Here is a 72,089-nt window from a genome sequence, read left to right on the forward strand (position 1 = left end):
TAACCTCTTCGATTTCCTGCTCTAATTCTTTAGCCTTTTGTATTCGGTATGAAATAACAAGCTCCATAAGGGAGAATGAGCATTTATCTAGTAGGTTCTCGCATTGTTCTTGGAAAGCCTTATTTTCCTGGAAATTCGAGGGTTTAAAGATTCTAAGACCTCTTGGTATAATTTTTTTGTCAATGTATTTCTGTAGGTTTACACCATCTAGCCATTGTTTCATTTCAGATTTTAGTAAATTTTCTAATTTAAAGAATTCTTCTGTCAATCTGAAATGAGGACCTGACTTTTCACCTCTATCATCATTTCCTGTATCCCATCTAGAGAAGTAGGTCTGTCTTCTATTAGCTCTTTCATCAAATTTGGCAAAGCAACTCATATCACAGCAGCCCAAGAATTGACTATGTGAATGTGTGGAAAAAAGGAATAACCCAAGGTTCTCGGGCGCTTAGGTTTGGGGTGCTATGCCAAGCAGCAGCCATAAGGAAATGGGAAGTCACTCCCACAATATGTGAACAAAAAAGCAAAGTGAGGCTGCGCTGAATTATTGCATATAACAACAATGATATCTGATAATTCAATATTTAATATTAAAAATTAATATAATAAGTATAGAAATATAAACCATTAATGGTAGTTCCAAAAAATAAACATTAAAAGGTATACATGATAGAATAAATAAAACAAGGGTTACCCATAGGCCAGGATTGTAAACAGTATTGGATTGAGGAAGTCCGTTCCTGATTTTTTCCCCCAATGATCAATATGTCCAGCAATTGTAGGATTAGGAGGTATGTATATATCCAAAATTGTGGCTTTACCACTAGAGGGTATGTTGCTCCAAGGTGGTAAATGGTGAGCTCCTCATGCAGTGCGGTGGACAAGGTTTAACAGTTCAGCCAAATTGCAAACGCCCTCCGATATAGATCTTGTGCTAGAATGTGGTGGGGGATGGACCGGACTTTCAAATAGAATTTCCTGGCATGACTAGGAAAAGAAAGGGGAGGGGAAAAACATGTTAAGGGCGGAAGTGATGTCGCGCCGAAGGGCGGAAGTAACCCTTTCGGCGGCCGCCCCCACATTAGTAATAAACACAGACGATCACGTGATATGATATAGGTCACGTGACCGGAATATTCAGCACTTATATATTGTTGGTGATATTGGCTTTAGCTCCGACCACGTTACACGGTATTGGCTTTAGCTCCGACCACGTGACATGACGACTTTGTCTCCATGCCCCCGCCTCTGTTTCCTGGACAGCAGGAGCAGCAGCAAGTGTGTGGGAGTGCGCATCCAGTTCACTACAGTGCTGCTGCTGCTGCTCCCGCTCCTGGAGAATGAGTGTGTGATGTTTTGGGTATAGTGTGTGCATGGGGTATGTGGACACTGTATCATGTGTGAATGGTCGGCTGTATATACAGTGCCCCTCCCCCACCCACAGCACCACTGCACCTGCCCCTCCACCACCCGCAGAATCCTCGCACCCGGCCCTCCGCCACCCATAGCACCTCCCCACCCCCTCCATCCTCTGCACAATCCCTCCGATACGCACCTCCCCCAACCATATCAACCCCAGCCACCATCCCCCATCCATGGCACCCCCGCACCTGGCCATCCTCCACCCACAACACCCCTGCAACTGCCCCACCCCCACCCATGGCACCACCTCCCCATCCGCATCTCCCCCGCACCCGCCTTTACCCCAACCACAACACCTACTAGGAGATTCATCAGTCCCTGCATGCACTGTTTACGCCATCGCAAGGGGCTACGGCCCCTTAACCATCGCAATATTTAACTACTCACTAAATTAAGATTTGTGCTAATACTCAATATAATAATAATGTTGCACGTCTCAAGGGCGTGCAAGGGTTAAGGGGGTGTAGCCCCCTCCTACGGTGTGAAGAGCACAATGGATGGCAGAAATGGAATAACAGAATTAGTGATGAGCGGGTTCGGTTCCTCGAGATCCGAAACCCCCCGAACTTCATCCATTTTACATGGTTCCGAGGCAGACTCGGATCTTCCCGCCTTGCTCGGTTAACCCAAGCGCTCCCGAACGTCATCATCCCGCTGTTGGATTCTCACGAGATTCGTATTCTATATAAGGAGCCACGCGTCGCCGCCATTTTCACTCGTGCATTGGAGATGATAGCGAGAGAACGTGCAACTCTCAGTTTCTGTGTTCAGTGTGCTGCAAATATCTGTGCTCAGTGTGCTGCAAATATCTGTGCTCAGTGTCCTTGCAAATATCTGTGCTCAGTGTGCTGAAAATATCTACGTTCTCTGCCTGAAAAATGCTCCATATCTGTGCTGCATTGTAGTGTATAGTAGGAGGACAGTGCAGAATTTTGCTGACCACCAGTATTATATAGCAGTACTGTACAGTAGTCCACTGCACTACCTACGTCTGTGTCGTCAAGTATACTATCCATCCATACCTGTGCTGCATTTTAGTTGTGTGCAGTATAGTAGGACAGTGCAGAATTTTGCTGTGACCACCAGTATATATATATATATATATATATATATATAGCAGTACAGTGCAGTAGTCCACTGCTCTACCTACCTCTGTGTCGTCAAGTATACTATCCATCCATACCTGTGCTGCATTTTAGTTGTGCGATATATATATAGTAGGAGGACAGTGCAGAATTTTGATGACCACCAGTATATATATAGCAGTACGGTACAGTAGTCCACTGCTCTACTTAACTCTGTGTCGTCAAGTATACTATCCATCCATAACTGTGCTGCATTTTAGTTGTGCGCAGTATATATAGTAGGAGGACAGTGCAGAATTTTGCTGTGACCACCAGTATATATATATATATTTAGCAGTACAGTACAGTAGTCCACTGCTCTACCTACCTCTGTGTCGTCAAGTATACTATCCATCCATACTTGTTCTGCATTTTAGTTGTGTGCAGTATATATAGTAGGAGGATAGTACAGAATTTTGCTGACCACCAGTATATATATATAGCAGTACGGTACAGTAGTCCACTGCTCTACCTACCTCTGTGTCGTCAAGTATACTATCCATCCATACCTGTGCTGCATATTAGTTGTGCGCAGTATATATAGTAGGAGGAAAGTGCAGAATTTTGCTGACCACCAGTATATATATAGCAGTACGGTACAGTAGGCCATTGCTATTGATATAATACTGGCATATAATTCCACACATTAAAAAATGGAGAACAAAAATGTGGAGGGTAAAAAAGGGAAAGATCAAGATCCACTTCCACCTCGTGCTGAAGCTGCTGCCACTAGTCATGGCCGAGATGATGAAATGCCATCAACGTCGTCTGCCAAGGCCGATGCCCAATGTCATAGTAGAGAGCATGTAAAATCCAAAAAACAGAAGTTCAGTAAAATGACCCAAAAATCAAAATTTAAAGCGTCTGATGAGAAGCATAAACTTGCCAATATGCCATTTACGACACGGAGTGGCAAGGAACGGCTGAGGCCCTGGCCTATGTTCAAGGCTAGTGGTTCAGATTCACATGAGGATGGAAGCACTCATCCTCTCGCTAGAAAAATTAAAATACTTAAGCTGGCAAAAGAACAGCAAAGAACTGTGTGTTCTTATAAATCACAAATCCCCAGGGAGAGTCCAATTGTGTCGGTTGCGATGCCTGACCTTCCCAACACTGGACGGGAAGAGGTGGCGCCTTCCACCATTTGCACACCCCCTGCAAGTGCTGGAAGGAGCACCCGCAGTCCAGTTCCTGATAGTCAAATTGAAGATGTCACTGTTGAAGTACACCAGGATGAGGATATGGGTGTTGCTGGCGCTGAGGAGGAAATTGACAAGGAGGATTCTGATGGTGAGGTGGTTTGTTTAAGTCAGGCACCCGGGGAGACACCTGTTGTCCGTGGGACGAATATGGCCATTGACATGCCTGGTCAAATTACAAAAAAAATCACCTTGTCAGAGTAAAATTATTTTAACAGAAATGCGGACAACATTTGTCAAGCCGTGTGTTGCCTTTGTCAAGCTGTAATCAGTAGGGGTAAGGACGTTAACTACCTAGGAACATCCTCCCTTATACATCACCTGGAGCGCATTCATCAGAAGTCATTGACAAGTTCAAAAACTTTTGGTGACAGCGGAAGCAGTCCACTGACAACTAAATCCCTTCCTCTTGTAACCAAGCTCCTGCAAACCACACCACCAACTCCCTCAGTGTCAATTTCCTCCTTAGACAGGAAAGCCAATAGTCCTGCACACAGCTGACAACCTCTTACGGAAACGGAGGAACATCATCGCAGAATGGCTTACCCCAATTGGACTCTCCTGGGGATTTGTGACATCGGACAATGCCACCAAAATTGTGCGTGCATTACATGTGGGCAAATTCCAGCACGTCCCATGTTTTGCACATACATTGAATTGGTGGTGCAGAATTATTTAAAAAACGACAAGGGTGTGCAAGAGATGCTGTCGGTGGCCTGAAGAATTGCGGGCCACTTTCGGCATTCAGGCACCGCGTGCCGAAGACTGGAGCACCAGCAAACACTCCTGAACCTGCCCCGCCATCATCTGAAGCAAGAGGAGGTAACGAGGTGGAATTCAACCCTCTATATGCTTCAGAGGATGGAGGAGCAGCAAAAGGCCATTCAAGCCTATACAGCTACCTACGATATAGGCAAAGGAGGGGGAATGCACCTAACTCAAGCGCAGTGGAGAATGATTTCAGCGTTGTGCAAGGTTCTGCAACCCTTTGAACTTGCCACACGTGAAGTCAGTTCAGACACTGCCAGCCTGAGTCAGGTCATTCCCCGCATCAGGCTTTTGCAGAAGAAGCTGGAGAGATTGAAGGAGGAGCTAAAACAGAGCGACTCTGCTAGGCATGTGGGACTTGTGGATGGAGCCCTTAATTCGCTTAACCAGGATTCACGGGTGGTCAATCTGTTGAAATCAGAGCACTACATTTTGGCCACCGTGCTCAATCCTAGATTTAAAACCAATGTTGTAGCTCTCTTTCCGGCAGACACAAGTCTGCAGAGGTTCAAAGACCTGCTGGTGAGAAAATTGTCAAGTCAAGCGGAACGTGACCCGTCAACAGCTCCTCCTTCACATTCTCCCGCTACTGGGGCTGCGAGGAAAAGGATAAGAATTCCGAGCCCACCCGCCGGCGGTGATGCAGGGCAGTCTGGAGCAACTGCTGACATCTGGTCCGGACTGAAGGACCTGCCAACGATTACTGACATGTCGTCTACTGTCACTGCATATGATTCTGTCACCATTAAAAGAATGGTGGAGGATTATATGAGTGACTGCATCCATGTAGGCACGTCAGACAGTCCGTACGTATAAAGGCAGGAAAAAGAGGCAATTTCTAGGCCCTTGCAGATACTGGTTTTATTTTACCTAAATTGTCCCCCCTCCAGTGTGTACTCTGATAGAGTGTTTAGTGCAGCCGCTCACCTTGTCAGCAATCGGCGTACAAGGTTACTTCCAGAAAATGTGGAGAAGATGATGTTCATCAAAATGAATTATAATCAATTCCTCCGTGGAGACATTCACCAGCAATTGCCTCCAGAAAGTACACAGGGACTTGAGATGGTGGATTCCAGTGGGGACAAATTAATAATCTGTGAGGAGGGGGATGTACACAGTGAAAAGGGTGAGGAATCGGACGATGAGGAGGATGTGGACATCTTGCCTCTGTAGAGCCAGTTTGTGCAAGGAGAGATTGATTGCTTCTTTTTTGGTGGGGGCCCAAACCAACCAGTCATTTCAGTCACAGTCGTGTGGCAGACCCTGTCGCTGAAATGATGGGTTTGTTAAAGTGTGTATGTCCTGTTTATACAACATAAGGGTGGGTGGGAAGGCCCAAGGACAATTCCATCTTGCACCTCTTTTTTCTTTAATTTTTCTTTGCATCATGTGCTGTTTGGGGACTATTTTTTTGAAGTGCCATCCTGTCTGACACTTCAGTGCCACTCCTAGATGGGCCAGGTGTTTGTATCGGCCACTTGGGTCGCTTAGCTTAGCCACCCAGCGACCTTGGAGCACCTCTTTTTTTCTTTGCATCATGTGCTGTTTGGGGACTATTTTTTAAATCTGCCATCCTGTCTGACACTGCAGTGCCACTCCTAGATGGGCCAGGTGTTTGTGTCGGCCACTTGGGTCGCTTAGCTTAGTCATCCAGCGACCTCGGTGCAAATTTTAGGACTAAAAATAATATTGTGAGGTGTTCAGAATAGACTGGAAATGAGTGGAAATTATGGTTATTGAGGTTAATAATACTATGGGATCAAAATGCCCCCCAAATTCTATGATTTAAGCTGTTTTAGAGTTTTTTTTGTAAAAAAACACCCGAATCCAAAACACACCCGAATCCGCCAAAAAAATTTCAGGGAGGTTTTGCCAAAACGCGTCCGAATCCAAAACACGGCCGCGGAACCGAATCCAAAACCAAAACACAAAACCCGAAAAATTTCCGGTGCACATCACTAAACAGAATGAATGGAGACAATGCTGTGTACTGAGTGCAGTAGGCTGTCTGTCATGTGGGGGTCATGACAACACACAAAACAGGCCCCATAGACACGCTGGCCAACCAGGAATCTTCCTGATGAGCCCTATTTCCGATCCACTCCTGATGATAACAATACATATTACAGTACATATATATACTGTACAGTATTTGGCAGTGTACAATACAATACATATTTATACAATGCAGGACCCCTTGGAATCTAATGCAATAATTTCTAAAAGAAATACTGTCTGCAGTAATTCATGAGACATATGTTTTCCCTTTTTTTAGTAAGTCACCTTTTAGCATTGATAAATGCTTTTTGATTTTTCGTTAAAAGGTTTAAAGATTTATGTTGCATATATATTTCTAGATGACCTGAAGTCTTCAGTAACTTGGGATGCATTTAAATCCCAGAGCTGATAAAGCTAAAGGAAAAAGATTTTTCAAAATAATTGTCTATATCACTCAACAGCTACTGAAACAAATTGTTATTTACTGTGTTTGCAGAAAGACACAGAGTGAGTAGTTAAAGTATTACTAGACAGCACTCACTATTTTTTAAAAACATAATATTCCTCTTCCATTAACTTTTGTAATACCCATTGATAAACAAGCTACTATATATATAGTACCTCAAGATATATTTTATTATTTCATAATTTTTTAAACTTATTTATATAAAGTACATCTGTACATTTGTTGTTAGCAAATATTGTTGCTTTACATTTATGTTTTGTGTTTACACGTGAAAAGAACATTTCAAGGAATATTAGGTTTCAATGTCTAAAATATATTGAGACTCCGGGGTAAATTTACTAAGGTGGGAGGTTTTTTTTAGAACTGGTGATGTTGCCCATAACAACCAATCAGATCCTGTTTATACAACATAAGGGTGGGTGGGAAGGCCCAAGGACAATTCCATCTTGCACCTCTTTTTTCTTTAATTTTTCTTTGCATCATGTGCTGTTTGGGGACTATTTTTTTGAAGTGCCATCCTGTCTGACACTTCAGTGCCACTCCTAGATGGGCCAGGTGTTTGTGTCGGCCACTTGGGTCGCTTAGCTTAGCCACCCAGCGACCTTGGAGCACCTCTTTTTTTCTTTGCATCATGTGCTGTTTGGGGACTATTTTTTAAATCTGCCATCCTGTCTGACACTGCAGTGCCACTCCTAGATGGGCCAGGTGTTTGTGTCGGCCACTTGGGTCGCTTAGCTTAGTCATCCAGCGACCTCGGTGCAAATTTTAGGACTAAAAATAATATTGTGAGGTGTTCAGAATAGACTGGAAATGAGTGGAAATTATGGTTATTGAGGTTAATAATACTATGGGATCAAAATGCCCCCCAAATTCTATGATTTAAGCTGTTTTAGAGTTTTTTTTGTAAAAAAACACCCGAATCCAAAACACACCCGAATCCGCCAAAAAAATTTCAGGGAGGTTTTGCCAAAACGCGTCCGAATCCAAAACACGGCCGCGGAACCGAATCCAAAACCAAAACACAAAACCCGAAAAATTTCCGGTGCACATCACTAAACAGAATGAATGGAGACAATGCTGTGTACTGAGTGCAGTAGGCTGTCTGTCATGTGGGGGTCATGACAACACACAAAACAGGCCCCATAGACACGCTGGCCAACCAGGAATCTTCCTGATGAGCCCTATTTCCGATCCACTCCTGATGATAACAATACATATTACAGTACATATATATACTGTACAGTATTTGGCAGTGTACAATACAATACATATTTATACAATGCAGGACCCCTTGGAATCTAATGCAATAATTTCTAAAAGAAATACTGTCTGCAGTAATTCATGAGACATATGTTTTCCCTTTTTTTAGTAAGTCACCTTTTAGCATTGATAAATGCTTTTTGATTTTTCGTTAAAAGGTTTAAAGATTTATGTTGCATATATATTTCTAGATGACCTGAAGTCTTCAGTAACTTGGGATGCATTTAAATCCCAGAGCTGATAAAGCTAAAGGAAAAAGATTTTTCAAAATAATTGTCTATATCACTCAACAGCTACTGAAACAAATTGTTATTTACTGTGTTTGCAGAAAGACACAGAGTGAGTAGTTAAAGTATTACTAGACAGCACTCACTATTTTTTAAAAACATAATATTCCTCTTCCATTAACTTTTGTAATACCCATTAATAAACAAGCTACTATATATATAGTACCTCAAGATATATTTTATTATTTCATAATTTTTTAAACTTATTTATATAAAGTACATCTGTACATTTGTTGTTAGCAAATATTGTTGCTTTACATTTATGTTTTGTGTTTACACGTGAAAAGAACATTTCAAGGAATATTAGGTTTCAATGTCTAAAATATATTGAGACTCCGGGGTAAATTTACTAAGGTGGGAGGTTTTTTTTAGAACTGGTGATGTTGCCCATAACAACCAATCAGATTCTATTATCTTCTAGAAGCAGCTAGATAATGTTAAGTAGAATCTGATTGGGTGCTATGAGCAACATCACTAGTTCTATAAAACTCACACCCTAGTAAATAAATGTACCCCTCTGTCGGACATATATTTATATTTTCTTAGTTTAATCTACTACAGAAATTCTATATGCCAGCAATATCTAGTACCGATATACCTGTACAAGATAAAGAACAGACCTCATATACATACACATAAAGATAAATATATAAAAATTAAAAAAACTAAAAACACTGCTCAAAAAAATAAAGGGAACACTTAAACAATACAATGTAACTCCAAGTCAATCACACTTCTGTGAAATCAAACTGTCCACTTAGGAAGCAACACTGATTGACAATCAATTTCACATGCTGCTGTGCAAATGGAATAGACAACAGGTGGAAATTATAGGCAATTAGCAAGACACCCCCAATAAAGGAGTTGTTCTGCAGTTGATGACCACAGACCACTTCTCGGCTCCTATGCTTTCTGGCTGATGTTTTGGTCACTTTTGAAAGCTGGCGGTGCTTTCACTCTAGTGGTAGCATGAGACGGAGTCTACAACCCACACAAGTGGCTCAGGTAGTGCAGCTCATCCAGGATGACACATCAATGCGAGCTGTGGCAAGACGTTTTGCTGTGTTTGTCAGCGTAGTGTCCAGAGCATGGAGGCGCTACCAGGAGACAGGCCAGTATGAAGGTTTGCTGTGTCTGTCAGCATAGTGTCCAGAGCATGGAGGCGCTACCAGGAGACAGGCCAGTACATTAGGAGACGTGGAGGAGGCCGTAGGAGGGCAACAACCCAGCAGCAGGACCGCTACCTCCGCCTTTGTGCAAGGAGGAACAGGAGGAGCACTGCCAGAGCCCTGCAATATGACCTCTATCAAGCCACAAATGTGCATGTGTCTAGTCAAATGATCAGAAACAGACTCCATGATGGTGGTATGAGGGCCCGACGTCCACAGGTGGGGGTTGTGCTTGCAGCCCAACACCGTGCAGGACGTTCGGCATTTGCCAGAGAACACCAAGATTGGCAAATTCACCACTGGCGCCCTGTGCTCTTCACAGATGAAAGCAGGTTCTCACTGAGCACATGTGACAGATGTGACGGAGTCTGGAGATGCCAAGGAGAACGTTCTGCTGCCTGCAACATCCTCCAGCATGACCGGTTTGGCAGTGGGTCAGTAATGGTGTAGGGTGGCATTTCTTTCTCCATGTGCTCACCAGAGGTAGCCTGACTGCCATTAGGTACGGAGATGAGATCCTCAGACCCCTTGTGAGACCATATGCTGGTGCGGTTGGCCCTGGGTTCCTCCTAATGCAAGACAATGCTAGACCTCATGTGGCTGGAGTGTGTCAGCAGTTCCTGCAAGATGAAGTCATTGATGCTATGGACTGGCCCGCCCATTCCCCAGACCTGAATCCAATTGAGCACATCTGGGACATCATGTCTCGCTCCATCTACTTACGCCACCTTGCACCAAAGACTGTCCAGGAGTTGGCGGATGCTTTAGTCCAGGTCTGGGAGAAGATCCCTCAGGAGACCATCCGCCACCTCATCAGGAGCATGCCCAGGCTTGTAGGGAGGTCATACAGGCACGTGGAGGCCACACACACTACTGAGCCTCATTTTGACTTGTTTTAAGGACATTACATCAAAGTTGGATCAGACTGTAGTGTGTTTTTCCACTTTAATTTTGAGTGTGACTCCAAATCCAGACCTCCATGGGTTGATAAATTTGATTTCCATTGATATTTTTTGTTTGATTTTGTTGTAAGCACATTCAACTATGTAAAGAACAAAGTATTTAATAAGAATATTTCATTCATTCAGATCTAGGATGTGTTATTTTAGTGTTCCCTTTATTTTTTTGAGTAGTGGATATCAAAAGTAAGGTAGTCATTTATAGGCAAAAAATAAAAAAAAGATTTATATCGGGCCTACGCACAGCAGCAGGATCCTTTTTAGCCAGCAAAACCTCTTCACTTGGCCTTATACTCTTTATGGAAGGGCCTTAATCGGTGCAATATTATCAACACTGCAATTACTGGGTAAGTGCATCCATACTACCTTTCTACTAACATAAGTAGAGATGTGTGCCTGGCCCCGTCATGGGTTTTTCGTTTTGGTTTTGGACCTGTACAGCTTTCATGTTTTGGATCTGGATTTTGTTTTGCCAAAACTGCCCTTGTAAGTTTTGGTTTCGGTTTTGGACCTGTATTTTTTTTTTATAAAAGTCATAAATAAAAAGCTAAAACCACATAATGTTGGCATGTTTTTTTAACAGTATTATTGACCTCAATAAACTTAATTTACACTCATTTTCTGTCAATTTTGATCACCTCAAAATCTCACAAAATTGTTTTCATCCAGTCTAGGCCAAAAGGTTGCACCGAGGTAGCTGATAACGAAGCTAAACAACAGCAGTGGGCGGCACAAACATGTGCCACTTAAACTTCCAACATGGCACATCTAGGAAACAAAATGGCACTGCAGTGGAAGACAGGGTGGCAGTTTAATGAAAATATTTGTCATCTACACAAGAAAACTCAGCAATGCTCCAAACAGTGCGTAATGCAAAGAAAAGAGGTGTAAGATGGAATTTTCCTTGGGTCCTCCCTCCCACCCACCGTTATGTTGTATATACACATATGTACACAGCCCTTTCTTGGTTCCTATCGTACCTATCTAATCTCTCCTTCAGTGTTCGCTTCTCTGAATCTACCTCCTCTTCGCTACCTCTTTCAGTTGCAGTACCGCAAGGCTCAGTCTTGGGTCCTCTGCTTTTCTCTATCTATACCTCATCTCTTGGTAAACTAATCAGCTCTTTTGGTTTTCAGTATCATCTGTACGCAGATGATACTCAAATCTACCTATCCTCCCCTGACTTGTCCCTATCTGTACTGGACCGTGTCACTGAATGCCTTTCTGCCATCTCATCCTGGATGACATCTCGCCACCTCAAACTTAATATTTCAAAGACAGAGTTAATTATATTTCCACCGGCCAATAGTAGGTACCAACCTGATATCTCTATCACTGTTGAAAACTCGACTATCTACCCTACCCCACAATTTCGCTGCCTAGGTGTCATCCTTGACTCTGATCTGTCCTTTGTTCCCCACATTCAATCTGTCTCAAGATCATGTTACATGCATCTAAAAAACATATCCAAAATACGACCATACCTTACACAAGACACTGCTAAAACTCTAATCCACGCTCTCATTATCTCCCGCATTGATTATTGCAATAGTCTCCTAACTGGTCTTCCCAAAACGAGACTCTCACCACTACAATCCATTCTGAATGCAGCGGCGAGGCTTATCTTCCTCGCTAGACGTTCATCGTCTGCAGATCCACTCTGTCAGTCCCTCCATTGGTTACCTGTACTCTACCGCATTCAGTATAAAATACTTTTACTCACACACAAGGCCATTAACCAAACTACACCAACGTACATCACTTCGCTTATCACAAAATATCTCCCAACCCGACCTCTTCGCTCTTCACAAGACCTGCGTCTCTCATCCACACTCATTACTCGCTCCCACTCACGACTGCAGGACTTTCATCGGGCTGCACCCACTCTGTGGAATGCCCTACCACGCACAATAAGACTCTCCTCTAGTCTCCAAACCTTCAAGCGTTCCCTCAAAACTCACCTCTTTAGGCAAGCGTATCAAATTCCTGAACCACCCACATAACTTTCATAAACCTTCCTATCAAATTACATCCACTCTGTACAGTCCACACATATCCTCACATGTCTTCTCATTCTATGCAATAGATAGCACCTTTCCTTGTGTACATATGCCTATTTCCCTATAGATTGTAAGCTTGCGAGCAGGGCCTTCCTACCTCTATGACTGTTATCACCCAGTTTGTTATTGTTATTTCAAATTGTAAAGCGCAATGAAATTTGCTGCGCTATATAAGAAACTGTTAATAAATAAATAAATAATAAATATATTAAACAGTACATGCACAGTATAACAAAACAATTATTTCATTGACAGGGACTGCCAAATGTGGGTGAAATGATTGGTTTGTTTGTGCCCCACAATGCAAATTACCAATAATCTCTACGTGTATAACTTGACTCTACATAGGCAAGATGTCGCCAGTGTCATCATCATCATCATCATCATCATCCAATTCCTCACCTCCATCAGTGTGTACATCCTCTTCTTCACACACTATTCATTCTTCCCCACTGAAATCAACCATTACAGGTGCCTCTGTATTTTTTTTAGATGTAATTGCCAATTTTCTTCATGGATTTTGTAATTCATTTTGGTGGACACAATCTTTTCCACATTTTGGGGAGTAGCCACCTACGCCGATCACTGACAAGGTTCCCGGTTAAGCTAAAAACTTTTTCTGAGTACACACAGGAGGGTGGGCAACTTTAGTAAAGCAAAGCCAGTTTCTTTAAATCAGGGGTGGGGAACCTGCGGCCCTCCAGCTGTTATTGAACTACACATCCCAGCATGCCCTGCAACAGTTTTAGCATGGCCAAATAGCAAAACTGTAGCAGGGCATGCTGGTATGTGTAGTTCAACAACAGCTGGAGGGCCAAAGGTTCCCCATCCCTGCTTTAAATGGTGACTGTATGATATGCAATCACAGTAGACATGTCACTAATTGTAGGAAGTTCCTTCAGTCACGACCAGATGTCAAAAGTTTTTGCTGACTGCTCTGTATCACCACCAGTGGGTCTCTTAAGAGTTTTTTTCCTGGCAGCCAAAGTTGCTGGAAAAACTGATGTTGTCATTTCAGATTCCATTTGAGCTGACAGTATATTGGTGGCATTGTCTGAAATCACAAATACCTAGGAAATTTTGAGTGGGGTAAAGGCCCATATAGATGGGCCGTTGCGGGAGAGATGTGTGCTGAGCGAACCGCTCAGCATACATCTCTCCCGCCGCTCAGCACAGCGCAATCTGTGCTGAGCGTGCGGGGTGAGACGGGGGGGTCGCTCACTTCACCCAGCGGGTGAAGTGAGCAACCCGCTAGATTGGCCTGCACGGCAGGCCAATCTAGCACCAGCGATAGCGATGCACGGGGCTGAGCATCGCTATCGCTGTTAGGGCTACACATGGAGTGATCTTGCTGAAGAGCTAAGCAATCTAGTCAGATTGCTTAGATTATTGCTCCGTGTGTACCCCCCTTAAGTAATTTTGAAATTACCTCCTTGAGTTTTTCTAAGAGGTTGCCAGCAGTATGCCTTTTATTGAAACTGGTGATACACAGAGTAGTCTGCCTCTGAATGAGCAGGTATTTGTTAAATGCTGCTGCTGTTAGTGCTGCTGAAGGCAATACACATACCCGGGCAGTACGGATAGTGTAATGGTTAGCATTACTGCCTCACAGTACTGAGGTCATGGGTTCGATTCCCACCATGGCCCTAACTGTGTGGAGTTTGTATATTCTTCCTGTACTTACATGGGTTTCCTCCGGGTACTCCGTGTTTCCTCCCACAATCAGAAAATATACTGGTAGGTTAATTGACTCACAACAAATTAACCCTAGTGTGAATGTGAACATGTGGTAGGGAATGTCGATTGTAAGCTCCACTGGGGCAGGGACTGATGTGAATGGGCAACTATTCTCTGTAAAGCGCTGTGGAATATGTGTGCACTATATAAAGAACTGGTACTAAATAATAAATAAATATCCAGTGGGCTTTCACAGTCATGTAATCTTTAGTGTTCCCTGTCTGCTTATCCACATATCAGTGGTTCAGTGGACACTACAGTGGGTAAAACAGCATATTGGAGGACACTAATTAAGTTTTTAACATCCTTTTACATACTAGGAATTGCTTTTCTATTGAAGTGGTATCTAGATTAGATTTGGTAGCGGGGACACAGGACCTCAATTAACTGTCTAAAACCCTCTGCATTAATGACAGATATTGAATGCACATCAAATACCAGCATAGCTGTTGTGGCATCATTAATCAGCTGTGCAACTGTGTGACTGCTTTCATACGTGCCCCCCTTTGCAAAGGATTGTTTAATAATCAATTGTTTTATTAAACTACTACAAGTAGTCTTCCTGGTCCCCTTCTTGGATGAAGCAGCAGAAGGCGTAACACTCAAGGACACTTCTGAGGAATCCCGGATAGGAGAGGAGTCAGTCATGCTTATGAAATTGGATGCAGGATTACTTCCGATCATGACTCAGGATATTGATGAAGAAGGTGTTAGAGATTGCAGGTGCTTGGATCTAACAGGGAGAAAGTAGCTAGGTGACACTGGACTGGTTTATATGTATTTAGCCAAAGTTTTTTAATTTGTCAGAAACCCTTGATGAATACGCTGGAAGTGATGTAACAGAGGAGGTTCCTAGATGGTTAAGGTCCCTATCTGTACTTACTATGGCTTCGCAGAGTGCAGATGGCTTGACAGTTGTTGTCCAGAATTTAGTAGAACAATTCCACACATAAGATGTGGATTTTTTTGTCTTTTGCCCGGCATGACAATGGGCTTTTTCATATCATTGGCAACAACAGTATTCACTGGTGCCTGATTTAAACAAACAACATCCTAATCATTAACATCCTTATTAGCACCAGCTACACAAATATACTCCTCATCCTGGTGAACATCAACAGAAGTATCCTCAATTTCTATGTCAGCATGTTGACTTGTGTTGCTCATCCCCACATATGCAGAGGGTGCACACATGGTGGAAAGAGCCTCCTCTTCAAGTACAGTATTGGAAAGGTCAGGCTCAAACATGGCACCTATGGACACACTTAAAGTCTCCTCAGGGATTTGTGATGTTTCTGAGCACACAGTTGGTTCCTGTGCCTTAACGAGTTTAATTTCTTGTTTTGACACTTCTAAAAGAAGAAGAGCTTACTTTATCATAAGAGGCAGAACCACCAGTCATAAATATAGAACAAAGACTTAGCCTTTCCTTGCCACTTCATGTTGGGAATGACATATTGCCAATTATATGTTTCTCTGCAGCTAACTTTACTTTTGATGGGTTTTTTTTTTACCACTGTAAAATCATATTGTTTCTTTGGTTTTACATGCTCTGACTTAAGCCTTCTATGCCCTTTGGCATTGGCCTTAGTAGATGATGTTGATGGACTTATATCGTCATGACTGTTGGCAACAGCTCCAGCACTAGTATGTGCTTCCTGCTCTCCTCTCAATTATTCATCCTCCATATCTATCAACAACACAAATGAAGTGGGGTTCAGCACACTCCTCAATTTGTACAATAAATGTACCAACTACAGTGTCACAATACATGTATGAGTCAGAAATAATAATATAACACTGCAGTTCAGTTCCACCTACAGTGTCACACAATACGTGTATGAGTCAGAAATAATAATAAAACACTGAAGTTCACTTTCACCTTCTGTGTCAAACAATACATGTATAAATCAGAAGTAATAATATAAAACTGGGGTTCTCTTCTACCTACAGTGTCAAACAATATGTGTATTAATCAGAAAAAAATATAATACTTCTGTTTACTTTCACTTAGTGTCGCACAATACGTGTATAAGTCAAAGATAATATTACACTTGTGTTTACTTCCACCTACAGTGTCACATAATGGGCGTCATTCTGAGTTGATCGCTAGCTGCTGTTGTTCACTGCATAGCAATCAGTTAAAAAAACAGCTAATCTGCACATGCGTATGCATCGCAATGCGCATGTGCGTCGGACCGGTACGAAGTCCATTGTGGTTTTGCACTGGTTCTAGCGACGATTCCAATTGCACAGCCGAACACAAGGAGATTGACAGAAAGAGGACGTTCATGGGTGTCAACTGACCGTTTCTGGGAGTGTTTGGAAAAACGCAGGCATGGCCGGGCATTTGCTGGGCGGGTATCTGATGTCATTACCGTGTCACTTGTCGCAGCAATCATCGCACAGGATAAGTAACTACAAGGCCGGTCTTGTTTTACACAAAATGTGTTTTCAGTCGCTCTGCTGCACAGGCGTTCGCACTCCTGCAAAGCGAAAATACACTCCCTGTGGGCAGCTACTATGCGTTTGCACGGCTGCTAAAAACTGCTAGCGAGCGATCAACTTGGAATGACCCCCTATATGTATATGAGAAAGAATATTACACTGCGGTCTGACTGGCATTGTTATAGTATTTATGATAAAAAATTGTATCCCTTCTTAGTTAGGAGAGTAATTGGTGCCACAATTTTTTAAAAATCTATAGTGATAAAACTTTAGAAGTTGGCAAAACCTATAAACCTTTGTAATATTTAAATACATTTAAATATTTAATATTTCTTGTCATTGACCAATCTACAGATGTGTCCTTCCTCATCTTGTGTTTTTTCACCTGCCGCAAGCACATGTATTGCAGCAGCAAAAAATCATGGTCTGCAGTGATTTGTCATGGTTTGCATATGCACCCTGCATGCCTATGGTTTGCGGATGCATATGCACATGTCCGCATTTACCATGACTTGTTTGTTAGATGAGGAAGGTCAGACTATTACTAAAGCATGAGTTTTGCTAGAATTAATTTTTAAGCCATGAAAGGAAATGATATAACCCAAAAACTGAACCTAAATCTGATAGAATTTCTCCAGCTTTATGCATAATTGACACAACTTCAGTGGACTCCATTTTAGGCTTGACTATCCTTTCACATCCCTGTTAACATACCTGAAGTTCAATAGCTAACAGAAGGTACTGTATACAAGCAGCATGCAGTGGCAAATGCAGGATTTCTAGAAGGTGGTTTCCAAATGCAATCCACAATCTCCCACTCTGCGGAACATTGGAGCAAGAGCGGGTGTCTGGGGGAGTGGCAGAAAAACCCAGTAACGACCATGGACATTAATGTGAACAATGGTATTTTTATATATACTGGATACTGTGTTAAATACCGTATTAATATTTAAAACTATAGACTGTCTATAGTATAGGCTGTACCGAATATATTTAAATCATATAAATAAGATAAATGGTCAGGAAAAGGTTAAGCATACCATAAGAAATAAATACACAAACATAATAGAACCAGTACTGCACTTTCTAAACACACATTCTCCCTCTTCATAGTAAGGCTCCTGTCTCTTCTTCCTGGTAGCTACTATCTGGTTCAGTACACTGATTATCAGATCCACAGACATAGAAAATTTGGTAGAAGAAGCTGCCACACTAGGTATGTGCAGCAGCTCTGCTCTGTCCCTTAAACTGCATGATGTGGCAGCAATTCTAGTGATTGTATTATATACCATTACTATTGTTGTTATAATGTTATCCACTTGCCAAGAGGATGGGGGTTTCCGTGCAACCAGAAACCCCCCCCTGCGTTTGCCTATGGCATGAATGATATAATGGCTAGCATTACTGCCTCACAGCACTGAGATCATGGGTTCGATTCCCACCATGGCCCAAACTGTGTGGAGTTTGTATATTCTCCTTGTGCTTGCGTGGGTTTCCGCTGGATATTCCCCTTTCCTCCCACAATCCAAAAACGTACTGTTAGATTAATTAGCTCAAACCAAAATTAATCCTAGCATGAATTTGTGGGTGTGTACATATGTAAGCGCCACTGGGGCAGGGTAAAGCTCTGCACAATATGTTTGTTATATAAATAACAATAAACAATAAATAAATAAGCAGCTGTGTATCCAGGAAATGAAAAAGCAGGTGATCAGTTGATCAACATTTGTACACTAGCAGATAATTAAAGGTAAGCAATTAAGCAGGAATGAGTAACAGGAGCTGAGCAAGCAGAATACTCAAGCATGATTTAACTCAAGAAGTGCCTATTTATAGGTGGAAAAAGGATTCAAGATGGATTTCACAGAGATAACACTGACCATCTTGCATAAGGGCAAACTATGGCCAAATCAGAAACAAAAGTAACCTCTTTTGGTCAGAGGTATGATAATCGGATACAATTCCTAACAGTGATTAAGTAAACCTAAATATTTAGTTGTGGCATTCCCATGTGCTATGCCATGACATTTCCCTAAGACCGTAATGCTTAGTACATTTTAAATAGGTCCCTGGAGTGACCCCAGTATATTAAACAGGAATTTCTAAGACAAATAGTCAAAGTCAAACATCTTTTTTGTGTCTACCACTGATCGCAGTCATATTTGGATGCTAGGTTGTTTATTATCATGGAATTACAGAATTTAGCTCAGCAAGAGTTTATGGGTATTGAAGCCAGAATGGCTCTCTGAATCCTTGTTGGTGCAGATGTGTCCACATACACCTTTCCTATATCCTGCCATGTATGGCACGGCTTGACGTACTATAGACTCAGAGATTAAGCCATGCTTTCCAGTTTTTCTTAATTTGCTTCTTTAATATCTACTTTATACATATTCTATTATGGCAAACAAAAATTAGAAAATCCATCCATTTGCCACTCATAGAAAAATGCTTAGCAGTGCTATGCATGGCGTGCCAAATTTAGCTAAATCGAAAAATACAGTATGTTATCCAATTGTGGGACCAATGAGTCACCAATATGTGAAATTATTATGAATGAAACCGAAATGTTTAATTAAAAACTGAATTATGTAATTTTTGCAAGCATCTTATTTCACTATGTTTATTAAGTATATTTCACAAACAATATTGTTTTCTTACAGATTTTTTTTTCTCATCTGCCAGAACTTCTTTCAAGGCCACCGCCGGTTTCCCTCAATACCTTTGTTGAGGGAGAAAGGTGGTGACTTTGAAAGAAGTTCTGGCTGAAGGAGACCAGAGTATGTTGCTAAACCCGGGATTAACATCAGTCACATGCTCTGAAAGAACTGTCCACCGACAGTTCTACTGGACAGGCGGTAATTACAATAGCAAAGCCACTTAAGGAATTCACATGCTGGGGATGTTTTATTGTCTATGTATTTGTGTTTTTAATATTGTAGATTAAAATTTGTACTTCACTATATCCATATCTTTTTCTTTGGGATAACTACTTATGAGAAATTTAAATTCTAACAGACCACCAAAAGGATACGGTGACCATTTACATATGTTCTACTAATTATCTTAGCGTGGTACTGTATGGAGTGATTGTCACATTTTGTTTTTATATATACACTTTTTCACAGATACCATCCAAGCAAAAATAATAGTTATTTAAGAAATATACACACACATGGTCAGAGTTTACAGTTAATTTACAAATAAAATAAAAACATATGTTCCCTGAAATGGTAATGCTTTGACAAAAAACACTTCCAAACTTGAGATTTTGCAAAGACTAAGAGGGTTATTCTGAGATGGCCTCAGATCTGGCAGGTGGTCCACCACCATTTTTTATCTTGGAGCAGCTGTGTGTGACATCATGCAGCTGTCCCGAAAATGCTCCTGACACCCCCTCATTTTACCCACCAAGCCCCTGCAACGCTATGTTGCCCCCCACCCAATACCTGCTTCTGTCAATCACCTTATGGCTGCATCCCTTAAGGGTCGCGCACATGCACTGGTGATAGTGGGACTGGGTGGGTGCGGCCGCTGCATGCGAACATAGTGGCTGCATCCACCTCTGGAAGTACCTAGTGTAGAGATGTTTTTTCGCATATCTACAACTCATGCTGAATTAGGCCCTTAATCATAATGATTCAAATTATACCAAAAGCAGTAGCTGCATATATAAAATGTCTGTAGCAAACTGACGTCTCAAAACATGTACTTGAAAGATGAACAGAAAATTACATCTCCTCTGCTACTGGCCCTTATTTTCACCAATAATGCTAAAATAAAATTATTTGCAATAAATTAGATTTCAATATAATAACAGAAATGTAGAATTAATAAGAGAGCACAAAGGCAGATAAATATTATTTCAATATTTAATATAGGATTTCTAAAATCACACAATTTTACTTATAAAATACGCTGCACAAAAGATTGAAATATATTATGTGTGGTGTTTATACAGTATAACTAGAATTGTGTAAAACTTACAATAAACAGAGATAAAGCTCACAATGTAGTGTCTAGACTACAAACTTTCACATATCAAGTAGAAGGCTTGTATTGATTGTGTTTACTATAATGCAGCTGTGGAAAGGGGTATTTCTATGGCATCAGTATTGTAAATGTGATGTTAGTTGACAATTCTTTGTTCAGCCATGATGTTCCATTTTTAAGTTGTGTACACACTATGTTATATATTGTGCAATCATTTGACCCACAACCACAACCATTGTACATTGGGGGTAATTCAGAGTTGATCGCAGCAGTAAATTTGTTAGCAGTTTGGCAAAACCATGGGGGTCATTCCGAGTTGTTCGCTCGCAAGTTGCTTTTAGCAGCTTTGCACACGCTAAGCCGCCGCCTACTGGGAGTGAATCTTAGCATAGTAAAATTGCGAACGAAAGATTCTCAAAATTGCGATTACACACCTCTTAGCAGTTTCTGAGTAACTTCAACCTTACTCGGCATCTGCGATCAGTTCAGTGCTTGTCGTTCCTGGTTTGACGTCATAAACACACCCAGCGTTCGGCCAGACACTCCTCCGTTTCTCCAGCCACTCCCGCGTTTTTCCCAGAAACGGTAGCGTTTTTTCCCACACGCCCATAAAACGGCCTGTTTCCGCCCAGAAACACCCACTTCCTGTCAATCACACTCCGATCGCCTGAACGAAGAAAAAACCGTGAGTAAAATACCTAACTGTATAGCAAATTTACTTGGCGCAGTTGCAGTGCGAACATTGCGCATGCGCACTAAGCGGAAAATCGCTGCGATGCGAAAAAAATTACCGAGCGACCAACTCGGAATGAGGGCCCATGTGCACTGCAGGTGTTGCAGATATAACATGTGTAGAGAGAGTTAGATTTGGAGGGTTATATTGTTTAAGTGCAGGGTAAATACTGTCTGCTTTATTTTTACACTGCAAATTAGATTTCAGTTTGAACACACCTTACCCAAATCTAACTCTCTCTGCACATGTTATATCTGTCCCCGCTTCAGTGCACATGGTTTTGCTCAACTGCTAACAAATTTGCTGCTGCAATCAACTCTGAATTAGACCTATTGGGGGTCATTCCGAGTTGTTCGCTCGCAAGCTGCTTTTAGCAGCTTTGCACACGCTAAGCCGCCGCCTACTGGGAGTGAATCTTAGCTTATCAAAATTGCGAACGAAAGATTAGCAGAATTGCGAATAGACACTTCTTAGCAGTTTCTGAGTAGCTCCAGACTTACTCAGCATCTGCGATCAGTTCAGTCAGTGTTGTTCCTGGTTTGACGTCACAAACACACCCAGCGTTCGCCCAGACACTCCTCCGTTTCTCCAGCCACTCCCGCGTTTTTCCCAGAAACGGTAGCGTTTTTTTGCACACACCCATAAAACGGCCAGTTTCCGCCCAGAAACACCCACTTCCTGTCAATCACATTACGATCACCAGAACGAAGAAAAAACCTTGTAATGCCGGGAGTAAAATACCTAACTGCATAGCAAATTTACTTGGCGCAGTCGCACTGCGGACATTGCGCATGCGCATTAGCGACTAATCGCTCCGTTGCGAGAAAAAAATAACGAGCGAACAACTCGGAATGACCCCCCTTGTGCGTACACCAAATCTACCATTTACACATGTCATTCATTGCATCATCCCATATGATGTGCTGCACTTCAGGTGGGACAATAAAATGTACAGTGTGTACGTATGACCAAATGACCACATGATATTTTGAACAATGTTTCCTCTGAAGACATCACCTGAACTGCCACTTCCTTTTCTGCCCTCACTCCTTGCCTTATTTCCTTCTCTCCTCCATATACAGTAGCTCATGGGCAGAGCTTTCTGTTGGAAGTGTTTCTGTGTTTTATTGGATGCGTCTTCATGCTGCATTTGCTGTCTTTACACCCCACATATATGTTCACATTCAGTAAGTTATTTTGTTGAAAGAATTGACACTCATAAATGTAATCTACACAAAAGATGTGTATCACAGGCTGTCAATATACAGATATGACTGTGGTTACCCTACCCGCAATTGCTAATAATCATGGGTAGTTTGCTTTGATTAGTGTGCCCACATTTAGTGAGCCATAGAATTGCATGGTACGCATGCTGCTATAACTGTGTCACCTGCAGGCATGAATATTCACAGCAGTACAGATGACAGAGGACACATTTGTTACTCAGTGAGTTATTTTAATTAAAACAACAATGTGAAAGCACAGCTAATACATCATCAAACTTTGGGTTTAATTCTACAGTATTTTCTCATATGTGGGATTAGTTTTAACTTACACTGACCTCATCATGTCTGTTATCACTATTATCCTACGGTTTATCTATTGTTATTATTTCTTTCATAAACTTCCTGAGCCTTTGATCTCTTGTGCGCACATGCCATCTTCCCCAATAATAATGGGAAAATGGTGCTACTGAGGAGGAGGGGCATGGTTGCTGGCACAAAGTTAGTTGCATTGCTGCAGAAGGGTCACTGCTCAGTGGAGGAGCCCACTTTACACAGCCTCCCTCGGTCATTAATATGCCCAGGCTGATGTTTGATATGTTATATAATGTTCAGTTCTATTTTTTTCATACCTATTATGATTACGTGAAGGAGTTCCTTCCTGTGTGCAAGCAGAATTAATGTTTATGGTGTTCACATTCTAAGGATTATTCTAAAGAGTCACAGCTATAGAGGCTCTGGTAGCCACTAGCAGAGTGTACCACAGTGCTGCCAGGGCAGGTTAGGTGAAGAAGATACAAAATGTCCGAAACAGCTTCTTACAGGAGCACAAGAAGATAAAAGCATCCATGGGTTCTGATGTGGAAGCTGAGGTGCTCTATACTGTATGTCAACTCATGGTGATGTTCATGCTGGGCCAGGAAGCACAGATGTCATCTTTGAAAATGAATGAAGGACTGGGAAGAGAGCAGGCCACATGTTTACTTAGAATGTCTGTTACAACTGAGAGGCCAGGGCCAGAAATGTTGTATGTGAAAACACAGTCACTGAATGAGACACACCCTTAAAATGGTCATGACATACCTGAATTTTAGTCACCACTCCCTGCTACATCCCTAAAAGGTTGCTGGCTATCAACCAAACTTTGCGAGTCATTCCGACACGTTCGCTCGCTGTGTTTTTAATGCAGCAGAGCGAACAGGTCCCTGCTGCGCATGCGGGACGGCCGAGGCCATAGCAGGATAGCGATCGCCTCTGCCTGATTGACAGGCAGAGGCAATCGATGGGCGGGAAGGGGCGAAACGGTGGCATTTGACCGCCGTTTCGTAGGCGTGGTCCGGCCAACGCAGGCGTGGCTGGACCGAATGGCGGGCGGGCCGCAGTGGCTGCGTGACATCATACACAGTTGCTGCGGGCCAGGAAGCGAGGCGTAGCTCCCGGCCAGTACGCTAAAAGCTGCGCTGGGAGCTACTCTTGAAGTGCAAAGGCATTGTCGCTGTGCGATGCCTTTGCACTTCTGTGAGGGGGGTCGGACTGACATGCGGGGCAGACTAGCCCCGTGCTGGGCATCCCCCCACATGTCAGGAAAGATGATCGTAGCTGTGCTAAATGTAGCACAGCTATGATCAACTCGTTTATCTAGATCCACAATGTGATCAACATTGTAAGTCCATTGTAGCACATTCACAGTGCAGCTCAGATGCATGTGCAGTAGACATAACAGGCCATTTGTGAAAAAAGTTATGTTGTGTCCATCTTTGAATCTGGCTCACAATTTATTATTCACATGTATGGGTCCAAAATTGTTGTACCTATAACTTACTATTTATATTTTGTACTTTTAGTGTCCTATTTAATATGCTGTTTGTATACTGTATTACAGTATTTGTAATAAAAAAAATATTTTGTAAAGACAAAACAGACAAAAAAGACAAAACATATTCCTATTTACCTACCTTTATGTATTGTATTTAAGTATTACTGTACATATACCGTACAATGCCTTGGTATGTCTCTTGGATTATTGGTCCCAAAACTTGTGGTGAGATTAGTGGGCTAAATTTTAGTGACTGTCTTGCAGCCAGGATGAGTAGAGATGCCACCAGTCTCACCTTCTTTGGAATGGCTCTGCTTAAAATGGTTTGACCAGATGAAGCAATTCCTGGAAGGTGGCATCATTCATGGAGAAAATTCCTGTAGTCATCAGGGTTGTTATCACAATTCTTGTGGAGCAAGGGTGTGTTTGATAATGAATCTATTCACGACCGGCAATCCTTGGTCCCCAAGGTTCTATTACAACCCTACTCTTTGGAGCCTTAAGGCTAGCAAGAATCAACAATATACTTACAGTGTATGAAGTCACAGCTTGAAAGCGATAAACATCCAGAGCAGTAAATCCCTTTGTATGCAGTAAAGAAATGTAGAGTGTACGTACAGTTGGTATGAACCGAGTCTCAGCAGAAATAAAGCAATATTGCAAGAAAAGCAAATAGCATTTATACTTTTTCTCTCTCCTTTGGGCTCCACAATTACAGCCCATTATTTAAATTTTAGCCATGTTTGGAATTGATTTACACAATGATCGTATACCGTAGTGTGTACAGGAGAAATAATAAATAATAAATTGGATGTGATCACCTGCCATGATATATTGTCTGCATGGTGTGTACTCTCAAAATTATATGTTCTGGGATCAGATGATTGTAAGTGAAACTGGAATGAATGTTGCATCATTTGTTACATCATTCAAGTGTACATCTAAAGTAGCTTTAGAGTGTTGCTACTCTCCTAAAGGAAAATGGAATTTGTTCTCCCTGTAGGGTAATTTTATTAATTTGATGAAAAGAGTAATAGCTGTTTGGTTCTTTTTGAATATTTATTAGTTCTTCAGTTAAACAGCACTATTGTTCAAATAAAGTTGGAACATGCTCTACTTTTAAAATTACAACTCTTTTGAAGTAATGCCAAAAGCATTTTTTGCTGTAATAACAGAAATCTCATGTGAGAAGAATGGTCCTGGAATGCAGTGTACAATCCACACACAAAACCAGTGCTACATAGCACAACAAAACACTCAGTATTTCTATCATTTGTTATAATTATATATTGAGCAAAACATTTGTGTTCTCTTTGTGGGGAAAAATGAATACAAAAGAGCTTAAACAAAACTACTCATTTATTTTATTAGATTTTTTTTATTATGTAAACCACTCAGTAGCAGACACTTTTATGAAAAATACAATCAATCAATCTACAGTGGAAGTTTAAAGATACAGTAGGATATTGTCTTTTATAGGGGTTCAAACAAAAATGACAAAGTTTTGGGATGGAAAAATAATGATCACCAACATCAAAGGGACAGATACAAACATTTCATTGGTGGTGTACCAAAACTTCATGAGATGACCTGAAAGCAAATAGCAGGATCTAGTATGAAAAAGTATCCACAGCAGTTGGAAAAGTCTGAAAATAAAAAGAGACATGTATAGAATAAAGAGACTTGGAAATAGCATTAAATATTTTGAAGATGAAAAGAGTTGGATACATCTATATATAGAAAAGGCAAATACCACTGAATCATCACAAAATATCTTGTACCATAATAGCTAGGAACTTGAAATTTGGACTGTATCTTGCTATTGTGACCTAGGCACCCACTTAGAAGGGACTTTAAAAAAAAATCACCCACAAAGGGGTTAAAAGGGGTGAGATGATTATTGGAATTCCCCCCTCACAGAGGAGAATTAAGAACAATGGGGGCAATAAGGAATGCATGGTGCAGGTGATACCAAGTTCTGGAGGGGTGGAGGACACAATGCTCTGTTCCTGGACTTCCTTGCCAGTGACAATTGCAGAGCAGTCCATTATTCAAATAGGGGAGCCACATTAACTGCCACCCCTAAACACTGTCAAACTTAGCTGTGTGTGGCTCCCCAATTTGAATAATGGAATGCTATGCAACTGCCACTGGCAAGGAAGTCCATCCTTATGGTTCAGGAGATTTTGTGATGAGTCAGTGGTATTTGCCTTTTATATATATATATATATATATATATATCCCAAATGCTCTCTGGCACTCCAGTCCTCCCCCGTGGGGTGTACCTTGCTCCGGTGCCCTCCCCAGGGATCCTCTCCCTGACATGTAGCAACAATTCAAAATCAGAGGCGGCACTCGGAGTCTTCTAAAGCAGTGAAAAAAATTGTATTGGTGAGGTCAACGTTTCGGGGACCACCTCCCCGTCTTCAGGACAAACACACAGTGAGAAAAGTGTACATTAAATACCTACTTACCCCCCTCCTCTTTCTGGTCTCCCCGCCAGCGTCCGCCGCGGACACGCCAGCCGCACTTCCGGTGCACTGTTCTGCTTGTTGCGTCAATGCCGGAAGTGACGTGTCGTTGTGGGCCGCGTGACCATGGCAACGCTGAAGGGGAAAGAGAAACAGTAAACACATGACACGTAATATAAACAAACACCACATCGCCAGTGCATGTTTGCAACCACACGCTCCCCATACTTAAATACATTAATCATGTTTCATTAAGAAGTGCAATTCATAAAACATCATGCAATTCATGTAAAAAATGTAACTACAACCTACTATTAAAAATTTCCTTAAAAACCATCCATGTATTCCCATTAACCCTTTTCATACCTGCTATGTGACAATTAATCATGTCATAAGACCTGCACCTCTACCAAATACTTAGTATTTGTTTTGGTGTCAGGATATGTGCTTTACTATAATGTGATGCCAAACTTAAGCACATAAAAACTTCTCTTTAGTGCATATCTTAAAATCTACTTTATTAGATGCTAAGCTGCTAGTTGGATCTGTTAAATGGCTAGAGCCTGTACTTCTTATCTCATCTCATGCCTTTTTTCTCCCACCAGGTGACAAATTTGTGTGTAGCTCCCTATCATTTCTACTTTGGAGCTAATTGCTGACACTCTTCTATAGCTTTCTACTTATTCCTGACTTCACACAAAGTTGATCAGACCTAGACTGTCATTAAGACCTCTTGGTTTCAGAGTGTTTAGTCTGTAGATCCATCTGGACTCCAATTGTAATAACTGTTGTCCTCGATTCCCACCCCTGGGCGGTACTGGCACATGATCAATGATCCTGTGTTTAAACGTCGCCATGCCATGTCTGTTTTCCAAAAAATGCCTGGCCACAGGCTGATCTCCACTGCCAGTGGCCAGCGCATTACGTATTGCCTGCCTGTGTTGCGCCATTCTTGTCTTGAACTGGCACTCAGTTTTGCCAATATAATAGCGCCCACACGGGCATATAATGGCATAGATCACGAATTTGGTGCTACATGTCAGCGGCCACCTAATGGGGAACTTCTTCCCTGTGTATGGATGTGCTATATGGTCTCCAGGTGACATGTGAGAACAAGTGGTGCAGCCTGTGCACTTGTAGCACCCATTTTTGCGTGATAAAAAATTCTTGACTGGAACTGCTTTTAGTTTGGACATGTCTGTTTTTACCACAAAGTCCCTGATGCTTTTGCCTCTTTTATGGCTAGGCATCAGCCTTTTGTCTTTAAAGATTTTTAAATCTGGGTCGGAAGTAACAATAGGCCACAACTTGCGTACCTTCTGTTTAATGGCACTGCTCCTGGTGGAGAATTCATTAACCCATGGGATGACCTTGGTCATATCCCTAACTACCGCTGGTTGCAGTAACTCTTCTCTCTTTTTATCTAAGGCTTTTGCCCTAGCTGCCCGTAATAGTTTTCTAGGGTACCCCCTTTGGAGAAATCTTTGTTCCATCTCATCCAATTGGGCTACCCTCTTTTTACTGTCGCTGTTCACTCTGCAGACCCGTAAAAACTGGGAATCGGGCGGCACTCTCGGCGTACAAATAAAGACAGACAAGCAAGTCTGATGTTCAATCAACGTTTCAATGTCAAAGCGGCATTTTCGTCAGGATAAAAGACAGCAAAGTGTTACTCACCAATTTATCTCCGTCTGGTGATCCATGGCGCCCACGGCCAGTCGCGTCCCGCTCCGTCCAAGTGATGACGTCATTACGAGGCGCCGGCTTCGGCGTCACGGAGCACCCGGACTGGAGCACACAGAAATAACCCCCCTGTGATGTGCAAACATAAAACAAACAGTGTTATCCACACAATACAGCAATGGCCTGATGTAATACAGTTTGACATTCACTATAAATGTGTCAAAAAAAATCTGGAAAGTTGAACAATATAAATTGGAACGACAACTTCGTCTGAAAGAGCATTTTTTTCAACACCCTATAACATCATCTATTAATACGTCAATGCCATCAGCTCTTCGTGTCAAATCTAAATTTGATCCAATGTCTCAAAACAAATCCATTAAGATCTTTTCCAGGACGGTGGACCATCAAGTCCAAAACACCATTAAACATGCCAAACATGTTCACTCTAACTTATCCAAAACAGAATGGCAAGCCCTTACCGACCTAAGCAAATATGACGACATCGTCATACACCCGGCGGATAAAGGGGGAGCCTTAGTGGTTCAAAACTTTCATGATTACATTGCTGAATTAGACCGTCAACTCTCAGATAGTACTACCTATCGTAAACTGCCATCTGATCCCACTGTTTCCTTTAAAAAGGAATTAGATAATATTCTGTCACAGGCAGTGAAGGAAGGCCATTTGACATCGGCTCAATTTGAGGCATTACTCACACGTTTTCCAGTAGTACCAATTCTGTATTCAATACCAAAATTGCATAAAGACACCAAGTCCCCTCCAGGACATCCAATAATCTCTGCAAGAGGATCGTTGTTCCAGAAAATTTCCATCTTCCTGGACTATCATTTGCAACCTTGCATTCAATCGATAGATCATTGCCTTAAGGACACCACAGCACTTCTGAATAAACTGGCGACCATTCAATCTGTGCCAAGCAGTTGTATATTAGCAACTATAGACGTTAAAAATCTATACACATGTATCCCTCACACTGATGGACTGAAGGCTGTGGAAACCTTGATCCGTAATAACCCTCAGTTCAAGGGACCTAATATTGATTTATTTTTGAACCTGCTTCAACTTACTTTACAGCGAAATTATTTTTTATTTAACAATAATTTTTATTTACAGCTTTCAGGTTGCTCCATGGGGAGCAACGTCTCGCCCTCGTTCGCAAACAGTTTCATGTTGCAGATTGAGGACGGGCTGTTTCTGTCCAATGAAGCAACCAAACCATATGTATTGTTGTATTTACGTTTTATTGATGACCTGTTATAATTGTGGACAGGACCCCGTAATCTGCTAGAATCTTTACTTAATACACACAATTTGTCTGATTCCCCAGTAAAATTCACGTATACCATACATGAGAGCAGTATTAGCTTTTTAGACGTACAGATCTCGTTACGTGATGACAAAATTGAAACGGCCTAATTTACCAAAAGCACGGATAGAAATAATATTCTATTGGCGTCCAGTCATCACCCAATTTCCTTACGTAAAGGTCTCCCCTATTCGCAGATGCTGCGCCTCAAATGCATCATCAGCGACGAAACACAACTTGAAGTCGCATGCGACAATATGATAGCTAAATTTATCCAAAGGGGTTTACAACCAGCATGATCTTATAGTCATAAAGGAAAAAGTACTTAAAATACCAAGAAGCACTACGTTGAATTCAACTAACAAAACTGACACGACAGATAGATTAATCTGGGTGAATCAATTCAACACTCTGAGTCCAGAAATTAGTAAAATAACGAAAAAATTCTGGCCTATTTTACAAACAGACAAAAAAAGTGGCATCCAACCAAATACACGAATTATGCCAGCTTATCGCAGAGGTAAAAATATACGTGATTTCCTAGTTAAAACCAATGTCGAGAGTACCATCAAAAAAATCAACATCACTACCTTTCTTAAATCTTCTTGTCCGGGTTGTTTTAAATGTCTAGGCTGCACTACTTGCAGCCACATGCTGACAGGAGACACCTTCTGTCACCCATTTACCGGTAAGAAATTTAAGATACGGCATCGTGTAACCTGTACCACAAGATTTGTGGTTTATTTACTCAGCTGCCCTTGCGGTCTCCACTATGTGGGGAAAACTGACTGCATGTTTAAAGAACGGATGGCAGGACATAGAGCCTCCATCAGAGCGGCAGTCTCCGCAGGTAGAAGTGATCAACCCATTGCCAGGCATTTTTTGCAGGCTAAATATTCGGTGGCCGCATTGCGACACCGCATAATTGATCACATCCCCCCACTTAAACGAGGGGGTGACCGTGCTCAATTGTTACTTAGAGCAGAGGCCAAGTGGATATTTATCTTGGACACTCTGTCCCCTCGGGGGTTAAATGAACAAACTGGCTTGTCAGCCTTTTTATAGGCTCACAGTTAGTGGAATATTCCCCCAATATTTATTGCTATGTTGCTGTATTTGGCAACAGTGTTTAATGTGGTTATGTAATCTTAAATACCTTGTACAGTGTTATTGTCACCAGTTGTTATTCATCTATGGATTTTTATGCATCACTCTAAGATACTAACATGGTCTTTATGTATCCATTTTTTCATGAACATACAATATGTAACTTTTCATGTTGATTTTTTTTGACACATTTATAGTGAATGTCAAACTGTATTACATCAGGCCATTGTTGTATTGTGTGGATAACACTGTTTGTTTTATGTTTGCACATCACAGGGGGGTTATTTCTGTGTGCTCCGGTCCGGGTGCTCCGTGACGCCGAAGCCGGCGCCTCGTAATGACGTCATCACTTGGACGGAGCGGGACGCGACTGGCCGTGGGCGCCATGGATCACCAGACGGAGATAAATTGGTGAGTAACACTTTGCTGTCTTTTATCCTGACGAAAATGCCGCTTTGACATTGAAACGTTGATTGAACATCAGACTTGCTTGTCTGTCTTTATTTGTACGCCGAGAGTGCTGCCCGATTCTGCATTCAATATTGGAAACAGCGCCTGCTGTTACCTGGGAGGGCACCGGCTCTATTATTGTTGTCACACTGACCTTTGGGAATAGGGAGTGCCATGGACTTTGCACTTATATATATATATATATATATATATATGTATACGACGACAGAAAGAGGCGGCACTCAGAGACTTAGAAACAGTGCAAAACTTGTATTAGGTGCGATCTACGTTTCGGGGACCAACTCCCCTTCGTCAGGATAACTGCACAAGTGGTACAAACAGACTTATATAACAGTGTACTTACCCCCACATCAGAATCCCCACGCCCGTTCTCCTCTGGCCACGCCACTCAGGCTTCCGGCAGGCGTCACTGCTCACTCCGGCGAAACCGGAAGTGACGTCGCGGCTCCCTCCTGTGTGACCATGGAGACGCTAACCAATAACAAAAGCAAGTGTATGAACATCGTGTCTGGCAATAAGACTGCAGCATAAATAGCAATACAGATTAAGTGCATCCAAATAACATAACCATACAATAATCGTGTTGCATAATGTAAAAATAATTTAAAAAATATATCTAGTCGATCTAGATGAGCTTTGCAATTATTTAAAACAGACGGTGTCCCTATTTTCAAGTGGGCACCTATTTGTGCATAGTGGATTAAAACTCAGTAAATGTGAATAACAACATTACAGTGCGTCTAGATCACTCTGTGCCACTTAAGAACCTCCATATGATAACTACATTAATAAAATAACATCCTGCGCTGACACCTATAAAGGCTTCCTAGTAAATCAAGCCCTCATGGGGCAAGAAATATGCTACCTCATAGGAGACACCTTGTGGATCTATACAGTAATAACAAGATGTGCAGGTCACGACAATTATGAACATACCTGAGAAGTTATAACAGATTATAAAAACTATTTATAAAAAATTGATGAGGCCCAGGCTCTCATTGAGCCCGCCTGGTTTAAGTGTATTGAGCCTATGTATCCACCTAGACTCAAGCTGTAGCAATTTCTTGCCCCTGTTGCCCCCCCGAGGGGCCTCGGGGACATGGTCAATGATGCGATGTTTGAATGTGGCCATGCTATGCCTGTGTTCGAGAAAATGCTTGGCCACTGGCTGCTCACCCTCCCCAGTTGACAGCGCGTTTCTGATGGCAAGCCTATGTTGCGCCATCCTCACCTTGAATTGGCATTCCGTTTTACCAATATAATAACGCCCGCATGGGCAAATAATGGCATAAACCACATATTTCGAGGTACACGTAAGGGGCCATCTGATGTTAAATTTCTTACCCGAGAAGGGATGTGAGATGCTGTCTCCGGGAGACATGTGGGTACACGTAGTGCAGCCTGCGCACTTAAAACAGCCATTTTTGCGGGATAGAAAATGCCTAGGAGGAGGTGGTTTAAACCTGGTCATATCAGTTTTAACTAACCAGTCTCTGATGTTTCTGCCTCGTGTATAACTGGGCATCACTCTCTTGTCTCGAAAGGACTTTAAGTCTGGGTCAGTGGCCACCAAAGGCCACAGTTGACGCAGCTTCTTTGCACTTTGTTCACTCTGGGTGCTGAATTCAGTGATCCATGGAATGACTTTGGTCATATCCTGTGCCTGTCTGGGTGATAATAGCTCCTCCCTATTTTTAGCTGCAGCTTTTTGTTTGGCTGTGCGGAGGAGGTCGCATGGATACCCTCTCTCGGCAAACCTCTGCTCCATTTCCTCCAATTGTGTCTCTTTCACCTTGGTGTTACTATTAACCCTGCACACCCTGAGGAACTGGGAATACGGTAAGCCCTGTAGCGTGGATTTAGGGTGGAAACTGTCATATCTCAAGAGCGTATTCCGATCAGACGGTTTTTTATATAAGCTCGTTTCCAAACTCCTATCTCCCAGTGTCAGCTGGACGTCCAAGAAACATATCTCGGTTTTGCTATAACTCATAGTCAGTTTCACAGGACTATCTGTGGAGTTGTGTGCTGCTACAAGATCACAAAGATCCTGCGCTTCATCTCTCCAAAACACTAACAAATCATCTATATATCTATAATAGATGAACAGTCTGTGGGCAATGTCAGGGTTAGTGAAGAATAATGCCCGCTCCACCTCCCACATGTAGGCATTGGCGAACGAGGGTGCCACGGCCGACCCCATGGCACACCCCGTTCGCTGTCTATAGTAGACGCCATCAAAAATGAAAAAATTATGTGTGAGAGTGAAACGCAATAGTGAAATGAAAAAATCTATGTCAGGGCCTGTGTATGCACTGTTGCCTGTGATCAGCTGTCGGACGGCTTGTAAGCCCTGTTCATGCGGTATGCATGTGTACAGGCTTGTGACGTCTATCGTGGCCAATGTGACATTCTCGGGGACTTGATCTATCTGTGACAACCTCTTTAATAGCACACTTGAATCTTTCAAATGGGTAAAAGTACCCTGCACACAGGGCTGTAAATAGGCATCTAAATATATCGCTAAAGGCTCACACAGGGACCCCCGGGCAGAGATTATAGGTCTCCCAGGGGGTCTCTGTGCGTCCTTGTGTATCTTTGGAATAGTGTAAAAGAGAGGGATGACCGGCCATTCAGAGGACAATTTCTGCACAATATTAGCGCCAATGGTGCCCTCATCTTTGGCCTGTTGCAGCAGCTGGGCCAGTTCAGCCTGGTAAGCCTTGGTGGGGTCTTTGGATAACACACAGTAAGTGTCCCCATCCGACAATAATCGGAGACATTCCTGTGTGTAATCCTCGACCTCCTGTACTACAATGGCTCCCCCCTTGTCCGCACTGCGTATTACAATGTCAGTTCTTTTACTGAGCGTCTTGAGGGCTTCTCGTTCGTCCTTTTGCAGGTTGTGCCATCTTCTTTGCTGCGGTTTGTTTTCTGAACTGTCCAACATGCGGTAAAAGGTCTTCAATGACGCATTGTTGGAGACCGGGTCAAACCGAGATTTGGGGCCTAGCCTCTGAACCCTCGCCGGTAATGGATTGTCGGAAGTTGCAGCTGGCATTTTAGAGTAGTAGTCCTTAAGCTTCAGTGTGCGATGTAACCTGAATGCATCCACCTTCATTCTGAATTCATCACCAGAGTTTGTGGGCACATAAGAAAGTCCCTTATTGAGAACCTTTAACTCAGCTGAAGCAAGGGGGGTTCTCGACAGATTGAAGATTAGCGTTTCTTCGTTTTCGCTGGTTTTGTTTTGTTTTTGTCTTTGTCTTTGGCTCTGTCCTCCCCTCCGTGTATACTTGAGTTTTTCCCCCGTGCTGCTATCCCAGCGCGGGTTCGTGCCCCTAAAGGGATCTCTCGGTGAGACGTGGCCGACGAGCTGGTATGTATGTCATCTGAATCGCTGGCGGATGTATGTCCTGCTCTGCCGCTGCCTCTAGGTCTGCGCATGCGGTGCGGGCCAGGTCCTGTGTTCAAATGTGTAGAATTGCCAAGCCAGGTGTAAACTCGGTGGTGGGCATAGTCCATCTGAACTTTGTTCAGTTTCTCCTTTTTGAACTTTAATAAGTTGGATTTATACTGTTCCACTTGTTCTTGTAGTTTGGTCATCCACCCCTTGGCCTGTTCGGACGAAAGCAGCCCCGCATGCTCCGTTTCAAATTTCATTATGAGATCTTTGGTTCTGTCATGTTCTTTGGTGGACTCCTCAATGACAAGTAAAATTAAATCCATGGAGCACTTATTCAGCACAGAGATCCACTTTTTGCAGAACTCCATATTATAACGTCCTATGGTGGGTATATTGTGCACCCTGAAGCCTCGGGGTAACTGCTTAGCTCTGTAGTAATCCGACAATGTGCGGCTATGGTACAAATAGTCAAGTTCACGTTTCTTGAGACGTAACAGATCCCTGTACGCCTCATCATTAGTAGTGGCAGATGTTTCAGAGAACACAGGCTCTTTGTGCAAAATGAGCTCAGCCTCAACATCAGAGAAGCTGAGAGTATCATAGGTGTCGCAGTGCAATAAAAAAGATGTAAAATCTCCTTGATCAGCCGCTGCCGTAGCCATGTTGTATCTTCACTGAGTGATACTGTTTATATTGGTGCAAAAAATAGCTTTGAAAAAGTGTAAATACACTGTGCAAAAAATGCGTGCAAATATGCAACCAGTGAATAAAGTGCTCTAGTGCTGTGAATAGAGTCCTGAAGAGGCGGAAAGTTGATGGTGCTAAATGTTCCAGGTGCCTTGAGTAGAAAATCCCGTGTGCCTGCACGGCACGCCCGGGATCAATGCAACAACAAAAAATGCTCCGGCACTCCAGAAATCCCGTAGGACCGACTTGCTCAGGTGCCCTCCCCTGGGGGGTCACCCCAGATTACCCACGACGACAGAAAGAGGCGGCACTCAGAGACTTAGAAACAGTGCAAAACTTGTATTAGGTGCGATCTACGTTTCGGGGACCAACTCCCCTTCGTCAGGATAACTGCACAAGTGGTACAAACAGACTTATATAACAGTGTACTTACCCCCACATCAGAATCCCCACGCCCGTTCTCCTCTGGCCACGCCACTCAGGCTTCCGGCAGGCGTCACTGCTCACTCCGGCGAAACCGGAAGTGACGTCGCGGCTCCCTCCTGTGTGACCATGGAGACGCTAACCAATAACAAAAGCAAGTGTATGAACATCGTGTCTGGCAATAAGACTGCAGCATAAATAGCAATACAGATTAAGTGCATCCAAATAACATAACCATACAATAATCGTGTTGCATAATGTAAAAATAATTTAAAAAATATATCTAGTCGATCTAGATGAGCTTTGCAATTATTTAAAACAGACGGTGTCCCTATTTTCAAGTGGGCACCTATTTGTGCATAGTGGATTAAAACTCAGTAAATGTGAATAACAACATTACAGTGCGTCTAGATCACTCTGTGCCACTTAAGAACCTCCATATGATAACTACATTAATAAAATAACATCCTGCGCTGACACCTATAAAGGCTTCCTAGTAAATCAAGCCCTCATGGGGCAAGAAATATGCTACCTCATAGGAGACACCTTGTGGATCTATACAGTAATAACAAGATGTGCAGGTCACGACAATTATGAACATACCTGAGAAGTTATAACAGATTATAAAAACTATTTATAAAAAATTGATGAGGCCCAGGCTCTCATTGAGCCCGCCTGGTTTAAGTGTATTGAGCCTATGTATCCACCTAGACTCAAGCTGTAGCAATTTCTTGCCCCTGTTGCCCCCCCGAGGGGCCTCGGGGACATGGTCAATGATGCGATGTTTGAATGTGACCATGCTATGCCTGTGTTCGAGAAAATGCTTGGCCACTGGCTGCTCACCCTCCCCAGTTGACAGCGCGTTTCTGATGGCAAGCCTATGTTGCGCCATCCTCACCTTGAATTGGCATTCCGTTTTACCAATATAATAACGCCCGCATGGGCAAATAATGGCATAAACCACATATTTCGAGGTACACGTAAGGGGCCATCTGATGTTAAATTTCTTACCCGAGAAGGGATGTGAGATGCTGTCTCCGGGAGACATGTGGGTACACGTAGTGCAGCCTGCGCACTTAAAACAGCCATTTTTGCGGGATAGAAAATGCCTAGGAGGAGGTGGTTTAAACCTGGTCATATCAGTTTTAACTAACCAGTCTCTGATGTTTCTGCCTCGTGTATAACTGGGCATCACTCTCTTGTCTCGAAAGGACTTTAAGTCTGGGTCAGTGGCCACCAAAGGCCACAGTTGACGCAGCTTCTTTGCACTTTGTTCACTCTGGGTGCTGAATTCAGTGATCCATGGAATGACTTTGGTCATATCCTGTGCCTGTCTGGGTGATAATAGCTCCTCCCTATTTTTAGCTGCAGCTTTTTGTTTGGCTGTGCGGAGGAGGTCGCATGGATACCCTCTCTCGGCAAACCTCTGCTCCATTTCCTCCAATTGTGTCTCTTTCACCTTGGTGTTACTATTAACCCTGCACACCCTGAGGAACTGGGAATACGGTAAGCCCTGTAGCGTGGATTTAGGGTGGAAACTGTCATATCTCAAGAGCGTATTCCGATCAGACGGTTTTTTATATAAGCTCGTTTCCAAACTCCTATCTCCCAGTGTCAGCTGGACGTCCAAGAAACATATCTCGGTTTTGCTATAACTCATAGTCAGTTTCACAGGACTATCTGTGGAGTTGTGTGCTGCTACAAGATCACAAAGATCCTGCGCTTCATCTCTCCAAAACACTAACAAATCATCTATATATCTATAATAGATGAACAGTCTGTGGGCAATGTCAGGGTTAGTGAAGAATAATGCCCGCTCCACCTCCCACATGTAGGCATTGGCGAACGAGGGTGCCACGGCCGACCCCATGGCACACCCCGTTCGCTGTCTATAGTAGACGCCATCAAAAATGAAAAAATTATGTGTGAGAGTGAAACGCAATAGTGAAATGAAAAAATCTATGTCAGGGCCTGTGTATGCACTGTTGCCTGTGATCAGCTGTCGGACGGCTTGTAAGCCCTGTTCATGCGGTATGCATGTGTACAGGCTTGTGACGTCTATCGTGGCCAATGTGACATTCTCGGGGACTTGATCTATCTGTGACAACCTCTTTAATAGCACACTTGAATCTTTCAAATGGGTAAAAGTACCCTGCACACAGGGCTGTAAATAGGCATCTAAATATATCGCTAAAGGCTCACACAGGGACCCCCGGGCAGAGATTATAGGTCTCCCAGGGGGTCTCTGTGCGTCCTTGTGTATCTTTGGAATAGTGTAAAAGAGAGGGATGACCGGCCATTCAGAGGACAATTTCTGCACAATATTAGCGCCAATGGTGCCCTCATCTTTGGCCTGTTGCAGCAGCTGGGCCAGTTCAGCCTGGTAAGCCTTGGTGGGGTCTTTGGATAACACACAGTAAGTGTCCCCATCCGACAATAATCGGAGACATTCCTGTGTGTAATCCTCGACCTCCTGTACTACAATGGCTCCCCCCTTGTCCGCACTGCGTATTACAATGTCAGTTCTTTTACTGAGCGTCTTGAGGGCTTCTCGTTCGTCCTTTTGCAGGTTGTGCCATCTTCTTTGCTGCGGTTTGTTTTCTGAACTGTCCAACATGCGGTAAAAGGTCTTCAATGACGCATTGTTGGAGACCGGGTCAAACCGAGATTTGGGGCCTAGCCTCTGAACCCTCGCCGGTAATGGATTGTCGGAAGTTGCAGCTGGCATTTTAGAGTAGTAGTCCTTAAGCTTCAGTGTGCGATGTAACCTGAATGCATCCACCTTCATTCTGAATTCATCACCAGAGTTTGTGGGCACATAAGAAAGTCCCTTATTGAGAACCTTTAACTCAGCTGAAGCAAGGGGGGTTCTCGACAGATTGAAGATTAGCGTTTCTTCGTTTTCGCTGGTTTTGTTTTTGTCTTTGTCTTTGGCTCTGTCCTCCCCTCCGTGTATACTTGAGTTTTTCCCCCGTGCTGCTATCCCAGCGCGGGTTCGTGCCCCTAAAGGGATCTCTCGGTGAGACGTGGCCGACGAGCTGGTATGTATGTCATCTGAATCGCTGGCGGATGTATGTCCTGCTCTGCCGCTGCCTCTAGGTCTGCGCATGCGGTGCGGGCCAGGTCCTGTGTTCAAATGTGTAGAATTGCCAAGCCAGGTGTAAACTCGGTGGTGGGCATAGTCCATCTGAACTTTGTTCAGTTTCTCCTTTTTGAACTTTAATAAGTTGGATTTATACTGTTCCACTTGTTCTTGTAGTTTGGTCATCCACCCCTTGGCCTGTTCGGACGAAAGCAGCCCCGCATGCTCCGTTTCAAATTTCATTATGAGATCTTTGGTTCTGTCATGTTCTTTGGTGGACTCCTCAATGACAAGTAAAATTAAATCCATGGAGCACTTATTCAGCACAGAGATCCACTTTTTGCAGAACTCCATATTATAACGTCCTATGGTGGGTATATTGTGCACCCTGAAGCCTCGGGGTAACTGCTTAGCTCTGTAGTAATCCGACAATGTGCGGCTATGGTACAAATAGTCAAGTTCACGTTTCTTGAGACGTAACAGATCCCTGTACGCCTCATCATTAGTAGTGGCAGATGTTTCAGAGAACACAGGCTCTTTGTGCAAAATGAGCTCAGCCTCAACATCAGAGAAGCTGAGAGTATCATAGGTGTCGCAGTGCAATAAAAAAGATGTAAAATCTCCTTGATCAGCCGCTGCCGTAGCCATGTTGTATCTTCACTGAGTGATACTGTTTATATTGGTGCAAAAAATAGCTTTGAAAAAGTGTAAATACACTGTGCAAAAAATGCGTGCAAATATGCAACCAGTGAATAAAGTGCTCTAGTGCTGTGAATAGAGTCCTGAAGAGGCGGAAAGTTGATGGTGCTAAATGTTCCAGGTGCCTTGAGTAGAAAATCCCGTGTGCCTGCACGGCACGCCCGGGATCAATGCAACAACAAAAAATGCTCCGGCACTCCAGAAATCCCGTAGGACCGACTTGCTCAGGTGCCCTCCCCTGGGGGGTCACCCCAGATTACCCACGACGACAGAAAGAGGCGGCACTCAGAGACTTAGAAACAGTGCAAAACTTGTATTAGGTGCGATCTACGTTTCGGGGACCAACTCCCCTTCGTCAGGATAACTGCACAAGTGGTACAAACAGACTTATATAACAGTGTACTTACCCCCACATCAGAATCCCCACGCCCGTTCTCCTCTGGCCACGCCACTCAGGCTTCCGGCAGGCGTCACTGCTCACTCCGGCGAAACCGGAAGTGACGTCGCGGCTCCCTCCTGTGTGACCATGGAGACGCTAACCAATAACAAAAGCAAGTGTATGAACATCGTGTCTGGCAATAAGACTGCAGCATAAATAGCAATACAGATTAAGTGCATCCAAATAACATAACCATACAATAATCGTGTTGCATAATGTAAAAATAATTTAAAAAATATATCTAGTCGATCTAGATGAGCTTTGCAATTATTTAAAACAGACGGTGTCCCTATTTTCAAGTGGGCACCTATTTGTGCATAGTGGATTAAAACTCAGTAAATGTGAATAACAACATTACAGTGCGTCTAGATCACTCTGTGCCACTTAAGAACCTCCATATGATAACTACATTAATAAAATAACGTCCTGCGCTGACACCTATAAAGGCTTCCTAGTAAATCAAGCCCTCATGGGGCAAGAAATATGCTACCTCATAGGAGACACCTTGTGGATCTATACAGTAATAACAAGATGTGCAGGTCACGACAATTATGAACATACCTGAGAAGTTATAACAGATTATAAAAACTATTTATAAAAAATTGATGAGGCCCAGGCTCTCATTGAGCCCGCCTGGTTTAAGTGTATTGAGCCTATGTATCCACCTAGACTCAAGCTGTAGCAATTTCTTGCCCCTGTTGCCCCCCCGAGGGGCCTCGGGGACATGGTCAATGATGCGATGTTTGAATGTGGCCATGCTATGCCTGTGTTCGAGAAAATGCTTGGCCACTGGCTGCTCACCCTCCCCAGTTGACAGCGCGTTTCTGATGGCAAGCCTATGTTGCGCCATCCTCACCTTGAATTGGCATTCCGTTTTACCAATATAATAACGCCCGCATGGGCAAATAATGGCATAAACCACATATTTCGAGGTACACGTAAGGGGCCATCTGATGTTAAATTTCTTACCCGAGAAGGGATGTGAGATGCTGTCTCCGGGAGACATGTGGGTACACGTAGTGCAGCCTGCGCACTTAAAACAGCCATTTTTGCGGGCTTACCGTATTCCCAGTTCCTCAGGGTGTGCAGGGTTAATAGTAACACCAAGGTGAAAGAGACACAATTGGAGGAAATGGAGCAGAGGTTTGCCGAGAGAGGGTATCCATGCGACCTCCTCCGCACAGCCAAACAAAAAGCTGCAGCTAAAAATAGGGAGGAGCTATTATCACCCAGACAGGCACAGGATATGACCAAAGTCATTCCATGGATCACTGAATTCAGCACCCAGAGTGAACAAAGTGCAAAGAAGCTGCGTCAACTGTGGCCTTTGGTGGCCACTGACCCAGACTTAAAGTCCTTTCGAGACAAGAGAGTGATGCCCAGTTATACACGAGGCAGAAACATCAGAGACTGGTTAGTTAAAACTGATATGACCAGGTTTAAACCACCTCCTCCTAGGCATTTTCTATCCCGCAAAAATGGCTGTTTTAAGTGCGCAGGCTGCACTACGTGTACCCACATGTCTCCCGGAGACAGCATCTCACATCCCTTCTCGGGTAAGAAATTTAACATCAGATGGCCCCTTACGTGTACCTCGAAATATGTGGTTTATGCCATTATTTGCCCATGCGGGCGTTATTATATTGGTAAAACGGAATGCCAATTCAAGGTGAGGATGGCGCAACATAGGCTTGCCATCAGAAACGCGCTGTCAACTGGGGAGGGTGAGCAGCCAGTGGCCAAGCATTTTCTCGAACACAGGCATAGCATGGCCACATTCAAACATCGCATCATTGACCATGTCCCCGAGGCCCCTCGGGGGGGCAACAGGGGCAAGAAATTGCTACAGCTTGAGTCTAGGTGGATACATAGGCTCAATACACTTAAACCAGGCGGGCTCAATGAGAGCCTGGGCCTCATCAATTTTTTATAAATAGTTTTTATAATCTGTTATAACTTCTCAGGTATGTTCATAATTGTCGTGACCTGCACATCTTGTTATTACTGTATAGATCCACAAGGTGTCTCCTATGAGGTAGCATATTTCTTGCCCCATGAGGGCTTGATTTACTAGGAAGCCTTTATAGGTGTCAGCGCAGGATGTTATTTTATTAATGTAGTTATCATATGGAGGTTCTTAAGTGGCACAGAGTGATCTAGACGCACTGTAATGTTGTTATTCACATTTACTGAGTTTTAATCCACTATGCACAAATAGGTGCCCACTTGAAAATAGGGACACCGTCTGTTTTAAATAATTGCAAAGCTCATCTAGATCGACTAGATATATTTTTTAAATTATTTTTACATTATGCAACACGATTATTGTATGGTTATGTTATTTGGATGCACTTAATCTGTATTGCTATTTATGCTGCAGTCTTATTGCCAGACACGATGTTCATACACTTGCTTTTGTTATTGGTTAGCGTCTCCATGGTCACACAGGAGGGAGCCGCGACGTCACTTCCGGTTTCGCCGGAGTGAGCAGTGACGCCTGCCGGAAGCCTGAGTGGCGTGGCCAGAGGAGAACGGGCGTGGGGATTCTGATGTGGGGGTAAGTACACTGTTATATAAGTCTGTTTGTACCACTTGTGCAGTTATCCTGACGAAGGGGAGTTGGTCCCCGAAACGTAGATCGCACCTAATACAAGTTTTGCACTGTTTCTAAGTCTCTGAGTGCCGCCTCTTTCTGTCGTCGTGGGTAATCTGGGGTGACCCCCCAGGGGAGGGCACCTGAGCAAGTCGGTCCTACGGGATTTCTGGAGTGCCGGAGCATTTTTTGTTGTTGCATTGATCCCGGGCGTGCCGTGCAGGCACACGGGATTTTCTACTCAAGGCACCTGGAACATTTAGCACCATCAACTTTCCGCCTCTTCAGGACTCTATTCACAGCACTAGAGCACTTTATTCACTGGTTGCATATTTGCACGCATTTTTTGCACAGTGTATTTACACTTTTTCAAAGCTATTTTTTGCACCAATATAAACAGTATCACTCAGTGAAGATACAACATGGCTACGGCAGCGGCTGATCAAGGAGATTTTACATCTTTTTTATTGCACTGCGACACCTATGATACTCTCAGCTTCTCTGATGTTGAGGCTGAGCTCATTTTGCACAAAGAGCCTGTGTTCTCTGAAACATCTGCCACTACTAATGATGAGGCGTACAGGGATCTGTTACGTCTCAAGAAACGTGAACTTGACTATTTGTACCATAGCCGCACATTGTCGGATTACTACAGAGCTAAGCAGTTACCCCGAGGCTTCAGGGTGCACAATATACCCACCATAGGACGTTATAATATGGAGTTCTGCAAAAAGTGGATCTCTGTGCTGAATAAGTGCTCCATGGATTTAATTTTACTTGTCATTGAGGAGTCCACCAAAGAACATGACAGAACCAAAGATCTCATAATGAAATTTGAAACGGAGCATGCGGGGCTGCTTTCGTCCGAACAGGCCAAGGGGTGGATGACCAAACTACAAGAACAAGTGGAACAGTATAAATCCAACTTATTAAAGTTCAAAAAGGAGAAACTGAACAAAGTTCAGATGGACTATGCCCACCACCGAGTTTACACCTGGCTTGGCAATTCTACACATTTGAACACAGGACCTGGCCCGCACCGCATGCGCAGACCTAGAGGCAGCGGCAGAGCAGGACATACATCCGCCAGCGATTCAGATGACATACATACCAGCTCGTCGGCCACGTCTCACCGAGAGATCCCTTTAGGGGCACGAACCCGCGCTGGGATAGCAGCACGGGGGAAAAACTCAAGTATACACGGAGGGGAGGACAGAGCCAAAGACAAAGACAAAAACAAAACAAAACCAGCGAAAACGAAGAAACGCTAATCTTCAAACTGTCGAGAACCCCCCTTGCTTCAGCTGAGTTAAAGGTTCTCAATAAGGGACTTTCTTATGTGCCCACAAACTCTGGTGATGAATTCAGAATGAAGGTGGATGCATTCAGGTTACATCGCACACTGAAGCTTAAGGACTACTACTCTAAAATGCCAGCTGCAACTTCCGACAATCCATTACCGGCGAGGGTTCAGAGGCTAGGCCCCAAATCTCGGTTTGACCCGGTCTCCAACAATGCGTCATTGAAGACCTTTTACCGCATGTTGGACAGTTCAGAAAACAAACCGCAGCAAAGAAGATGGCACAACCTGCAAAAGGACGAACGAGAAGCCCTCAAGACGCTCAGTAAAAGAACTGACATTGTAATACGCAGTGCGGACAAGGGGGGAGCCATTGTAGTACAGGAGGTCGAGGATTACACACAGGAATGTCTCCGATTATTGTCGGATGGGGACACTTACTGTGTGTTATCCAAAGACCCCACCAAGGCTTACCAGGCTGAACTGGCCCAGCTGCTGCAACAGGCCAAAGATGAGGGCACCATTGGCGCTAATATTGTGCAGAAATTGTCCTCTGAATAGCCGGTCATCCCTCTCTTTTACACTATTCCAAAGATACACAAGGACGCACAGAGACCCCCTGGGAGACCTATAATCTCTGCCCGGGGGTCCCTGTGTGAGCCTTTAGCGATATATTTAGATGCCTATTTACAGCCCTGTGTGCAGGGTACTTTTACCCATTTGAAAGATTCAAGTGTGCTATTAAAGAGGTTGTCACAGATAGATCAAGTCCCCGAGAATGTCACATTGGCCACGATAGACGTCACAAGCCTGTACACATGCATACCGCATGAACAGGGCTTACAAGCCGTCCGACAGCTGATCACAGGCAACAGTGCATACACAGGCCCTGACATAGATTTTTTCATTTCACTATTGCGTTTCACTCTCACACATAATTTTTTCATTTTTGATGGCGTCTACTATAGACAGCGAACGGGGTGTGCCATGGGGTCGGCCGTGGCACCCTCGTTCGCCAATGCCTACATGTGGGAGGTGGAGCGGGCATTATTCTTCACTAACCCTGACATTGCCCACAGACTGTTCATCTATTATAGATATATAGATGATTTGTTAGTGTTTTGGAGAGATGAAGCGCAGGATCTTTGTGATCTTGTAGCAGCACACAACTCCACAGATAGTCCTGTGAAGCTGACTATGAGTTATAGCAAAACCGAGATATGTTTCTTGGACGTCCAGCTGACACTGGGAGATAGGAGTTTGGAAACGAGCTTATATAAAAAACCGTCTGATCGGAATACGCTCTTGAGATATGACAGTTTCCACCCTAAATCCACGCTACAGGGCTTACCGTATTCCCAGTTCCTCAGGGTGTGCAGGGTTAATAGTAACACCAAGGTGAAAGAGACACAATTGGAGGAAATGGAGCAGAGGTTTGCCGAGAGAGGGTATCCATGCGACCTCCTCCGCACAGCCAAACAAAAAGCTGCAGCTAAAAATAGGGAGGAGCTATTATCACCCAGACAGGCACAGGATATGACCAAAGTCATTCCATGGATCACTGAATTCAGCACCCAGAGTGAACAAAGTGCAAAGAAGCTGCGTCAACTGTGGCCTTTGGTGGCCACTGACCCAGACTTAAAGTCCTTTCGAGACAAGAGAGTGATGCCCAGTTATACACGAGGCAGAAACATCAGAGACTGGTTAGTTAAAACTGATATGACCAGGTTTAAACCACCTCCTCCTAGGCATTTTCTATCCCGCAAAAATGGCTGTTTTAAGTGCGCAGGCTGCACTACGTGTACCCACATGTCTCCCGGAGACAGCATCTCACATCCCTTCTCGGGTAAGAAATTTAACATCAGATGGCCCCTTACGTGTACCTCGAAATATGTGGTTTATGCCATTATTTGCCCATGCGGGCGTTATTATATTGGTAAAACGGAATGCCAATTCAAGGTGAGGATGGCGCAACATAGGCTTGCCATCAGAAACGCGCTGTCAACTGGGGAGGGTGAGCAGCCAGTGGCCAAGCATTTTCTCGAACACAGGCATAGCATGGCCACATTCAAACATCGCATCATTGACCATGTCCCCGAGGCCCCTCGGGGGGGCAACAGGGGCAAGAAATTGCTACAGCTTGAGTCTAGGTGGATACATAGGCTCAATACACTTAAACCAGGCGGGCTCAATGAGAGCCTGGGCCTCATCAATTTTTTATAAATAGTTTTTATAATCTGTTATAACTTCTCAGGTATGTTCATAATTGTCGTGACCTGCACATCTTGTTATTACTGTATAGATCCACAAGGTGTCTCCTATGAGGTAGCATATTTCTTGCCCCATGAGGGCTTGATTTACTAGGAAGCCTTTATAGGTGTCAGCGCAGGATGTTATTTTATTAATGTAGTTATCATATGGAGGTTCTTAAGTGGCACAGAGTGATCTAGACGCACTGTAATGTTGTTATTCACATTTACTGAGTTTTAATCCACTATGCACAAATAGGTGCCCACTTGAAAATAGGGACACCGTCTGTTTTAAATAATTGCAAAGCTCATCTAGATCGACTAGATATATTTTTTAAATTATTTTTACATTATGCAACACGATTATTGTATGGTTATGTTATTTGGATGCACTTAATCTGTATTGCTATTTATGCTGCAGTCTTATTGCCAGACACGATGTTCATACACTTGCTTTTGTTATTGGTTAGCGTCTCCATGGTCACACAGGAGGGAGCCGCGACGTCACTTCCGGTTTCGCCGGAGTGAGCAGTGACGCCTGCCGGAAGCCTGAGTGGCGTGGCCAGAGGAGAACGGGCGTGGGGATTCTGATGTGGGGGTAAGTACACTGTTATATAAGTCTGTTTGTACCACTTGTGCAGTTATCCTGACGAAGGGGAGTTGGTCCCCGAAACGTAGATCGCACCTAATACAAGTTTTGCACTGTTTCTAAGTCTCTGAGTGCCGCCTCTTTCTGTCGTCGTGGGTAATCTGGGGTGACCCCCCAGGGGAGGGCACCTGAGCAAGTCGGTCCTACGGGATTTCTGGAGTGCCGGAGCATTTTTTGTTGTTATATATATGTATATATATAATGAAGCAGGAATCAGCGGCACTCTGCAGACTGAGTATTAGGTTAAATAGTCTTTAATTCGGTCCTACGCCATTTCGGGGACAAAGCCCCGTCTTCAGGGACAAATCATACACCAATGTGTATATATATACAGATTTCAGATCTAAGAATTTAACCAACCTATTTCCAATCAGGAGAGGATAGTGTCTCAATTATCAGAGGTTAACTTGTCACTTGAACTAAACGTTGCCGAACTTCTCAGAGAGCAATAGGAAATAAGGAGAGAAAGATATTTTGACTCTTAAATCCAATAAAGGAAAGCTTGATAGTCATCAACTGCATATCTGCTGTTTAAAGGGTACTGACAACTCTCCCACTGACCTGAAGTGTTGTGCAAAAATCTTTACCTCTTTACCTCAAAGGAGGAACCCTATGGAGAGTGAGAAACTAAGCAAGTAGATCTAGGGCTCTTTGGAATAGAGTCAGCCTTTTCCTGCAAACCTTACATATTTAACATACAGCGGGCTGAGCTTGGACTGTCATCCCAGCATTTACAGCACTGAGCAGAGCAGCATCAGAGGTGGGGTGGGGCAGAGAAGGAGGTGTATTATTCTACTCAGCACCAGCCTTTTGACAGTATCAATCCAGGGAAGGCCCACTTGGAGGTGCAGCCTGACAAAGATTGGCAGCGGCGGGCGGAGCATGTCCTGTTGTAAGTCTAATTAGTTTACCAGGAAGTCCTTCAAAATTAAAGGTATAAGCATGGATATACTTGAAATTCCGTAGCGAAGCACGGGTATTTAGCAAGTGATGTATATTAGTTTGGAGAGTGGAAACCACTATAATGTACTTGTAGAACAGACAAGTAAAGAAAGTCAGAGAAGGGTAGAGATGTTCCCCTTGAACTTAACTCAATCAAACCTCTTTCCACTGAATTCCATATTGTGGTCTATTGCTGAGAGAGCAATACAAATATGTAGATGTGTAAAAGTCTAGGTGCTGGAACTATTTTGAGATTGAAAGAGTACTACTGTATGTGATTTCCAGTTGATGACCATTGTACAGCTGTTTATGAAAATATTCTTTTACTTTCTATGATAAGGATATTGGGTAGTGCCAGGAGCCAAAACAAAAGGTCAGAACTTCTGTCCCTAATATTCCAGAATGAGTTTCTGTAGGAGCATGAAGGGAGGCCACTGAATAGAGTAGAGGAACCCCCTCAAGGTCTCTCACCAATGCCTCTTTGAAGTATAGTTTTTGAATACATCTGTTCTCAAAGGTAAATGTATTTATTTTCTGGTTATTTGCACATTATCGAACTCAAATGCCACCAGCATTTCAATCATGTTCTGACTTTTGGTGCTCTGTGATTGACATTGCAGGACCTGATCTGCACATGTGGAGATTTATATAATTATCAACTTGATATAAATCTCTGAGACAAGCCCTATATTAGGACATATCAGCATATTAGAACATTAGGACAAAAGGTTAATATATGCAGTGAAAATTCTGCCATATTTACACCTGCACACTTGTAATCCCAGATCACAGTAAGTTATAATAAGTCACTTTAAGTAGTGCTACATTTTGTGCCGGCCTGAACTATGCTACTTATTACTCTGATAATATTTGTTGACATACAGTAGATACAACATCAAGTTTACAAACAAGTCCATTTTGTGGAATGATCTTGCATTTTATAAAATGAATAGCAATGCACATGCTCCTTAGCCAAGGACACTCATCATCATGGTTTGGATCTTTACATACAGTATACCAGTGGCATCTTCACTTGTGGCTGAAAAGGCATAATGGAGTAGTAAAAGGGTGTTTGCAAATAGGCTAAATTGAATGAAGGTGTGACGTGGACATATAGGAAAAATTCCAGACAGTGCTGAGTTGTGCAAACTTGCCCAAACTACTGTACACAGCTATTGCTAGTGTGCATAGATGATGGCTATATGAACAAGCATACAGTATAGATAAGGACAGTGCAGTCATGAACTGTAAACTGTGTGCACCTTAGCATACAGGCAAATTCTACATTTAGTTCATTGTACTCAATGCAAGGATGACTGGAGTTTGCTTGCATGTAATTTTGAATCAGTCCCATGGTAAGATTGTAAAATCTTGTTGTACAATCATGTACTCCAACCAATAGTTATCTCACTACCTTATACGTGAGCAGCATTTCACTGAGGAAAAGGTGATAACAGACAAGCAAACTAAAGATCAAAAACTAACAGTATCCCAGCTTAGATACAGTCTTCATATTTTGTGTTTGTAAACTTTTTGTATTTTATCCTGCTTTTACTCATGTTAAACTCATTTCTCTTGGGCAAAAAAAGATTAAAATAAAATTGAAAGCTTTAGATGCAGACTGAGTAAAGGGAATTAAAAATCATTACATTCCTTCACACTTATAAGAGAAATGGGTATTCCAATTTGTAAGATTGAAGATCTCCTAAAGTGAAGAAATGGTCAAATAATTTTAAATCAATCTGCACTGCGCAAGCCGAAAAGCTCATATCATTTCCAATCTGAAGCAGCCATAAAAAAGAGTGAAGTACAGCAATAAAATTAAATCACTATATGCTGGATAAAATCACGTGGTAATATTGCTGAAGAGATTATGTCATGAATTTACCTGCACTTCTGAACTTTTTCAGACATTAAAATAGTCAGCATTACATATATAACACACTTCTATATTTATCTTCAACTCAAACACACTTTCGTTGAATTTTAAAATTATAAAACAAAATTAAAATAATTGATAAAAATTATCAATAAACTGCAATAAACTAATAATGTAGCAATGTAGTTCATTGTGGATAGACCAAACATCTACACTCTGTAAGCAAGATCTTTGGTCTATCTGTGTCAAAAGTCTCTTTTACCATAAGGAAAAACAATAGGTATCCTCTCTGAACACTGGATAATAATATTTTTGCAAATTGTATCAGGTTCCATGTACCTTAATGTTATGGAATATTGGAAGGTTCATAGAAACATCAATAAAGTCCACCTACTGGGTTAATAACAATTTATTCTCGTCCACAATTAATAAGAGAGTCTGGCAGATAGAGCTGCCGCAGTAGGCTGGGTGTTGGTACTCATAAAAATAATTACACAGAAGGATTGTAAATTGCAGCATGTGCATAACAAACATTGTAGAGACAAGTTTATCCTAAGCATAATACACAAGCTAGAAGTATTAAAAAAAAAATGCATTTTTAAGTGGGTCTCTGCCTTTGTTCTGCCTTTGATTCTAAGTTTGTTAGCAGATAAATCAATATTTATTCAGTGATTTGTGTGGCATAAAACAAACATTTCTATATAGATTTTAATCTTTTTTTAGTGTATTGTGAAGTGCTAAATTGCCCTGTTACATTTTTTGACACTTAGGCATTCTTTCTTGTATAGCTTCCTTGTGTGAATCGAGTTTTAATGTTCTCCAGAAAACATTTCAAAGTCTGAATCACTCGAGCAGTTTTTTCACATTAAAAGGAACTGTCCTATGGGAAAATCCTGCACAAGTGCTGGCATATGTTGGCTCTTTGCCAACAAGAAGTGTTAAAGGCTGTTGGTGTTCTTACTTGCCTGTGATTTGCAGATAGGAATTAAAAATGCAAATGTAACACAATAAAATGCAGCAGCAAATGTACACAGCAGGGATGATTCTGTAAAATAAATGACTTACACGTTGTGCAATGGATCTTTCGGAATTTAAATACAAGTTTACATAGATTAAAAAAGTTTACATAGATTAAAAAAGTTTACATAGATTACAAAAAAAATCTATATTTTTCTTACTTTACTATTTTTACCCATTGCATAAAGTGATGTGATTTTTCTTGTAGTTGGTTGAATAATAAAGCTCATTCCACCATATGAAAACCAATATATTGGACTCCACAACTCCCCCTCCCATCTAGCAGCTGGAGTAAAGGAATACATAAAATTTTGCAGCACAGTGCCATTAGATTAAAAAATAAAAATCTTGGGCGCAAATATTTTGTCTTTTTTTTCTGCTAGTTATACCACATCAAAATAATAATTTTCTAGATTTGCAATTTTTCTATGATTGGATTAGGTTAAGTACATCTTATTAAAATGTAACCAACATGATTTTATTTAAAAAAATTATATATATATATATATATATATATATATATATATATATACAGGTTGAGTATCCCTTATCCAAAATTCAAAATCACACATTTTTTATTCCCTTACTGAGATAATGACACATATAAATATATACACATAGTATATAATATATATGTAATTATCTCAGTGGGGACCTAAAAATGTGGGATTTTGAATTTTGGATAAGGGATACTCAACCTGTGTGTATATATATATATATATATATATATATATATATACATTTTTGCATAATGTTGATTTCTCCCCAAGCATGGGTACCCAATATATCAGATCACTGATCATTAGGACATCACAACATTGTGGCTTTGGTTTTCCTGGTAGCTGCTCCTCTCTGCATCAGCCAAATGTACATACGGAAGATGTAATCTGCAGCTGTAGGATGGGGGGTGCCTCTGGGCTGTCCAATCAGGTAGGCACTGGGGTTGGAGGGGGGATCAAAGAAATAGAGGGGCCGATTCAGACCTGATCGCTGCTGTGCATTTTCTCACAGCGGGCGTTCAAGTCTAAACTGCACATGCGTATGCACCGCAATGCGCAGGCACGACAGTCCACAATGCCGGGGAGCACCGGGCAGCGACGGGATGTTGCGAAAAATCCCATTGCACCTGCGAACACAAGGAGATTGATCGGAAGAGGGCATTTGTGGGTGGCAACTGATCGTTTTTGATGAGTGTCTGGAAAAACGCAGGTGGGATCAGGCATTTTGAGGGAGGGTGTCTGACGTCAGCACTGGAAGAGTAAGTCCTGGGCTGTGCAGAGACTGCACAAAATTAGTTTGTGCAGTCTCTCAAACACATCCGAACGCACCCATACACAGAGATTTCCCCCTCCCCATGTAGGCAGCGACTACCTGATCGCTGGGCAGCAAAAAATGAAGCCCAGCGATCAGGTCTGAATTACCCCCAGAGTGCTGAGATTTGCAGCAGAGAATTGCAGCTGCTAAAAGATTATTTTCCAGCAGCTTCACAGTGGGCTTTCTTACTGGTTTGTACCCATGTGATGTTACCACACCATGCAAGTGGTTAATCATTTTGGCTATAAAGACTACTTTATGATAACATGTTCGTTGTCAAAAACATTTATAAAGCAGCAATGTGAAAACTATTTTTTTGTTTTGGATACTTGTAGGTGATGGATTAATGATATATTACACTTGGAACCTGAAAATTAGTCTAGTTACCCCGTGTGTTGCGCAACTATGTCACAGGGCTGTTCTATAGTTCCCGTAGCCAGGTGGAGTGTCTCTCCAAAACACAACAAACAAAATCATAGACAAGAAAGAATTATGGCTACAGGTACCACCAGGCGCCTAAATCAGTTGTAATTAGCAGTACATTCAATAATAGGGAACATGCAAATTATACAACCCTTTAGTTGATGCAGGTATGTTCAATCCTCAAACTTTTTGCACCTCCTTCTCACCAAATAGGTCACAGAGAGACCAGCACATAGAAGAGAGAAGAGGAGGGCCGCATGTGTTGTATAGTCATTTATTAATACATACACACATTAAACAAACAAAACCGTTTAAAAGATGGTATAAATATGTCAGCTTGCAGAGAGGAAAATGCGAGACAATTACCAGAGCGTCTGAGAACCCGCAAAAAGTTCTCAGACAAGTTCTTAAAATCCCAGAAACTGCCCGGGTTGGAAGCTGGAAAGGTCACTGGTACTTGAGACCGCAGGACACCCTCCGGACACTGGCCACAGATGAACTCGCCAACGCGTTTCAACTCCTCCTTCCTGGAGTCTTTCTCAGCTTCCAGCCCGGGCGGTTTTCTGGGATTTTAAGAACTTGTCTGAGAACTTTTTGCGGGTCTTCTGTAACGGTGAATTCCAGTGTTGGCAATTTTATATTTTCAGCAGTAATCTGAAAGTAAAAGTGGTTTAAGTTGGAATTGTCTTTGGGCCCTCCAACCCACTTTTTTTGTTGAATATTAAAAACTAGGACATGAACAATTTAACTAACCAAGCACTTCAGCAACAGTGACTGCCACTTTTGTGGCTGAAGTACTTGCTTTGTTTGGGCCCCCACACATGAATTCTTTGTAAGGACTACCTCCGATCACTAACGAGGAGGTTGATGATGAGGGTGTACACATAATTGTGTAAATTATGACATAATGACATAACATGAAAGAGGTGCCTAGATGACTAATGTCTCTATCTCTACTAACTTTGGGCACACAAATGGAACAGATGCCTTCAAAAACATTGTCAAGATTTGGGTGAAAATAATCCCACACCAAAGTGGTGGCTTTTTGGTCTTATGTCCAGGCAATCACTTTCTTTTTATCACAATCAAGATTTGTATCCCCTAGTATCTGACCTACCCAAACAACATCATCATCATACTCACCCTTTGTGTCAAATACAAGTAGACACATATCCCCCTCATCCTGTGCCACTTTCAAACAAGCATCCTACATTTATATTATGTCCTTGTCACCATCTTTACTTGCACTGCTCCCCACATATGCAGATGATGCAGAAATGGAAGGCATCAAAATAGGCTTGTCTATAAAGACAGTGTGATTAATGTCAGACTCAAACATAGCTAATGTGGACACTCCTATACTCTCCACAGGGATGTGTGATGGTTCTAAATACACCATTTGTTGTACTGCCTTAGTGGTTTTCATTTATTTGACACCTCTTCTAGACTCTGAGTAAGAAGGGCTTACATTGCCATGGAAGGAAAAAGAAGATACCTTACTGACAGTTGCAAAATCACTCCTTGCCACTTCTGTGGTGAATGGCATGTTGTCAATTTTGTTTTTCTATGTTCCCTTTCTTAGAGGTTTTTTTTCTTTACCTCTGTAAAATATTGTTTATTTTATTTAAGATGACCTAATTTAAACCTTCTATGCCCTTGGACATCAGCTTCAATAGATCACGTTGAAGGACTAATATCATGATCATGACTGGTGGCTCTGGCAGCAGCAGCAATGTTAGTATTAGGTTGCTGCTCCGGGTGTACTATGTTATGCCGGCGGACTGGCTCCTGGCGGCCAGCATACCAGTGCCAGAATCCCGACCATCGGCATACCGACAGCTGGCCGAGCGCAAATGAGCCCCTTGTGGCTCACTGCACTCGCCACACTGCAGGCAGCGTGGCGAGTGCAGCAAGCCCTCAAGGAGCTCATTTGCACTCGCCCAGCTGTCTATTATCCCTCCAGCGGGGTCATGGACCTCCAAGAGGGTGAATAGCTGTTGGTATGCCGGCGGTCGGGATTCCGGCACCGGTATGCTGGTCATCGGGAGCCCGGCTGCCAGCAAACTGAAGACCACCCGCTGCTCCTGCTCTTCTCTCAACTGATTGTTATTTGTGTCGACGAACACACAACAAGCATTGGAACAATGTATATATTTTTTACTATTTTTTTACAAATGACAGCTCACACTGCAGGATATCACAGTGCTTAAATTTATGTGAACAAATGCAGTGTAGTACAATACACAGAAGAAGTAGAGCAACAATAGAACAATATATTTTTTGACTGCTTTTTTCACATAAGACCTTTACTTGCACAAAATGTGTAGAAAAGTTCACAGAAGGGCAGTCATATAGCTCCATGTTTTATGAAACTTCTGATTCTTAGCTACAGGCTCAAAGCCATCCCCAGGTGCATGAACCACCAGCTTGGGCGGCGCAGCTCACAACTGTTATGACACAACTGTCTGAGGAGCTGGAAGCCTCTCGTAAGGACAGAGACATTTCCAGATCTCAGAAGACTGCACCCTGACCAGAACCCTAACCGGTCTGGGCTCGTGCCCTAGCAAGATTGGTGGAGGAGCTCACTAAAACCATGGCCCTGTCTGCTTCTGGGATAACATCACTGTAGGTCTCTTAAAAGAGTCCATTATCCTCAGTACTGCATTCCCTTTTCTGTCTCGCATCAAGAGGGAAAATGTCAGAGTTCTGTTAGTGGCTCCAGATTGGCCACACAGAACTTGGTATTACAGCCTTCACCTGCTACTGTAGATGATCCGTGGCCTCTAACAATGTAAGAGTATCTTCTACAACAGGGACCTTTTATCTATCCAGACTTAAGGCAGGTATGTTTGACGGCATGGCTGTTGAAAGGGCAATCCTAAATACAGAGGGGTATTCTATCAGCCGTTATCCCTACCAAGCTTCAGGCCTGAAAGGAAGTTATTTCCATACACTACCACCACACCTGGAAGCCTGACATGTGGCATGTGACTTGGTGTGAATGGTCTGGATCATCTCCTACTACCTTCAAGATGTCCAGACTCCTACTTTTCTTGCAGCCAGGTTTCTCAGCAGACCTACATCTCGGATCCTTGAAGATTCAGGTTTCTGCCTTGTCCATTTTCTTCCAAAGAAATTGGCTTTGATTCCAGATGTTCAGGCTTGATTCCAGATGTTCAGAGGGTTGTCTGTTCGCAACTATCCTTTGTTCCTCCCACGGCTCCATGGGACCAGGGTATTGTCCTTTCATTCTTACAGTCTCCTCTGTTTTAACCATTGGAGACAGTGGAGTTGAAATTTCTCTCATAGAAAAACAGAAACACAGAATTTGACTGCAGATAAGAACCACTTTGCCCATCTAGTCTGCCCTTTTTTAACCATATTTTTATCTCAAAACTTATTTGATCCTTATTTCTTTGTAAGGATATCCTTATGTCTATCCCATGCATGTTTAAATTGCTCTACTGTCTTATCCTCTACCACCTCTGATGGGAGGCTATTCCACTTGTCCACTACCCTTTCTGTGAAGTAATTTTTCCTCATATTTCTCATGAAACTTACCCCTCCTGTCTCAGTGTATGTCCTCGTGTCCTATTGCTTCTCTTCATATGGAGAATGTTTCCCTCCTGGACTCTGTTAAAACCCTTGATATATTTGAAAGTTTCTATCATGTCCCCCCTTTCCCTTCTTTGCTCCAAACTAAACATATTGAGATTTTTTAGTCTTTCTGGGTATGTTTTGTGATGTAGGCCATGCACCATTTTAGTTGCCCTTCTTTGTACAGTCTCTAATGTATTAATATCCTTTTGAAGATATGGCCTCTAGAATTGAACACAGTATTCTAGATGAGGCCGTACCAATGACATATACAGTGGCATTATTATTTCTTTCTTTCTGCTGCTGATTCCTCTCCCAATGCAGCCAAGCATCTGACTAGCCTTCCTCATTGCTTTGTTACATTGCTTACCTGCCTTTAAGTCACCTGAATCCCTGAATCACCTGAATCCTAGATCCCTTTCCTTCTCAGTAGTTTTCAGTATAGTGACATTAATACTATATTTAGCCTTTGGAGTTTTGAGACCGATTAAACTGTAATTGCCACACACTTGACCATTCCTCTAGTCTACCTAGATACTCAGTCATTTGTTTTACCCCACCTGGTGTGTCTACCCTGTTGCAATGTCACCAATAAAGATATTAAAAAGCACTGGTCCAAGTACAGATTTCTGGGGTACTCCACTGGTATAATTTTCCTTCTGTGAATGCACTCCATTTACCAGAACTCTGTTTTCTATCCTTCAACCAAGATCTTATCCATTCAATAATCCTAGTATCCAATCCCAAGCTTCCAAGTTTATTTAGCAGTCTGCGATGTGGAACAGTGTCAAAAGCCATTCTAAAGTCTAGATAAACTATATCCATGGCTCTACCTTTGTCCATCGCTTTAGTCACACAGTCAAAAAAGGCAATAAAATTTGTTTGACATGATCTGCCCCTAGTGAATCCATGCTGTTTGGGATCCTGTACATTGCTGGATTTGAGATATTCTAAATTGCTGTATTTGAGATAATCTACAAATACTGTAAGGATATAGTTCTCCTCGCCCTGGCTACAATGAGGAAGGTGTCGGAGCTCCGAGCTTTGTCCTGACAACCTCTATATTTGGTCTTCCATGTGGATAGGGCCAAACTCTATATGAAGATGTCATTCCTTCCTAAGGTGGTCTCTGCTTTTCACACAAACCAACCTATTGTGGTACTAGTTCTGCCAGAAGTCTCACCTGCTTCCAGATCACTGGACGGTGCTCCCAGTATCTATGTGAATAGTACCGCTTCTCTACGTAAATCTGACTCCCTGTTTGTCCTGTATGATGCCACTCATCCTGGTTGGCCGGCGTGAATGCAAAAGTGTGCACGTTGGATATGTCTGTCCATCAGACGGGACTATGTGGCCTCCTCTAGGGTGCCTCCGGTTTCCATTACAGTGAATTCCACTCAATTGGTGGGTCCCTCGTGCGCGGCTGCCAGCAGGGTTTCCATGGATCAACTTTTCTGGGTGGCCACTCGGTTGGGTCAGAATACTTTTATATTGTTTAACTGGTTTGACACGTCCATGGACTCTGCCTTGCAATTTGGCTGTGCTGTCTTGCAGGGTTCTGAGTGCTCTCCGGCCCATGATGGGAGCTCTGAGACATCCCCACTGTCATGGATAGCTCCAGTGTCCCTTAGTGGATGATGGAGAAAACAGGATTTTGGTACTTACTGATAAATCCATTTCTCTGATTGCACAGGGGGCAATGGACACCTGCCCTGTAATGTTTCCTTCCTGCCATGGTTGTGGTCATTATATGTCATGACTGTTTTCTATTCTTGTTTTACTGTTTTCTACAGTTCTGCATCTGTTGTGTGTACTTGTTTTCACCTCCTCATCTGAAGTTTTGTTCTTCCATCTCTCCTCAGGCACGGTTTCCTAAGACTGGTTTGTAGGAGGAATATAGAGGGGAGAAGCTAGTCACACTTTCTAAATTTAAAGTACCAGCTCGCAGTTAGCATGCATCTACACCCAATTGTCATGAATAACACCAGTGTACCCTTGGGGAATCAGAGATTTATTGGTACTGTAAGTAACAAAATTCTGTTTTTTTTAATTAAATGAATAACGGGTGTGCATAAAATAGTAAAAAGTTACCATATAACAAATTTTAAAAACTATAAGGTTAATACATTTTTTTTATTAAACAGTATTATTTATCCTTTTACATTCATGTCACTCATATTCTATATTAAGTTTTACCATAAACAAAAATAAATAACAAGGTTTTAAATACTTGAATTTGTCTATAATAGGTAAGCTCCAGTAATTTACAGTAATTCACAACTGGTCTTCCATATCTGAGGATTCAACTACCTTAAAGCCCAGCTCAGCATATCATTTAAATGTCAATAGTGCCATGAAAGACAATAGAGTCATAATTAAAAGTTTGGAACCAACTGTTACTTGCATTCCTTGGCAGAGCTAATCTTATCAAAATGATCTAATTTCCATTATTGATTTATCCCTTCCTATTCTTCTCAACCAAAAGGATGTAACCTAATTAACTCTTTATATCAGAAATGTATTTAGAGGTGATGATACACTTGATTTAGCATTAGGAAGTTAAACTAACCTAAGAGTAATGGATGAATCAACTTTCCTAACATCACTGATTACATCCCCATAGTAATTCTACACTATTTTGTGATTGAATGAATACTATTTACACCTGCATAATTTTGTTGATTACCTTAATCATTGATTCCCAAATGAGGTTCTCAAGGCACCCCATCTATCCAATGTTTAAGGATATCCATACTTAGGCACAGGTGATTTAATTAGTACCTCAGTTTCAGGGGCACTTTAGGAGAGGAGGATGCCCGTGTGCAGCCTCCTCTATCCTCTCTGCTGGCAGTGCTGTAGAGTCTGATCACTACATGGCTGAGACTCTTATGCACATGCACAGATCTCAAGGAAAAAGTGCAGCAGACGTTTTTACAGTGATTTCTCAGCTGAGCATGCGCAAGATGCAGTAAAAATGGGTGCTGCACCATTTTCACAGTAATTTCAACCCGGCTGCTGCCGTCGGCGCGAGACTACAGATGGATAAGTATTCAAGAAATGGGTGCAGCATGTGCCGGACTCAGGGGCCTGTATGCAGTGGCGTATTTACTACTAGCAAGCCAAATCAGCTGCTTAGGGCCTGGCAGGTCTCACGGGGACTGCTGGCAGGCCCAAATCTTGGTGGACTGCAAGTTTCACCAAAAATGCCTGAGCACTGTGCTGGCTGAATACTCATGTCATGTGAGTAGACAGCAGCAAGGTGCCATCTCCAGCGCTCACCTCAGCCTGCTGTGTTTCATCAGTCAGTGTGTTGTGTCGTGCGTGTGACCTGTCATGACTTCACATGCATGGAGAGAGGAACTGTCCCAGGATGCGATCCAGTGAAGAGGGTGCAGGCTGGTGAGTGCTTCGGGTGCAGCGCTTTCCTACACTGACTAGGCGGGGTTGGGTTAATGTGTGGTGGCATACCCTGACCAGCATTGGCATACACTGGACGCAGTGGCATACCGCAGTGGCATACACTGGATGGTTTTTTTTGGGTTGAGTAGCACGGTTGCATTCTCTGACAGGGGAGGGGGGGTGAGTAGCAGGACAGCATACACTGACTAGAGTTGGTCTGAATCTGAGAATACAATTGCAGTATTGTATTATGTTGCTTTTAGCCTACAAGTCCATCTATATACTTAGTAGTGATGAGCACCGGAAATTTTTCGGGTTTTGTGTTTTGGTTTTGGGTTCGGTTCCGCGGCCGTGTTTTGGGTTCGAACGCGTTTTGGCAAAACCTCACCGAATTTTTTTTGTCGGATTCGGTTGTGTTTTGGATTCGGGTGTTTTTTTCAAAAAACCCTAAAAAACAGCTTAAATCATAGAATTTGGGGGTCATTTTGATCCCAAAGTATTATTAACCTCAATAACCATAATTTCCACTCATTTTCAGTCTATTTTGAACACCTCACACCTCACAATATTATTTTTAGTCCTAAAATTTGCACCGAGGTCGCTGGATGGCTAAGCTAAGCGACCCAAGTGGCCGACACAAACACCTGGCCCATCTAGGAGTGGCACTGCAGTGTCACGCAGGATGGCCCTTCCAAAAAACACTCCCCAAACAGCACATGACACAAAGAAAAAAAGAGGCGCAATGAGGTAGCTGTGTGAGTAAGCTAAGCGACCCTAGTGGCCGACACAAACACCTGGCCCATCTAGGAGTGGCACTGCAGTGTCACGCAGGATGGTCCTTTCAAAAAACACTCCCCAAACAGCACATGACGCAAAGAAAACAAGAGGCGCAATGAGGTAGCTGTGTGAGTAAGCTAAGCGACCCTAGTGGCCGACACAAACACCTGGCCCATCTAGGAGTGGCACTGCAGTGTCACGCAGGATGGCCCTTCCAAAAAACACTCCCCAAACAGCACATGACGCAAAGAAAAAAAGAGGCGCAATGAGGTAGCTGTGTGAGTAAGCTAAGCGACCCTAGTGGCCGACACAAACACCTGGCCCATCTAGGAGTGGCACTGCAGTGTCACGCAGGATGGCCCTTCCAAAAAACACTCCCCAAACAGCACATGACGCAAAGAAAAAAAGAGGCGCAATGAGGTAGCTGTGTGAGTAAGCTAAGCGACCCTAGTGGCCGACACAAACACCTGGCCCATCTAGGAGTGGCACTGCAGTGTCACGCAGGATGGCCCTTCCAAAAAACACTCCCCAAACAGCACATGACGCAAAGAAAAAAAGAGGCGCAATGAGGTAGCTGTGTGAGTAAGCTAAGCAACCCTAGTGGCCGACACAAACACCTGGCCCATCTAGGAGTGGCACTGCAGTGTCACGCAGGATGGCCCTTCCAAAAAACACCCCCAAACAGCACATGACGCAAAGAAAAATGAAAGAAAAAAGAGGTGCAAGATGGAATTGTCCTTGGGCCCTCCCACCCACCCTTATGTTGTATAAACAGGACATGCACACTTTAACCAACCAATCATTTCAGTGACAGGGTCTGCCACATGACTGTGACTGAAATGACGGGTTGGTTTGGACCCCCACCAAAAAAGAAGCAATTAATCTCTCCTTGCACAAACTGGCTCTACAGAGGCAAGATGTCCACCTCATCATCATCCTCCGATATATCACCGTGTACATCCCCCTCCTCACAGATTATCAATTCGTCCCCACTGGAATCCACCATCTCATCTCCCTGTGTACTTTGTGGAGGCAATTGCTGCTGGTCAATGTCTCCACGGAGGAATTGATTATAATTCATTTTAATGAACATCATCTTCTCCACATTTTCTGGATGTAACCTCGTACGCCGATTGCTGACAAGGTGAGCGGCGGCACTAAACACTCTTTCGGAGTACACACTTGTGGGAGGGCAACTTAGGTAGAATAAAGCCAGTTTGTGCAAGGGCCTCCAAATTGCCTCTTTTTCCTGCCAGTATAAGTACGGACTGTCTGACGTGCCTACTTGGATGCGGTCACTCATATAATCCTCCACCATTCTTTCAATGGGGAGAGAATCATATGCAGTGACAGTAGACGACATGTCCGTAATCGTTGTCAGGTCCTTCAGTCCGGACCAGATGTCAGCATCAGCAGTCGCTCCAGACTGCCCTGCATCACCGCCAGCGGGTGGGCTCGGAATTCTGAGCCTTTTCCTCGCACCCCCAGTTGCGGGAGATTGTGAAGGAGGAGATGTTGACAGGTCGCGTTCCGCTTGACTTGACAATTTTGTCACCAGCAGTTCTTTGAACCCCAGCAGACTTGTGTCTGCCGGAAAGAGAGATCCAAGGTAGGTTTTAAATCTAGGATCGAGCACGGTGGCCAAAATGTAGTGCTCTGATTTCAACAGATTGACCACCCGTGAATCCTTGTTAAGCGAATTAAGGGCTCCATCCACAAGTCCCACATGCCTAGCGGAATCGCTCTGTGTTAGCTCCTCCTTCAATGTCTCCAGCTTCTTCTGCAAAAGCCTGATTAGGGGAATGACCTGACTCAGGCTGGCAGTGTCTGAACTGACTTCACGTGTGGCAAGTTCAAAAGGTTGCAGAACCTTGCACAACGTTGAAATCATTCTCCACTGCGCTTGATACAGGTGCATTCCACCTCCTATATCGTGCTCAGTTGTATAGGCTTGAATGGCCTTTTGCTGCTCCTCCAACCTCTGAAGCATATAGAGGGTTGAATTCCACCTCGTTACCACTTCTTGCTTCAGATGATGGCAGGGCAGGTTCAGGCGTTTTTGGTGGTGCTCCAGTCTTCTGTACGTGGTGCCTGTACGCCGAAAGTGTCCCGCAATTCTTCTGGCCACCGACAGCATCTCTTGCACGCCCCTCTCGTTTTTTAAATAATTCTGCACCACCAAATTCAAGGTATGTGCAAAACATGGGACGTGCTGGAATTTGCCCAGATTTAATGCACACACAATATTGCTGGCGTTGTCCGATGCCACAAATCCACAGGAGAGTCCAATTGGGGTAAGCCATTCTGCGATGATCTTCCTCAGTTGCCGTAAGAGGTTTTTAGCTGTGTGCGTATTCTGGAAAGCGGTGATACAAAGCGTAGCCTGCCTAGGAAAGAGTTGGCATTTGCGAGATGCTGCTACTGGTGCCGCCGCTGCTGTTCTTGCGGCGGGAGTCCATACATCTACCCAGTGGGCTGTCACAGTCATATAGTCCTGAGCCTGCCCTGCTCCACTTGTCCACATGTTCGTGGTTAAGTGGACATTGGGTACAACTGCATTTTTTAGGACACTGGTGAGTCTTTTTCTGAGGTCTGTGTACATTTTCGGTATCGCCTGCCTAGAGAAATGGAACCTAGATGGTATTTGGTACCGGGGACACAGTACCTCCAACAAGTCTCTAGTTGCCTCTGCAGTAATGATGGATACCAGAACCACGTTTCTCACCGCCCAGGATGCCAAGGCCTCAGTTATCTGCTTTGCAGCAGGATGACTGCTGTGATATTTCATCTTCCTCGCAAAGGACTGTTGGACAGTCAATTGCTTGGTGGAAGTAGTAAAAGTGGTCTTACGAGTACGACTTCCCCTCTGGGATGACCATCGACTCCCAGCAGTAACAACAGCAGCGCCAGCAGCAGTAGGCGTTACACGCAAGGATGCATCGGAGGAATCCCAGGCAGGAGAGGATTCGTCATAATTGCCAGTGACATGGCCTGCAGGACTATTGGCATTCCTGGGGAAGGAGGAAATTGACACTGAGGGAGTTGGTGGGGTGGTTTGCGTGAGCTTGGTTACAAGAGGAAGGGATTTACTGGTCAGTGGACTGCTTCCGCTGTCGCCCAAAGTTTTTGAACTTGTCACTGACTTATGATGAATGCGCTGCAGGTGACGTATAAGGGAGGATGTTCCGAGGTGGTTAACGTCCTTACCCCTACTTATTACAGCTTGACAAAGGCAACACACGGCTTGACAAATGTTGTCCGCATTTCTGTTGAAATACTTCCACACCGAAGAGCTGATTTTTTTGGTATTTTCACCAGGCATGTCAATGGCCCTATTCCTCCCACGGACAACAGGTGTCTCCCCGGGTGCCTGACTTAAACAAACCACCTCACCATCAGAATCCTCCTGGTCAATTTCCTCCTCAGCGCCAGCAACACCCATATCCTCCTCATCCTGGTGTACTTCAACACTGACATCTTCAATCTGACTATCAGGAACTGGACTGCGGGTGCTCCTTCCAGCACTTGCAGGGGGCGTGCAAATGGTGGAAGGCGCATGCTCTTCACGTCCAGTGTTGGGAAGGTCAGGCATCGCAAACGACACAATTGGACTCTCCTTGTGGATTTGTGATTTCGAAGAACGCACAGTTCTTTGCTGTGCTTTTGCCAGCTTGAGTCTTTTCATTTTTCTAGCGAGAGGCTGAGTGCTTCCATCCTCATGTGAAGCTGAACCACTAGCCATGAACATAGGCCAGGGCCTCAGCCGTTCCTTGCCACTCCATGTGGTAAATGGCATATTGGCAAGTTTACGCTTCTCCTCCGACAATTTTATTTTAGATTTTTGAGTCCTTTTTTTACTGATATTTGGTGTTTTGGATTTTACATGCTCTGTACTATGACATTGGGCATCGGCCTTGGCAGACGACGTTGCTGGCATTTCATCGTCTCGGCCATGACTAGTGGCAGCAGCTTCAGCACGAGGTGGAAGTCGATCTTGATCTTTCCCTATTTTTGGAACCTCAACATTTTTGTTCTCCATATTTTAATAGGCACAACTAAAAGGCACCTCAGGTAAACAATGGAGATGGATGGATACTAGTATACTTATGGATGGACGAGCGACTGCCGACACAGAGGTAGCTACAGCCGTGGACTACCGTACTGCGTCTGCTGCTAATATAGACTGGATGATAATGATATAAAATATATATATATATCACTACTGCAGCCGGACAGGTATATATTATATAATGACGGACCTGCTGGACACTGTCAGCACTGCAGACTCCTAAAGTAAGCTACTAGTATCAAGAAGATAGAAAAAAAAAAAAACACCACAGGTAGGTGGTATACAATTATGGATGGACGAGCGACTGCCGACACAGAGGTAGCTACAGCCGTGGACTACCGTACTGCGTCTGCTGCTAATATAGACTGGATGATAATGATATAAAAAATATATATATATATATCACTACTGCAGCCGGACAGGTATATATTATATAATGACGGACCTGCTGGACACTGTCAGCTCAGCACTGCAGACTCCTAAAGTAAGCTACTAGTAGTATCAAGAAGATAGAAAAAAAAAACACAACAGGTAGGTGGTATACAATTATGGATGGACGAGCGACTGCCGACACAGAGGTAGCTACAGCCATGGACTACCGCACTGCGTCTGCTGCTAATATAGACTGGATGATAATGAGATATAAAATATATATATATCACTACTGCAGCCGGACAGGTATATATTATATAATGACGGACCTGCTGGACACTGTCAGCTCAGCACTGCAGACTCCTAAAGTAAGCTACTAGTAGTATCAAGAAGATAGAAAAAAAAAAAACACCACAGGTAGGTGGTATACAATTATGGATGGACGAGCGACTGCCGACACAGAGGTAGCTACAGCCGTGGACTACCGTACTGCGTCTACTGCTAATATAGACTGGATGATAATGAGATATAAAATATATATATATCACTACTGCAGCCGGACAGGTATATATTATATAATGACGGACCTGCTGGACACTGTCAGCTCAGCACTGCAGACTCCTAAAGTAAGCTACTAGTATCAAGAAGATAGAAAAAAAAAAAAACACCACGGGTAGGTGGTATACAATTATGGATGGACGAGCGACTGCCGACACAGAGGTAGCTACAGCCGTGGACTACCGTACTGCGTCTGCTGCTAATATAGACTGAATGATAATGATATAAAAAATATATATATATATCACTACTGCAGCCGGACAGGTATATATTATATAATGACGGACCTGCTGGACACTGTCAGCTCAGCACTGCAGACTCCTAAAGTAAGCTACTAGTATCAAGAAGATAGAAAAAAAAAAACACCACGGGTAGGTGGTATACAATTATGGATGGACGAGCGACTGCCAACACAGAGGTAGCTACAGCCGTGGACTACCGTACTGTGTCTGCTGCAGTGCTAATATAGACTGGATGATAATGATATAAAAAATATATATATATCACTACTGCAGCCGGACAGGTATATATTATATAATGACGGACCTGCTGGACACTGTCAGCAGAATGCGTTTATAGAATAAAAACACCACACGACGAGTGTTTAACTTTTTCAGGCAGACAATCACAATATACTGGTGGTCAGTGGTCACTGGTCAGTCACACTGGCAGTGGCACTCTGGCAGCAAAAGTGTGCACTGTTAAAATATGTACTCCTGCTATAACTGCTCCCCAGTCTCCACCACAATTAAGCTGTGTGAGCAGTGAGCACTCAGCACAGTCAGATATACAGTATTACATAGATGATGCAGCACACTGAGGGCACACTGAGGCTGAGCACAGATATGGTATGTGACTGTGTCACACTGTGTATCGTTTTTTTTCAGTCAGAGAACGGATTAATTAAACTGGTGGTCACTGGTCACACTATCAGCAAGTAGTACTCCTAATATGCTCCCCAAAATTAGTAAATCAAGTGTCTCTACTACTCTCTAGTCTACTCTAAACGGAGAGGACGCCAGCCACGTCCTCTCCCTATCAATCTCAATGCACGTGTGAAAATGGCGGCGACGCGCGGCTCCTTATATAGAATCCGAGTCTCGCGAGAATCCGACAGCGGGATGATGACGTTCGGGCGCGCTCGGGTTAACCGAGCAAGGCGGGAAGATCCGAGTCTGCCTCGGACCCGTGTAAAAAGCGTGAAGTTCGGGGGGGTTCGGTTTCCGAGAAACCGAACCCGCTCATCACTAATACTTAGTACTGTATTTTATAAAAAAAAATACCTTTTCTATATGTGGACATTAGCTGTGGTTATTCTGCTTCTCCACAAGTATTTAAAAACATTCTAAATCTGTAAATGTTTTACAAGTACATCATGCTCCTGATATTTAAAGGGTTAATACTGGCATGATGTTTAGGCAGTATCATAGCAAATAGGTTCTTCATGTATTTATCTGCAGGGAGCATGCTACTATTTACATAAAAAAATTGTAATTTATGAGGAACTTTAGTCTGTTACCCTTTTAGCAGTGCTAATTTACCACTGCTAATAAGTTTGCCAAGGGCTATCCAGTTATCTCCGAGGCACCTGAAGCATAATCCACAATAAGTAGCTGCCAGAGCTGCAATAACATATGGGATCAGTAGCTTATCCCGGATCCCATACGTTACTGCGCGATCTTGGGTCCGTTTTTGGCCAATAAAACCGGCCTCTAATTGGATACCACGATAATGACCATCAGTCCAAAATTGAGATATCAGGCTATTTTTATCGTCCGAAAACAGATCACACACACATATATATATATATATATATATATATATATACTGTGGTAGCTGCCATTACAGCATACAGTTGGCTGTATTCAGTGAGAGGCAGGGACCAGTAGACTACAGCTGTTTTAATGTTATAATTTGTGTATGTGTGATGGTATACGTGTGTATAGAAAAACAAACTAGTAATGCAATTTGTGCCGATAACCGTGATTTCACTTTGCTTGGCTGCCATGTCTGTTTTGCACTTATCATGCCCTTGCTAAGCATTTTCCTGTTTGGTACTCAATTCTTGTTACTGTGTACTTACACTTATTTCTCTCACTTTGGGGGAATTCAATTATTCTGGGCTAATTTTCTAATTTTCCTGTCTAAATGTGACTTTTTAGATGCCTAAACAATTGTCACTATTCAATTGTTGTTTGGGTGCACATGCAATGCATATCGCATATGTCATGCCCAAACAGACCGGGTTTACTTGCCTAAAACCATCTAAACTCTTGCTTTGGACATAGAAACTTCCATTTGGACACCCTAAGTGGCGAGTTTGCACACATTTTTTCTCATACTGTAACTCAGGAGGCTGGGCGCCAAATGGCAGAACAACTGAATTGCTGCCATTGGGTGCCATCTAGTGGCAGCCCTTAAATAAAACAATTGAATTGGTCCTTTATCTTCTATGCGTGATACCCCCTATATGTCCATTCAGGTGTCTCTTTGATGGGGTATCACATATGGCAGTCTGTGTGTGCAATGGTCTTTTTATCTTGTTAGTAGGCTCCACTGACACCTGAAAAGATTCTGGGTCTCATCAATTTTAGCTACTGATGTGTATTCAAATTAAAACAGATCCTTTTTAGAAAAGGATTGACCACTGTGGCCAGCTTTATCCTGAGTGTTTAATCTGCATAGACAACCATAACTATGGCTGTATTATGAGGATTGAGGTTTAGGAGCAATGGGGGTAATTCTGAGTTGATCGCAGCAAGAACTTTGTTAGCAGTTGGGCAAAACCATGTGCACTGCAGGGGAGGCAGATTTAACATGTGCAGAGAGAGTTAGATTTGGGAATGGTGTGTTCAATCTGCAATCTAAATTGCAGTGTAAAAATAAAGCAGCCAGTATTTACCCTGCACAGAAACAAAATAACCCACCCAAATCTAACTCTCTCTGCACATATTATATCTGCCTCCCCTGCAGTGCACATGGTTTTGCCCAACTGCTAACAAAGTTCCTGCTGCGATCAACTCAGAATTACCCCCCATGTCTTAGATTTCGAGGCTCTTTGATCTTTGATACACCACTGACCCTGATACAAATAACAGTGGTTTTAGTTGCAGGGTAGCAGGGCAAGTGTGGCACTGCAGCCGGAGAGCTCATATGCAGTCACAATGACAGTGCCTTCTACACCCTGCCACTGACCACTTCCTGCAGCCAGTCCCTCGATGCTTGCTTCCCACCTACTCGCTTCATGCTAGGCAGAAGTGAGGTAAGTGATGGTTGGGAGCTGGGGTGGATGATTCTGACACTGGCAGTGCACTCACACACACACACACACACACACACACACACACACACACACTCTCTATATATATATTTAGAAGTTCTACCTGGTGCAATGTGTATAAGAGGCTTTAACTTCGCGTACATGTATATGGGGCTCTACTTAACCCTATGAGGTCTAAATATGCCTCTGCGTACACCACACAGAATCCATTCATTATAAATACACAAGTCATAAGTTGTTAGTACCTCAGTTATTTGTGCACAAGCAGGGATATCCCTAAAACCTGTACTGTTGGGATGCCTTGAGGACCACAATTGGGAACCACTACCCCAACCCTAAAAGTTTCCTCTACAAATATGATCAGAAGACTACTTTGGACCACAGAGTTAAGCTTTTATTATGGAGTACCCATAGACTTTGCCATATTGTACATCATAAAACTGATTGCTCACAAATCTTTACATATACTGTATCTTTTCAAAATTCTGACTTTCAGATTGGCATGTTTTCTTAACCATTTACTTTTTTTGTTAAATCTGTTTTATTGAGTTGCTTGCAAAAACAAAATCACAAGTCACAGCTGTGAAAGGGCCATAGCTGAGAACATCTCAGCAATGACCTAAATAAAAAGAATAAGTAACATGACAGTGTACAGAAGTGAATATATTGGTAGGCTGTCATACATGACATATGTGACATTCAAACAGAGAGGGATATTGCCCATCAAAACAGTACATAACAACAATATAGTGATTGTGGGGTGAATTAGAACAATAGAAGGCAAATACTATAATGAGTTGGGGGATGGGAAGACAGATGAGGGAGCATAACCAGTGAGCCTAATTAATCAGGAGGGGTCGCTGAGCTATAAGATCAAAAAACAAGCAATGACTATGAGATAGAACAACATTTGTGTTCAGCGGTATGTTAGGGACATGTCAGGAAGACATCAAAAGTTGTCTATGGAGATACCAATTAGTTTTTTCAAAAAGTTTGAAAATCATGGATTGAGTGTGCAAATCTAGTTTATCTATGTAAAGACCCTATTTTTTATAGAACTTCATCACACATTCCTCAATAGATGGCAGGGTGGATTTCCTGTCAAAATATAATAGTTGGAGCATCTTTGGCTTGACCTCTGACAACAGAGAGCTAGATTTGGACAGCCAATGAACAAGAATAATCTCTTTTGCTACTGCTACCATTAATGTGAGGAGTGGTAGGGCCGAGGAGATGAGTGAGTCACCATTCCATGCCAAGGGGTCAATCTGAAAATTAGTGGTAAAAATGAAATGAATGAAAACTACTATTTTGTGCCAAAAGTGTTTAACATATCCACATTCCCACATACAGTGATAGAAGGAGGCTGAGGAAACGAGGCTTTTGGGACATGCCCCTGATTCCAAATTACAGAATTTAGCATATTGTTCCAGGGATATATTGGCTTTTTGGATCGTATGAATATGGACTTCCTGAAGGTAGGTGGAGCTCAAAGATCTCATAACGATGTCGTATGTTAGCTTCCAAGGATCACAAGTTGAGAGCATGGGAATGTCCGTCTGCCATTATGATAGGACCTTTTTCCAATTAGTATGTGACAGGGAATCAGTGAGGGCAGTATAAATACATTTAGTATGGTAAGGAATGCGCTCACAAAGAAGCAGAACAGAGTGTATCTGGTCAGGATTCAAGGAGGGCGGACTAGTGTGAGGAGGAAAGAGGGATGCTATGTAATGTCTCACCTGTAGACACATGTAGAAATGCATGTGAGGTAGGGAATATTTGTCTTCTAGATTCTGGAACTGAAACAAACGACCACCTGGGTCAAATACCTTCGAGGTGTCAGATAAACCCTTGTCTTGCCATACTCTTATCTAGTATCCAGTCTACTGCATAATGAAACAGCACTGCTAGAGAATAAGAAGAGTAATCTGGTACACCTACACCCCCCATTTTTCTAGAAGCCATAAATTAATCCAAGGCAATCCAAGGTGTATGACCCTACCAGAGAAACTCTGTCATAACCCAGCGTAAAATAGTAATATCAGTTTTAGAGAGACTCATTGGTAACATCAGCATTAAATGAAACAGTTTAGGGAATATAATGTTTTTCAAAACTGTGACACGTCCCAGCAAACACAATGGTAGAAGTTTCCAGTAGTCTAAAAGAGTGGTAATCTTAAAAATCATAGGGGAATAGTTAATCCCATAGATTTTATAGAAATTGGAGGGAATCTGAACTCCTAGGTATGTGACTGTGACTGTGCCTGGATACATATAAAAGGGGAAGGCAGGAGAAGATAGGGGAGAAGAACCAGAAGGCTTACCTATATAAATTAGTTCAGACTTGGTAATGTTGACCTTGAATAATTTCAGGAACATAGCAAGTAGGGTCAGACAAAAAGAGCAGTATGTCATCTGCACACAATGATACTTTGAGTTCAACATAACCAATCCATACAACACTAAAGGATGTAGAAGCCCTGAGTGCTATGGCTAGAGGTTCACAGAGCGTCCGCAAATAGTAACAGAGACAGAGGGAAACCCTGTCTAGTTCCTTTTAGGATGGTTATAGGGGAAGACAAAAAGCCTTTACAGGAAACCTGCATCAGAGGAGATCTATACAAAAGTTTAAGAATAGAAATAAAAGAAGGCAGAAAACCAAACCTAGCGAGAGAGTTGAATAGATGTTCCCATTTCACCAAATCAAAGGCCTTTTCGGCATCGAGCAAGAGAATTAGGGCAGGAGAAGGAAGAGAGTAAGAATTAGAAAAATGAATAGCTGATATGACACGTCTGACATTCACTACAGAGTGGTGACCCCATATAAACCCTGTTTGGTCTGGGTGTATGATGCTAGTAAGAAGTACCTTCATGCTGTGTGCCAGGATTTTGGTGAATAACTTATAATCGATATTTGGTAAAGAAATAGGACAATATAGAACCTTTAAAAGTGCAGAATTAAAATGTGGGGGAGGAGAATTAGAGTTCAGGCATTAAATACTAAAGCCAAAGAATCTCTAATTCTATGTAAGAGTATCTTATAAAAGTCATCATTAAAGCCATCTGGGCCTGGGGCTTAGTCAGATTTGAGCTGGCAGATTGCATGATGTACCTCCTCCCAAGAAATTGGGGAAATGAGAGACTGAGCCATGTCAGAGGTGAGAACAGGACATGGCAGGGAATCCTATAAGGAGGTATCAGAGGAGGA

Source organism: Pseudophryne corroboree, chromosome 5 (assembly GCF_028390025.1).
Source record: "Pseudophryne corroboree isolate aPseCor3 chromosome 5, aPseCor3.hap2, whole genome shotgun sequence".
Lineage (NCBI taxonomy): Eukaryota > Metazoa > Chordata > Amphibia > Anura > Myobatrachidae > Pseudophryne > Pseudophryne corroboree.